General features: G+C 34.3%; 2 protein-coding genes, 1 long non-coding RNA gene and 1 other non-coding gene across 12 annotated transcripts; 1 reads left to right on the top strand and 3 right to left on the bottom strand.

The window, feature by feature from the left end:
* The first annotated feature begins 31,130 nt into the window (after window positions 1–31,130).
* LOC128279376 (uncharacterized) lies at window positions 31,131–32,614 on the top strand. Its single transcript, XR_008269427.1, has 2 exons — window positions 31,131–32,071; window positions 32,153–32,614. It is a non-coding gene; the product is annotated as an uncharacterized LOC128279376 (long non-coding RNA).
* Window positions 32,426–36,547, bottom strand: LOC108467758 (protein HOTHEAD-like). 4 transcript variants are annotated; one of them, XM_017768512.2, is made up of 6 exons: window positions 36,397–36,547; window positions 36,178–36,279; window positions 34,032–34,371; window positions 33,650–33,951; window positions 32,699–33,587; window positions 32,426–32,619 (listed from the first exon to the last, which is right to left on the bottom strand). In XM_017768512.2, the coding sequence occupies exons 2-6, from the start codon at window positions 36,260–36,262 to the stop codon at window positions 32,577–32,579; spliced, it is 1,659 nt and encodes a 552-aa protein (XP_017624001.1). In that variant the 5' UTR covers window positions 36,263–36,279; window positions 36,397–36,547; the 3' UTR covers window positions 32,426–32,576. The 4 variants fall into 4 exon arrangements, with proteins under 4 accessions (XP_017624001.1, XP_052873930.1, XP_052873929.1 ...); XM_053017970.1 differs by having other exon boundaries at window positions 32,716–33,587; window positions 36,397–36,517; XM_053017969.1 differs by having other exon boundaries at window positions 32,699–33,575; window positions 36,397–36,517.
* Window positions 36,548–37,019: 472 nt separating this feature from the next.
* Window positions 37,020–49,044, bottom strand: LOC108470020 (DNA-directed RNA polymerase IV subunit 1-like). Of its 6 annotated transcripts, XM_053031965.1 has the most exons (20): window positions 48,560–48,917; window positions 47,736–47,812; window positions 46,780–46,888; window positions 46,144–46,264; window positions 45,910–46,034; window positions 45,497–45,550; window positions 45,194–45,418; window positions 44,220–44,375; window positions 43,983–44,078; window positions 41,938–43,890; window positions 41,335–41,504; window positions 41,155–41,221; window positions 40,956–41,074; window positions 40,313–40,455; window positions 39,513–39,772; window positions 39,240–39,413; window positions 39,003–39,140; window positions 37,960–38,225; window positions 37,682–37,793; window positions 37,020–37,579 (listed from the first exon to the last, which is right to left on the bottom strand). In XM_053031965.1, the coding sequence occupies exons 3-20, from the start codon at window positions 46,873–46,875 to the stop codon at window positions 37,409–37,411; spliced, it is 4,446 nt and encodes a 1,481-aa protein (XP_052887925.1). In that variant the 5' UTR covers window positions 46,876–46,888; window positions 47,736–47,812; window positions 48,560–48,917; the 3' UTR covers window positions 37,020–37,408. The 6 variants fall into 6 exon arrangements, with proteins under 6 accessions (XP_052887925.1, XP_017626688.1, XP_052887926.1 ...); XM_017771199.2 differs by lacking the exons at window positions 47,736–47,812; window positions 48,560–48,917 and adding an exon at window positions 48,941–49,044; XM_053031966.1 differs by lacking the exons at window positions 47,736–47,812; window positions 48,560–48,917 and adding an exon at window positions 48,941–49,010 and having other exon boundaries at window positions 46,780–46,885.
* A 6,889-nt stretch (window positions 49,045–55,933) lies between these two features.
* Window positions 55,934–56,040, bottom strand: LOC128280289 (small nucleolar RNA R71). The gene has a single exon (XR_008270469.1). It is a non-coding gene; the product is annotated as a small nucleolar RNA R71 (small nucleolar RNA).
* Window positions 56,041–72,089: the final 16,049 nt, after the last annotated feature.

Below are 72,089 nucleotides of genomic sequence, written 5' to 3'. Positions count from 1 at the left end.
GACTGTGACCAAACAGCCATCCATGATGAACTTTACTTTTTGATGGAGAGAGGATGGAACTGCTCCAGCAGAATGGATCCAGGGCCTTCCCAAAAGGTAGTTATAAGAGGGTGTAATGTCCATGACTTGGAACTCGACATCATAAATGTAAGGGCCCACTTCCAAAGGGATTTCGATCTTTCCCATGACTTCGCGCCTCGTCCCGTCGAATGCCCTTACCATGGAATGACAGGCCTTAAGTAGGACAAATCCATCAGATTCGGAAAGCGTGGCCAATGGCATGACATTTAACGCTGACCCATTATCGATGAGTACGTTTGGTATTATGTATCCCTTGCAACGAGTCGTGATATGCAGCGCTTTCACCAAGCCTCTACCATTTGGCGGTATCTCATCGTCACTAAAAGAGATGAAATTGTCCGTATTCAGATTGTTTACCCACCTATCAAGCTTTTCGACAGATATGTTGTTGGCCACATAAGCTTGATTTAACACCTTCAATAAAGCATTCCGATGTGGCTCTGAATTTAACAGTAGAGATAGAACTGAGATTCGCGCTGGCTGCTTGCTCAATTGTTCCACCACACTATACTCGCTGTGCTTAATAAATTTCAAGAATTCTTGAGCTTCTTCCTCATTCACAGGCTTTTTAGTTTCTTGCACGGGTGGAATTTCTTACTCGACTTCGACTTCGTGCATCACTGCTTTCCCTTTTTGCTTCAAGTCACTACTTTTCTTTATCTGTTCAACTTCTTTAGAATAGCACCGTCCACTGCGGGTAAAATGACCTACTTCCCCAATGTCTTTAGTTGTGGCTTCAAGCTTTTCACCTTCAGGTGTAACGATGTTGACATCGTACTTCCACCAGATCGCTTTTATTGTCCTTATAAGGAAATGAGATGGTACTTCAATTATCATTTTGGTTTCACCGGCTCCTTCTTCGCGTCATAATAAATTATTAACGATTCGATTGGCGCTATATGGGAAACCTGATGATTGATTGTGAGAGGCACATATTTCTCCACTATCAGCCTCTTTGGCTTTACAAAAAATCCCAATCTCCTTATTGTCCATCATACTTTGCAGTACACTTCTGAATTCCTCACAGGACTGAATGTTATGCTCCTCAATACCATGAAGCTCGCAAAAATTGTGACCTTTTGCATCTTTTCCTTTGGATACTCCGTTAAAATGACAGAGCAACCCCTTCTCACTTAGTACCTCCCAGATTCTCTGCAGAGGTGTTCTTACTTCAGAAACCCATCTTCTACTTTGTCGTTTATCCTCCTCTCCTACTGCGCTCACATTCCCTTCGGTGTGATTTGGGAATGGATTCCCGGTCGTACTGCCAGTACCATCAAATCGCAAAATGCCCGCATCGATGAGCCCTTGAACTCTCCTTTTGAAAGCAAGACAGTTCTCAGTAGAATGCCCCTGGTTCCCCGCATGGTATGCACAACTAGCGTTTGGATCGTACCATTTCGGGTATGGAGGTTTAAGGGGGGCCATGTAATGGGGAGATATCAATTGTTTCTCCAAAAGTTTTGGGTACAATTCCCCATACGACACAGGGATGGGGGTAAATTGCGGTCTCTCGGGATTATGCCTTGCTGGTCTTGGTTCGTTTCTGGGTTGGCTTTGGGCGGGTACCGTGTTTTGTGGGAAAGTGGTGATGGGTCTTTGGTTGTTCGTGGCGTATACGGGGTAGGACGGATGTGGTGCTTGGTAGTAAGGGGTTTGAGGGGGATAATAGAAATTCGGGGGTGGATAATTTCGAGGTTGAGGTTGGTTAGGATACGAATTGGGAATGTAATGACTCCCAGTTCCCACCATGTGGGCTTCTGGATCTTTCTTCCTTATGGGTACTGCTTTTCTTGAGCCTTCTGATCCTTCCATTCTACCGCTCTTGACGGCATTCTCTATGAGTTCACCAGATATTACGATATCCGAAAAATCCTTCGTAGCACTTCCCACCAGCTTGTCATAGAATGGTGCTTTCAAAGTATTGATGAAAAGGATTTGTTATCTCGGTCTTAGTCGATGGAGGCTCCACTTGAGCCGAGATATCTCTCCATCTTCGATCTTGTCTAAAGGATTCTGCTGGTTTCTTCTCCATCATTTGCAAGGTCATACGGTCTGGCACCATGTCCGATACATGCTTGTACTGTTCGCAAAATGCTGACGCCAAGTCCTTCCAGGATCGAATCTTTTCTCTACTAAGTTGATTGTACCACCGAAGAGCTGACCCTGTTAGACTATCTTGAAAGCAATGTATGAGTAGTTTATCCTCGTTCACATAACCCGTCATTTTTCGGCAAAACATGACCAGATGCGCCTTTGGACATCTCGTGCCATCGTATTTTTCGAAATCAGGCACCTTGAACTTCGGAGGCAGAACTAGATCAGGCACCAAACTGAGCTCTTTGGCACTTAGTGCAGAGAAGGCTTTAGTACCCTCTATTGCTTTGAGTCTTTCCTCTAAGCTCCTATACTTCTCTTGAGCCCCATGATCGTCCATTCTCAACCTGGCTATTTCCGCTGGATCGTCTAAATCTGGAACAATTGATTGGCGTGATTAGCCCCAATTTGATATGAATATTCCTTGCCCTAAATGAGTATGTGGCACCTACCGCTGCTCGGTCTGTGGGTTTTCTTGGGTGTACCTTTTTGTCTTCTTGTGGATGTGTGGTGGAGTGAATCCGGGGATAGAGCGGGTTTTGATTGTGATTAACTCTTGATCGAGATTCCTCAATGTCAGGGCTCCGCATGGGTCCCTTTTCTTTGACTAAAGCTGACATCATCTCCATCATCTTGGCCATTTGATCTCTTTGCTCGAGTGATTCCTCTCGAGATCTCACCATTAGGTCTCTCGTTTCTTGTTGCGATTTGGCCAGTTGCTCTTGTAATTCCTTTTGAGCCCTTTCCAACCTTTCAATTTTCTCATTGAATTTAGCCTCCATCACTCTAGCTTGTCGGCGCGTTTTATACGGATGACGTGGTTCCAGTCTTGTGGTATTACAACTGCGAATTATATATTTTGTCTTCAGCGACCGAGTATGGGATATGCAATGTATGAATGAATGCATGAATGAATGCATGAATGTCAAAATGTTAGTTATGCAAAGAATGCAAAAAATTGGTATTGATTTCAAGATAGCCCCATATTTAGGCATTTCATTTATCAACATAGTCCATTACACAAAGTTTCCATTTCTCCAACGGTTACACAAATTTTCTAGCCGCATTGCCTTGTTTCTTCACTTGCTCTAAAAACTCTGATATGCTCAATCTTTGGCTCGGAGGGAATTGGCAACTGAGAACTTCGGCTTCATCTGATAACTGAACAACTTGCATAGCTGCCTTGCGAATTTCATTGATCAAGAACTCGAGTTGTATTTCTTTTTCTTTGAGAGTTCCTTCATACGCGTGAATGTCTCTATCGTACTGCTCACTCTTTTCTTCTAGAGCCTTCAGGAGGTTATCTAATTGTTGTTGACGAGATTGCAGCATGTTTTCTAGATCTCGTGTTTTCCTTTTTAATTCTTGATGTTTAGATTGACTATTCGCAAATTCTGCAGTCACCATTTCATACTCGGCGTTCTTCCTTCTTAACTCTATCACAGCGCGCGCAGCCTTTTCCTCCTCTTTCTTTGCTTTTCCCTTCCAAAATTCCATTCTTCCCTTGATATTGCTAATTTCTTCCTTCCACTCTGCTGCCGACTTGCCCAACCCACTATTCTTTTCAGTGCTTCTTAATTTCTTGTTTTCCAAATGAAGGTCCCTTAAGTCGTTTCTCACGATCTCGGCTTCTCTTTGTACTTTTTCAGTTCTGGACCTTTCAACCTGAACTTCAATCTTCAGTTGATAGTTTTCTTCTTGAAGGGCACTAAGGTCCCGAGACATCTTGGCCTTTTCTCGTTCGAATTCTTGTCTTACCATCTCTAGCTTAGACGGCGTTTCCTCCGAGAAAGGATTCTGGACAGTGTAGTTTGTTGACGAGATTTGCTGACTATTTACCCTTTGCTTCCTCCATATGTCGTAATCTTGGGTAAGGGTATTAGCATACAAGGCTAATTCCATGAAATGAATTTCCTTCCAAGACTTTGCAATGTCTCGGACTCTCTTCATATATCCTCACCGCGAAAGCTTAACTCGAATCGTGCTAATCCTCCGCTATGGGTAGGAATTGTCGCAAAGAAAATTGCCTTTGGACCAATAGCGGAGCATATCCAACTCCTCCCCATAACCCGAGTAAAGGTACCCAATCTTGGCTTCCACATTTGTATAGCAGAACTGAAGGACGGATCCAGGGTGCTCTCCATGTTATATCATTGGCGCGAAGATTCGAAGATCGATACCCAATGTTGCTTGGTGACTTCCTTCGCCATTCTTTCTTGAGATAAGCTTTAAGCGGGCAAATGTTTTTGAAAACATATAGAACGGAGCGCTCTACTTTCCAAAAATGACTCAAAATCCAAACATTGAGCAACCGAGCACATCCACTAAATCGTCCCTTTCCAACCCTTGGCAAGTACTCGAGGATCTCAAGGACTCGGCTAGGATAGTCGGGACAGGTTGACTCCTTGTTTTAACCTTTCAAGAAATCAACTATCGCAACTTCGAGATGTCCGAGAACTTTTGGGAAAATGACCAAACCATAAATGGCCAAAGCGAATAGATTTACCCTTTTCAAAGATGTCGGGATGGTTCGAACCAAATCTCGTAGGGAGGACCATGGAATGCAAATGGTTTCATTCTTCTTCTTTATCTGCTTTTTCAGCCCATGCATCACCATGTCTGTCGGTCTCACTAACTTTTTCTTGAAGGTCATCGGCTTAGGCTCCTTCACATATATTTTGCTGAATTGTACATTGTCGATGCGGAGTAAAGCAACATACTCTTCTATGGTTGGAGTCATGTCTTCTTGATTGAAGGTGAAACACTGATAAGCTGGGTCCCAGAATCGAACCATGGCTTGAATCAACTGTTCGTCTACACGGATGGTGATCAGGTGAGCTATATCTCCATACCTCTCAGTGAAAATGTCCCTAGTGTCTGAATCCCACTGATTCCAAATTCGAACCAGATCTTCAAGGTTATTCTGGCGAACATTAACAGTTATATGTTCGGGCAAATCGGCAACACACCCTTCCACTAGACTATCCCCCTTTTCTCTCTGAGTTTTTAGAGACCAGTCCCGAACCACGGCATTCTTCTCGGTTATTTGTGTAATTGACTCCTCCAGAAACCCGTTTTTTGGCAACCAACCTTTAATCAACACCTTCCTAATATGATGCCTATGATGCATGATGAAAATAAAAATAAAAACAAACAAACTTGGTTAGTAAACACAACAAATATAATTTGAAAAACAAATTAAACTACACAAACCAATTCTTTTGCATAAAGAGTGTAAATAAAGGGCAAAAGGCATTTTCCCCGTGTACTTATTTTGGTGACTATAAGCGGACAGAGGTTCGACATGGCTCTAATTGGATAGCTCGTATGGTTTATTATATGCGGTTTTGGTTCTAGATAGGTACTCGAATTGTCCGTACTGTCATCTGCTAAGATTAATACGAAGCCTCGGTCATAGCCCATCACAGACTCACGAGTTCAATTCGAGGGATTACATTTACTTATGCCTATGCGGAGGGACAAGTTAACTCACGAAAGCATAAGTCATATGTAACCCGAAAGTATTCACTAGCCTGTGCGGAGGGACGAGTTAACTCACGGCGTGGCGTTTACTTTCACTTAAACAGGGGCGAGCCGGGTATAGAGCTCATGTTATGCAACAAAATGCACGTGCACGGTGTATGGGGAGAAACTTGCAAACCTTTACGTTTTATTTAAAAAACTAAACCAAAACTAAAATCACAAAAATTTAAAGCTGAAAAACAATCGGATAAAACAAGTTAGAATATATACAACACGATGCAAATGCATGATTTTTTTGAAAACAAAAAATTTGAGGATCACGACTAAATGTTAATTTGAACAAGGAACTTTGAAAATTTTGACAACGCGAGTTTAGTTCGACTCGACTCTCAAAAAGCGGTCCCCAGTGGAGTCGCCAGCTGTAGCGACGTAAAAAAAAAATTAGTTTCGCTTGGTCGCTAATTGTGGCGATCTAATGAAAAAGTTTGAAAACTGAAGTTCGATTTTAAAATAAAAAGGGAGTCGCCACCGGTCTTTTTTCTAGGTGTGACCGGACACCTAATAAATCATCCTTTTTAGAAAAGAAAACTTATTCTTGCACAAAATGAAGGCGAATTTAGGTCTACGTCAAAAGCCAAAGTAAAGTTGGGTTCGGAGTCGATTCTGTGAGGAAGGTATTAGCACCCTTGCGACGCCCAAAATTGGTATCTTATTAAACAAGTATTGTCTTAATTTTCAAGATTGCAAGTTTAAAGTAACATTGAATCGTGATCCGATCAAAACTCGAGAAATTTCAAGTTTCGTTTTCTTTTGAGAAGGACGTACCGTTTTAACACGAGTCGATTGATATTCACCCAACATAGCGATGAAATCGATGACTTAATATTAGATCGGCATGTTGCCTTATTTATTGAAATTAAAAATTATGAGTAAAACATTATTTAAAATAAGAATTCGTAAGTAATACAAAACAATGATGCAATTAATAATGAAATGTTAAAACTGGGAATATTAAAACAACAACATTAATATTTACAAAAAAAATAGAAATAATGTACTACCAATATAATAAGAAAAATAATATATTCATAATGACAATAGAAAATAACAATATATACATAAAACATACATATACATATATATATATATATACATGACATACCAAAATGAACATATACAACATATATTAGAAATATTAATAATGAAAAATATATATATTATATATATATATGCTAACGACACTACATGAATATGTACTTATATGTATTAAAAATATCTACATATATAATGGACATATACTAATAATGATAATAAGAGTAATAATAAAAGACGATATATACCAAATAATACATAATAATTTAAAACAAAATAGTAAGTAACAATAGAGAAAAATGATAAGTATAATAATAAATATAACGATATATGAAAATAATACTATATAAAGAAAAGAATATATATACTCCTATAAAATACGTGTACTAATATTAATAATAAATATAATAGGGATAAAATAAATATAATAATATATACATGATATGGTATTAAAATACGTATATATATAATAGTATTTGAATATGTACATGAGACAATATAAAATATATACATGGAAATATACAAGAAGTATACAACTAATAACATTAAGAATATATATATAATATAAATATAATATATACAATATACACATATGATAAAAAACTATTAATATGTACATGTATATCTACATACACATTAAGTAAAAGTACTAATGCTAACAATATTAATAATAAATATAATAATAGATATATATGCATATAATAGTAAGAAACGGAACATAAAGAATATATATATATATATATATAGCTAAATATAATATAATAATAACAATATATAAAAATAATAGTGATAACAATATTACATATATAACATGATTAATATTTAAAGCTAAATTAAATAGCAAAATAATATGAAATCCAAGGTAAATCTGAAAAATAAATGAAAAAAGAAGAGAGAGGCAAAGAGAGGGAGAAGGGAATCCGCCAAGGCGTCAATAATGGTCAAATCGTCCGTCCGTCCGTCACCAGGTGCTTGGCCACCGCACGTGGTGGCCTAAAAATAAAAAAAGAGTAAAATAAAGAAGATAAAATCACCTTTAGGTATTTTTTGAAGATAAATTCTTTGTATTGATCAAAATTCCCCTCCTCCCTTTTACATGATTTTTGAATGGCTTTTTATAGCCATATTTTACATGATTTTCTATTATTTTTTTTTTCTATTTTGTAAGTGGTGGTGGTAGACAATGGGAGGAAAAATGGGGCAAGTGGGAAAGTGGTTAGGTGGCTAGGTTTTTTTATTTTTTTTTGTTAGGTTTTTCTTTTTTCTTCTTTTTTTTTTTTAGGTTTTTCTTTTTCTTTTTCTTTTTTTTTGTTTTTTTTGGGTTAGGTTTTTTTTGGGGGGGCTTAATGGGCTTTTGAATTGGGTTTAATGTTTAGGTTTTGTAATGGGTTTGGGTAGATGTAAATGGGTCATGAGTTAAGGGTTTTAGTGGGTTTAGAGGTTTGGTTGGGTTTTGATGAAATCGGGCCCGGGCAATTTGGGCTTCTACAATTTAATTCATCGAATAAATGTAAATCAACCAATTTCACATTAACTACAAACCTTTCTCATGTTTTAAACATGATTAAATACCATCTCATTGAACTTTCTCGATTTAATACTCGAATAGGTTCTGTACATACCTGTATCGCCTCGTACTAACCTCTTTCTCAACCACATCATTTATTTACCCGATGAACCATTCGGAATAGAAATTGGATACTCAGTAGTCTCATTCGATAAGTACCTATACCATGGCTCGTAGCTAAATCAAGGTAACTTATCCGAAAAACTATTTTCATGGCCCGAAGCCAAACTATCCGATATGCATGGCCTGAAGCCAAATTGGTATAACTCGCATTCGAAGTGCTAATATTATGGCTCGAAGCCAAATCATCTGATATGTATGGCCCGAAGAAAAATCGGTATGTCATTTTATAACATGTCATAAGTATCCAAATCTATTCCTAAGGTTCAACCGGGATTTCTAGCTTGTTGATTCCATCTTCGAATAATTCTGTGGAGTCGTATTTACAATTCATACATTAATGAAAATCTCATAATCACATTTTAAGAAATATCAAAGCATTTAACATACATTTATAATGAAATCATCACATATGAACTTACCTCGAGTATGAAAACGACGAAATGAGTCAATTACTCGATAATCTTGCCTATCCCCCGATCTAATTTCGGATTCCTCTTTTCTTGATCTAAATGTATTCAAAATTAACTTATTTAATCAACCACTCATTCAATTTAGTCCAAAATATACATTTAACCCTATTTTCACTTTACCCCCTAAACTTTTACACCTTTAACAATTTAGTCCTTATTTCACAAATACACAAAATTCACATATTTTCAATAAACCCAAGCTTGGCTGAATTACAAATAAGTCCCTAACAGTCCAAAACTTTCATTTATTTCACATTTTAACCACACAATTTACACATTTCACAAATTAATCCTATTATGCATTTTCATCAAAAAGCACTTAACAAAACATGTAAAACTATCATCAAACTTTCATATTTCAACATTAAGCATCAAAGAACTCATAGATTCAACAATACAAACTCTCAAAATTTTTAACAGTTTCAAAATCTAAGGTATGGGCTAGCTAGAATACAAAGCAACGATCTCAAAAACGTAAAAATCATCAAAAATTGAGCTCAAAACATAGCTAATTACTTGAATTATTCCTAGTCAAATGAAGAACCCTAATTCCTATTGTTCTTCTTTTAATTTCAGTTCAACAAAATGATAATGGATGAAATTTGTGTTTTATTTTACTTATTTTAACATTATTTACAAATTACCATAAATAACCTTAAAATATTCCATAATTACACCAAATGCCATGCCACTATCATCCACTATCATACTAATGGTCTATTTACCACTTAAAGACCTTAAATTTGAGGTTCTATAGCTATTAAATACCTTTAGCTAATAGAACGACACTTTTGCATTTTACGCGATTTAGTCCTTTTTCTCAAATTGAACAATTAAACGATAAAATTAGCTCATGAAATTTTCACACATAAATGCTATCATGCTGTATACACCAAAAATAATATTAACATAATTTTTTGACATTGGATTTGTGGTTCCAAGACTACTGTTCTGATTTAGCTAATACCGGGCTATTACAACTCTTTTCCCCTTAGGGATTTTCGTCCCCGAAAATCTTGCTAGTGAATAGTTCCGGGTATTGTTTTCTCATAGCATTCTCGGGTTCCCATGTAGCTTCTTCAACCCCTTGTTGATGCCATAATACTTTCACTAATGCAATTTTCTTATTTCTTAACTCTTTGATCTCACGAGCTAAAATTCGAATTGGTTTTTCAGCATATGACATATCAGACTGAATTTCAACCTCGATCGGGGAAATGACATGTGAAGGGTCGGATCTGTATCGCTGAAGCATTGACACATGAAACACATTATGTATTTTCTCTAACTCAGATGGTAATGCCAACTGATATGCCATTGACCCAATTCGCTTGATAATCTCATACGGTCCGATGAATCGCGGACTCAATTTCCCTTTCTGACCAAACCGAAATAACTTTTTCCATGTCAACATGTTCAAAAACACTTTATCCCCGATCTGAAACTCAATATCTTTCCATTTCAAGTCTCCTTACGATTTCTGTCGATCCGAAGCCGCTTTCAAACTGTCACAAATTAAATTCACTTTTCTTCAGTCTCTCTGATCAGATCAACCTCGTAAATCTTATTCTTGCTAAGCTCAGTCCAGTACAATGGTGTTCTACATTTACGACTGTATAGAGCTTCGTACGGTGCCATCTTTATACTCGATTAAAAGCTATAATTTTAAGCAAATTCAATCAGCAGTAGATATTTCTCTCAGCTACCTTCAAACTCAAGAATGCAACAACGCAACATATCCTCAAGTATCTGAATAACTCGTTCGGATTGACCATCCAATTGCAGGTGAAATACGGTGCTGAAATGTAGCTTTGTACCTAAAGCCTCTTGCAATTTCTTCCAAAAGCGTAAAGTGAATCTCGGGTCTCTGTCCGAAACAATAGATAAGTGGACACTATGTAATCTTACAATCTCTGAGATATACAACTCATCCAATTTATCAAGCGAGAAATCTGTACGTACTGGAATGAAATAGGCTGATTTCATTAATCTGTCAACAACAACCTAGATCGCATCTTTCTTTCTTAGAGATAAAGGCAAACCTGATACAAAGTCTATTGTTACTCTATCCCACTTCCACTCGGGAATCAATGACGACACTTGATGCTCAAATTCGACTTGCTGACAAATCAAACATTTCGAATCAAATTTTGAGATATCTCGTTTCATGCTATGCCACTGATAATGCTATTTCAAATAGTTATACATTTTGGTGTTCCCCGGATGTACTGATAAACAACTATTGTGTGCTTCGTTTAGAATTTTTCAAATGAGCTTAGAATTTCTTGGTACGCATATTCTATAACGAAACATCAAATAGTCATCAGGCCCTATTCGAAACTCTGAATTAGAAGTTGACTCACACTGAGCTCGTTTTGCTTGTAATTCATTATCAAATTTTTGAGTTGCACAAATCTACTGTAGATATAACGATCTCGCTTTCAACTTGGCTACTATCGAATCGTCATCAGAAAAAGTTAACTGTGTGTTCAAAACACGTAAAGTAAATAAGGACTTTTGACTCAAAACATCAGAAACTAAGTTCGCTTTCCCCAGATGATAGTCAATCACTAATTCATAGCCTTTTAACAATTCTAACCATCTCCATTGTCACAAATTCAAATCCTTCTGAGTTATCAGATATTTCAAGCTTTTGTGGTCGGTATAAATATGTCATTTCTCACCAAACAAGTAATGAGACGCCAAATTTTCAATGCGAACACTATCGCGGCTAACTCTAGATCGTGCGCTGGATGATTCTTTTCGTGTGGATTCAATTGTCTCGAGGCATAAGCTACAACTTTGCCTTCCTGCATCAAGACACAACCCAGGCCATTTAACGATGAAATATTGAAAACTACGAATTATTTACCCAACTCAGGCTAAACTAACACTGGTGCCTCTGTCAATAATGCTTTCAACTACTCGAAACTCTACTAACACTTTTCTGACCACTCAAATTTAATATCTTTTTAAAGCAATCATGTTATCGGAGTCGCAATCATCAATAAACCTTTCACAAATCGTCTATAATAGTCGGCTAGTCCTAGAAAACTACAGACTTTGGATACATTTCTCGGAGGCTTCCAATCTATAATTGCAAAAATTTTGCTCGGGTCAACTCGGATACTCGCGGTTGAAATTATATATCCCAGAAAACCAACCTCTTGTAGCCAAAACTCGCATTTGCTGAACTTTGCAAACAACTGTTTATCTCTCAAAGTTTGCAGCACGATTCTCAAATGCTCAGCATGCTCAAATTCATTACGAGAGTAAATCAAAATATTATCAATAAACACAACTACGAATCGATCTAAGTACGGCCTGAAAATCTAGTTCATGAAGTCCATAAAAACAACAGGTGTATTTGTTAGTCCGAAAGGTATAATAAGAAATTCGTAGTGTCCGTACCTTGTTCTAAATGCAGTCTTTGGCACATGTGAGTCTTTAACTCGTAACTGTTAATAACCTGATCTCAAAATCAATTTTTGAAAACACTGCTACCCCTTTTAACTAATCAAACAAATCATCTATTCATAGCAAAGGGTACTTATTCTTGACCGTTACTTTGTTGAGCTGTTGGTAGTCTATACACATTCTCATCATGCCATCTTTCTTTTTTAGAAATAACATCGGTGCACCCTAATGAGAGAAACTCAGTCTATTAAAACCTTTATTTGCCAACTCTTGCAACTGAGCTTTAATTCTTTTAACTCTGTTGGAGATATTCTGTACGGAGCTACCGATATCGGCATTGTACCTGGTACTAATTCAATACCAAACTCAACCTCTCTGATAGGTGGTAAACCCAGTAATTCTTCGGGAAACACATCTGGATGCTCACGCACAACTGGTATTAATTCAATCTTTGTTTCTGTCACTTTTGTATCAAGTACATATGCAAGATAAGCTCCACACCCCTTTCTTACAAATCTCTAAGCTAACATAGACGAGATCACAACTGGCAAACTACTCAGTACATATGCGATGTACCGGATGCAGTAAACGAATCTCTATGGAATATCGAAACGCCTAATGGTGACAATTAATCGTTTCCCTCTATCGAAAATGATGCAAATATTATCATTGTTAATAACATACCTCCGCAAGCTGGTAAGGAAGAATCCCTACGACTCCATGTTTTCCTTATCTAGGATGGCAAATGCTATCGAGATCACATTCTTGTTTCTATCTTGAGCAACTGTAAGAAGTAGGATCTCTGTATATTTTTCGTATAGCCAAGTCCATTTACTTGCACAAACCGCTTGTAGTGGGGAAATGCACGCACACATGGATCAAACGTCCAGAACATCCGATGGAAATTTATTTTCTCGATTGTAGTTGGTGATTCGGGCTATAATAAGGTCGTGTCTGTAACTCAATGACAGTCCCCAATATGTACTTTCGTATAGCGATTATCCATCCTTGTAGCTTATTGTACGACACATCAAAATCCCTGTACAATTTCTCCATTGCCATCTATTTAGCTATCCACACCTTTCAGTATGATACTCGATATTAGAATCATGTCTGTATTTCTGCAATCCATACCGAAACTTTAATGGTCGGCATGTCCTTCACCATTGGCATGAGACACATACAGATAGTTTTGGAATCAAGTTTTTGATGATCTTCTGTCTTATGTGTTGATGTGCATGTGTAAGGCCCAACAAATTTTCGTATCTCTCACATCTGTGACTTTTGAATAAATATAGCTCGTACCCACCAATTATAGCCTTCCCCCGACTTTCAACACTCTCCTATATATAATATCGGTATATACACTGCGAATTTGTAGTCCACTGATATATTTATGCTATACCATTTAATAGCAAATACGCACTCTTCCTTACTTTCGAATCTCTGGCCTACAAACAACTCCTCAGGATTGAAATCTACAGCTAGCCAGTGAGTAGGTAGTATTTCAGGGTACTCTGGGAACTCGGCTACGTGCGTCGCGTCGAAGTCTATGAGCGACATGTGTGGCCTAAGATTATTATGTATCACAATACGTTGAGTCTGGTTCCCGACTGAAAACACGTTAATGTTTCCATCATCATTCACGTCTTTATCGTCAATATCATTGGGGACCTCGTCCAGATCGGGATCACTATCACTATCGACCTCGTGATACAAAGATCACTACTATCGTATCCATCATCACCATCCACATCAATATCGGGTGCAATATTAAGATCGATATCGATCCCGCGTATAGTTGATTCACTATCAATGTACGATATTGGAGTCATCATACACGGTTCTTGAGCTCCATGTTCTTCACCTAATACAGTGAGATCTTCAGTTGGCTTCACACCAACTACCTCAGCAAATAACTGAATCGGTGCATTTTGGTCACTTCGATTCCTACAATAAATAGCGATCATTGTCTCCACGTCTTCATCGTCTACAAGTTCTATTTCGGTAAATTGGATGGGATCTGCCAAAACTAGAAACTTATAGAAAAGTTTCGAGTTCCTTCTCCCACAACGTCTAACAATTTTTGCGCTAATCATTTCCTTCATAAAATCAAATAAGACATTTCTATTAAATCTTATTGTTATTTGTTGGTGACATTCAAATATACATCCAACGGTTGTTGTTAAGATTATTCCATTGAAATAAACGTATATGAAAAACTGATTATCCATCTTCAATACTCAATCTGTTAAGAAATAAACAAAAATTCTCAAAACAATTTCAAATAGCATAAAAATACTTACATAAAAAATTTAATGAATAAAAAGAAGCCAAAATTATATCAATATGCAATTTTTTTCATTCATAAGCTCAGACTTTTTCAGTTCTCATTTTGTACATGAACAATATTTATCTTTACATTTAGCCACTTAAATTTAGTTCTACATTTTCTTCAATCTCTGATCCTGTATCTTTCTCTGGGAAATTCTCTATATTAATTTTGAATTCTCTTCAAATTCATCTTCTACAATCCAATTTAGAAATTCCTCAAGATTTTCTTCCTCTTCAATCTTTATAATGAGTATTGAATTTAGAAATTCTCTTGGTAATTTCCTAACAACTAATTTATCCATCCATGGTATGTCAAACACATTTTGCTTCCCAATCAACTTTCGTGAACCTACACTTTGTCTCGTTATTTTCCTTTCTCCATAAGAGATTATAAACTTCACGAAGTATATAACTAGATTCCAATAGGTTCGTGGTACCAATGTCTTCCAAAGTTAGTCTAAAATGATTTGATGCTCCCGTTCTATTAATTCCCATAAGAGATTATAAACTTCACGAAGTATATAACTAGATTCCAATAGGTTCGTGGTACCAATGTCTTCCAAAGTTAGTCTAAAATGATTTGATGCTCCCGTTCTATTAATTCCCTCTAAGGGTTAAGTATTGCACTTTATTCTTTCTAATTAGTTCATGACCCTTCCATAACACTTCTTGCATCTTTTAATTTACGGTAATAAGGTGTTGAACGATGTTTTCTTCTGGTTTCATTCTGTAATCTTGCAATTCTCTCATCATTTTATCAACTTTCTAACTTTGTGCTGAAGTTATTATCTCATCAGACAATATCAAATTTATTGTCATTTCTAACAATATTTATGACAAAAATATTTTCAGTATTTATCTATTTTTTTCTGTTGTTATCACTAACTAAAAATTACTTTATAATAGTTACTAACATAAAAACTTTCAAATATATGATAAGCCATAAAAGTAACATATTTTTAATCCCATTCTTGATGCGTTTTTGGATGATTTATTATGTAAATTAGTGAATTTGATGCTTATAATCCTTTAAATTCATGTTTCTATACTTAGGTGAGCATAAGGGAGCGAAAAGAGCAAAAACGAGCCAAAATCAGGCAAAAAGAGCTATTTCTAGAAACTACACGGGCTAGGCACACGTCCATGTACCAATCCGTGTGCCAGTCCGTGTTGATATCGCGCCCTGTTTCCCAAACACGGGGAAAAACCCAATTTTAGGCTTTTTGAGCATTCTAAAGTTTATAAATACATAGTAGAAGAGGACCTAAAAGAGCACACAGAGAAGAATGAAGAAAGTACTCGAAGAACACTGTCAGAATCAACGTAGAAGCGAATCTCCTTCCAGATTGAAGATCTCCATTCAAATTTCCTTCGAAGTTTTATTAGGTTTCTTTATGTCTTGTTGTTATTCTAATTTTGAGATGTTTTCATCCCAAATGATAAACTAAATTCCTTAAATACCTAGGGAAGATGAAACTTATGATTGATCTTGTTATTTAATTTCTGATTTACATGATAAATACTTGAGTTCTTGTTCTCAACTATGTATGTTTATTTCGTGTTTTGATATTTTTAGGATATTGATTCATGTTAAATGTGCTTATTCAGTGGAGCAAAAGTCCTTATTTAAGAGTAGATCTAGCATAATTGAGTGGAGTTGCATGCAATCTTAGAAATAGGATGACATAAATCTACCAGATTAGAGTCAAATCCAATAAGGGAATCCATAGATCGAGTTAATGCGACAATAGGGGTTTTAATTAGAAAGAGATTTCAATTAAGCAACCTAGAGTCTGTTGTTTTTACTATCGAAAGAGATATTAACATAATTTAGGAATTTCTACGGATTAAGGCACAGGTAAATAAATCGTTTAATTCAGATTCAGAATAATAAGTGAAGTTTAGGTGGATTCTTTCCTGGATATTGTTTATCTCATTGGTTTCTTCAAATATTTTTCTAATTCATTATCTGTTGGGTTCTTAGTAATTAGTTCGTTAATTTTAGATTAAAATCAATCCCATTAAATTGTTGGCTAAATAATAGAAAAAAAGTCATTACTAGTACTTGTAGTCCTTGTGGATACGATATTCCCGACTCACTATACCTATACTATTATTCGATAGGTGTGCTTGCCTTTGTTGTAATTTTAGTTAGTTTAGTGACCATCAATATATTTAAAAAATTTAAAACATAACATTCATAACCTAAAAATCACAATAAACCTTAAACAAATAATTAATCTAAACACAAAACTTACTAATAAATCACAATAAACAAAATAACTTTAAAACAAAACATAAAAATAACACTAAACAAACTATATAATACTAACAAAATATTTTTTCTTATAATAATCTATTCTATTTGAAAATAACAATAAAAATAAAAATACATTTTCTATTTTCTTTCTTTCTTCTCTTCTCTCTCTTCTTCCTTATGTTCTATTTTTTTTTTAACAAATACTAATATTGAGCTGGATAGGGCAGGGGGAAATGGTACTGGTGCCACCTATCAGATAGGGATCACCAGTGCCGCCTATCAGATAGGGGTTAGTGGTGTCACCTATTAGATAGACACCGTACCCCTTTCATATAAAATACATTCTCTATACCATTCTGGTCAAAGTGGTGTCGCCTAGGGGTGAGTATTCGATTGAGTCAAGTCGAATCGAGTAAAAATTTTTCAAGTTAGTCGAGTTGACAAATCTTATATTAGCAACCAAACTCAATTTGAATTTTTTTCGAATCGAATTAAATCAAGTAAAAAATTTTGAGTCGAATCGAGTTGAGTTAACGAATCCTATACTTAATGTTGTACTTAGATGGACCGATTATTTAACTAGTAGATGAAGTACAAGATTATTTAACTACATGAAAAATATAATGATTTTTCCTTTTAACTTAATAGATAAATATTTATCAAAACGACGTAGTTTTATCTTTTAACTTATTTATTTTGAATTTTAACTTTTTAAAAAGTAAACATTTATCAAAACGACGTAGTTTTGTCTTTTCTTATTCGGCTTTTTGGATAACTCAAATTGTGTAATTCATATTCGAATTAAATCGAAAAACTTAATTTTTTATTTGAGTTGACCCGAATAACTTGATTAACTCATATAATTCAAACTATTTAATTCAAAATTTGAATTTTTTATCGAGTTTTTTGAATTGAATCGAATTTTGCTCACCCCTAGTGTCGCCTGTCAATTAGGCACCACTATTAAAATATCATTTCTTTTTAGTCAAATGTGTTAGTATTTTAGGGTTGTGCCGCCTATACACTACCCTCCAATTGTTTGGATGTACCATTTTGGTACATAATCTATTTAACATACCATTTAAGTAATTTTTTTTATTTTTATAATATATAGGTTAAAAAAAAACCCAAATGAACATCAGAAGGTGAACTCATAAACCTTGATAGCAATATTGTAGGGAACATTAAATCAGGTTGTGTTGCTATCAAGTAAGCTTCCAACTATACTTCTATAAATAAAAGGATCACAGAGTTTCTCACCATCATTTTTTGACAACTTCAAGTTTAGAGGCAATGGAGAGTCAACTCATTTGCAAAATTCCAGCTTAAATTTTCTTAGAACATCTAAAGTATACTTCTGTCGTGAAATGAAGATACCAGCCTTCTTTTGATTAATTTCTATCCCAAGAAAATAACTCATCAAGCCAAGATCTGACATATCAAATTCTTTTTGCATACTCAATTTAAATTCTGAGAAAGCTTCATCATTGCTTCCTATTACCAACAAATCATCAACATAAAGAGAAACATTAAGCAAGTCAATATTCATACGTTTCTTAAGATACAAAGTAGCTTTATTAATGCTTGTTTGAAAACCCAACTTCTGTAAATAAGAATCAATTTTGCAATACCATGCCCTTGGTGCCTATTTTAGACCATAAATAGCCTTCTTAAGCTTGTACACTTGATGATCCTTTCCAACAACCACAAACCTTCAGGTTGACAAACATAGATATCTTCTTCAAGCTCTTTATTCAAGAAAGTTGATTTTACATCCAAATGAAACACATTTCAACCTAATTGACTTGCAATAGCAATGAGTAATATGGTGGTATTGTGTCTAGCAACTGGTGCAAAAGTGTTATCGTAGTCAACTCCACCTATCTATGCATACCCCTTTATGACCAACCTAGCCTTATGCTTGAAAATAACGCCATTAGGATTGAACTTAGTCTTATAAACCCACTTCACACCTTTAACATGTTTACCATTAGGTAGATCAGTCAAGAACCAGGTATTATTTTTCTCAATTGCAGAAATTTCTACCTTCATTGCATCAATCCATTTAGGTACCTTTGTAGCTTCATCAAAACTTGTTAGTTCAACAAAGACAAAATTCACCTCTTATACACATTTACTATGGATTTAGTTTTGATAACCTCAACATCAATTGTACTAATTGCACCAAATTCATTACTAGTCACACCATGTTTAGCATCATCAGTTGTATCAGCCTTTTCAGGCATTAACCCACGATCGTGCTTTTGCACATCATTCGTTTCTCAACTCCAGTAAGAATCTTTATCAAAGATGACATCTCTATTCACCACAAGTTTCTTGCTTTTCAGATTAAAGACTCTATACCCCTTGGATTGAAAAGAATAACCAACAAGGATTCCTTTCCAAGTTCTTTCATCTAACTTAGTTCTCATATTAACAGGTATATAGCTGAAACAAATAGAACCAAACACTCTAATATGTTTCACAGAAGGCTTAAACCTAGACCAAGCTTCAAGAGGAGTTTTTCCATCCACAGCCTTAGTTGCTAACCTGTTTAACAAGTACACAGATGTTGATACAACTTCTGCCCAAAATGAATTCGGAAGATGTTCTTCAAACAACATACATCTTGACATCTCCAAAAAAATTCTTTTTGTCCTTTAACAAACTCAATTCTATTGAGGGGTGTAAGGAACAGTGAGCTGATGATGAATCCTAGAGTCTGCAAAAATCATTGAACTCCTTCGACACATACTCTCCACCATTATCTGTTCTTAAAACCTTTAACTTACAATCACATTGATTTTCAACGAGTTTCTTGAATTCTTTAAATCTTGAAAATACATTCATCTTGGACTTCAAGAAATACACCCAACATATCGTTGTCAACTCATCTATAAACAACACAAAATATTTGCTACCATTCATAGAAGAAAGTTACATTGGACCGCATAAATTAGAGTGAACTAACTCTAATTTCATAGTTGCTCTCTTTACACCATCATAAGAAAATGAAAACCTATGTGACTTCTTAAGTTGACAACTATCACATTTATCATCACACACATTCAATTTAGGCAAATCTGTTACAAAACTATTTGATTACATATACTTCAAGGTTCTAAGATTAAAATGGCCTATCCTTTTATGCCAAAGAAGATTGACATCATCCTTAGCAAAGCACATACATTCACAATCAACATCAAGATTCAAATAAAAACTATTATTTTGCATTTTCAGACCGGCAAACTTAGAACCAAAAACATCAAATATGTTGCAGACATTACCCTTAAACTGAACACTAAATCTATTTTTAATCATTTGAGGAATACTCAAAAGACTTTGGTCTAAATCAAGAATAAAAAAAAAATTATCCTTTTACCTTGTAGAGTATTCACAGAAATTGAGCCTTTGCCTTGAAATTGAACTGTAGCACCATTTCCCAACTTCACACTTGTTTTAAAGGACTTATCAAGTGAGTTAAAATATGCAGCCACATGTGTCATATGACTGGTACACCTATTATCCATAACCAAATAGAGTTATGAGATGGTTTAACATGTGAAACCATAAACATATACTCACCTTGCTCTTAGTTCTCTTCAGTTGCATTTGCTGTTTTTGGTCTTGCTTTTTTGCTTGCTTCTTCTTAGCCCAACAAAACTTTTCAGTATGTCCAGACTTTTGGCAAAAGGTACATTGAAATTTGGACTTGTCATTTTCCTTGAATCGACAATCCTTTTCAGCATGATTTGTCCTCTTACAAATAGGACATGATGCAAACTTTTCATTCTGACCATTGGTGGAAGAAACAACAGCTTTGCCCTTACTTTGAGCTTTCAAATTTATTCCCGGAGTTGTTGAACTTTACTCCTCTATTAGTAGCAAGAAAAGTACCTTAACTTGCCTTATGGACTTGTATAGAAACCCTTTGCTTTTGCGCTTCTAACTTGCTAACAAGATCAGCAATAGTTAGACTTGTCACGTCACAAGATTCCTCAATAGCTGAAATTTTGGCTTTAAATCTCTGAGGAATACTGATCATGAATAATCTTTAATCAGCTCATCCTCCTTCATTTGTAGCATCAGAAACTCTCTTTTTAGAGTTAAAAGTTTGTTTTATTTACTGTATCACCTCCCTCATAAGTTTCATTGAGTTTATCCTAAATAGCCTTTCGTGTTTCAAGATGTTGAAAGAACATTAGAATAAGCCATTAAAATCACTCAAAAATAGAAGTAGAACCTCACAGCCCTCAAGAAGAAGCTCTGAATACCACTGTTGGTGTCAATTTTGTTACAAAGAAGGGAAGAGAAGAAGAACAAATTTTTTTTGAACAATGGAGAAGACTATCTATTCAGCTTCTCACACACACAACCTTTACATTAAAAATAATTTACAACTACTTAACACTAGATTTAAAAAGAACATAAAACATAAGTAAAAGGATCTTACAGTAGAAAAACTTACAGCTGCCTATTACTAAAGGCCTAAAGCAACTCACACACAAAACATATATATTTGATTTCCAATATCAAACTCAAAATACATCAACAAAGCAAGCTGATTGCATTATTTTCTATACGATCACGTTCTTTTTCTTCTTTTTTTTCTTTTGTCCTTGTCGAAACCATTTTTTTGAAAACGGGGATCGACTTTATATTTTGAAAAGAAAACGAAAATTGGGAGTTGCCACCAATCTTTTTTGTTTAGGTGTGATCGGATCACCAAGAAGTTTGGTCATTTTAATAAAATATTTTGGTTTACTAAATCAACGATTTTGGTCTACAAAATTTGAGAAAAAGGGTTCGGGAGTCGGTTACGTACGAGGAAGGATTAGCATTCTCGTAACGCCCAAAATTGGTACCCAATTGATTAATTAATGTCTTAATATCGAAAATTGAAAAGATTTAAAACAAATTTTGAAATACGATCCCCTTTTTATGAATGTTTGGATAACTTAAAGTGGATATTAAGATTCTCTTGTTTCGAAGAAATAAAATATCACATCCAATACGTAGGACACGACATTTCAAACCTTCGATACCAAAATCATCTCATGATTTCCAAAACTCATGCATTGAAATTGTTTAAAAAGGATATTCAGTTATTTGGTCAAACGGCAAATCGAAACCTAGCACGTAGGGCACGTTTCCTCGGAATTTCCAAACACAAAATATTGCGTTATTTTTTTTGAAGAAAAATGTGGACGGAATTTTAAAGGGATGTTTGATTATTTGGATAAACAGAAAATCGAAACCCAGCACATTAGGGCACAATTTTCTCGAATTCCCAAACGTCAATCGTCGCTTTTGTTTTAAAGTTTAGAAAATGCGGACGAGATTTTAAAGGGAAATTTGATTATTTAAATAAACGAAAGATCGAAACCCAACACGTTAGGGCACGATCCCTCAAGATCCCTCAAATTTCTAAACATCAAACATCGCCTTTGTTTTACAAAGTCAACTCAAAATAAATTAATTTGACTTGAAATAAAGTGGAATAATTGATTTTGGATTAATAAGTTGAAAACTACAATGCGACAATTGCGAATGAAAAATGAATAAACATGGAACAATGTACATGGATAAGATACTATGCAAATGGGTGACAATAATATGAAAATACGAACGAACAATTATAATATACACAATGATAATAATCGCATAATATATGTCACTTAAATACCAACATTAATAATCAAAAGAATGAAATAAACAACATGAAACCCTTTAAAATAGATAATGAGACAATTTTAAATAAATAATACATAAAAACAAGCTAAAAAGATGTCATAAAAAGCAATTTTAAGTGAATAGTATAAAACAATTTAAAATAATCAACATACAAAACAATTTAAAGTAAAATAAAGCGACTTAAAATAAATAACATATAACAATTTAAAATAACATATAAAAGATCTAAAATAAATAATATAAAAATATTAAAGTAAATAATATACATAAAATAAAAATATTTTAATATAAATAATATATATATAAATAAATAATGTATAAAGAGTTTAAGATACACAAATAAATAAATAAGGGAAATAATTTGTAAAAGATTGAAAATAAATAAACAAATGAAAATAGAAATGAAATCATGGATGAAATTTAAAACCAAACACGTAAATAAATAATAATAATAATAATAGAGGTAAAATATAGAAATACATAAAATAATGTAAACAGAGGAACTTAAATTATTAAAGAAGGGTTGAAAAGAAAAAGAAAAATAATAATAATAATAAATAAATAAATAAACAAAGATAGTGTAAAAGTAAAATAAAAGCAAAAGCATAATAAGAAACAATATTAAAAATAAGAAATTGAAGTGAAAACTAAAAAGATTTGATAAAAAAAAAAGAAGTCTAATGCGTAAGTATAGGTAAATCAATAAATATGAAAATAAAATAAAATACAGAGGGTTGAATTTAAAAATAAAATAGTTTTGAAATTGTATCTAGAGATATACATAGATAAATGATAAACGAAAATACATATATATATATATATATATATATATATATATATATTAGATAAATATGTATCTATATATAAAAATAATAGCAATAATATCGCGATAACCATTAATTTAATACCATGATAATAAAACAATTAGTTAAATGCGAAAAATAATAGAAATAGTGATAATAATATCAAGTTAATTCATTTAATAAATAAAGAAAGAAAATAACAAGGAAAGGACTAAGTTGAAATCAAAACAGAATTAAAAGTACAAAATCTAAATGTTAAAACCACATAAGGATCCAAATAGAATGCGCGTGCAAAAGAGAGGGACTGATTGGGCAATAAACCCAAGCCGTCAAAACGCAACGCTTTGATGCAGATCCAAATGAGTCAAGGGCAAAATACATGGGGCAAAATAAAAAAAAATAAAAGAAATAAATAGGATTGAATTAAATGAAGGTGAAATATCGGAGGGACTAAGGGTGTAAATATCCCAAAAACAATGAAAACACGCGAATCCCCACCCTCTGGAGCGAGTCAAATTCGGGTTGCCTTATACGGCGTCGTTTTGGGGCATTTTAAGCCATCCCAAAACGGCGCCATTTTGATGCCTTATATAAGCCCCATTTTTTTTTTAAATATTCATTTCAACCCTCCTTCCAAAAAAAAAAGAAATTTTGCTCTCCCCTCCTTCTCTCAACACCCCCTCCGGCCATGGGCTCCGGTCACTAGCCACCGTGTCGACCGCCGGTCATCGGCGACGGCGCCGCCGTACACGGTGGCCGGAGTTCATCAAAAACCCCCAACTTGAGCGCTCCAATGAGCAAAATCCTGATCCGAGGCCATTTTCCACGAGAACTCAACCAAAAAGAAGAAAAGACAAGGAAACCTTTCGAATTTTCGTCCATTTTACCGAAAATGACCGTTCATCATTGGGAACGGCGACCTCCCCACTCGCGGTGTTGAAACCTCAGGTAAACTTCCACCCATTTTATTTTAAAACTATTTCTTTAAAAAAAATGAAATTACTGAAATAAAAGAAATAAAAAGAACACCTTTCGAAACTTTTTCCTTTCGATTCTCTGATATCTCGTTTGTATTCGTTGTGTTCAATCAATCTTTTTTTTCTTCCCCAAAAATCCCCCTTTACAAACTGATTTCGTTTCGGTTTTATAACCGATTACAATAGAAAAAAATCGCTACTATTTCTCAGTTGTTGCTGCTATCTTTTGCTGTTTTTTGTCCTCTTTTCTTGCTGTTTGCAGGTCCTTGGAGGTGCAGGTGATGGGACGGGGCCAGGGAGTGGTTGAGCCTCGAGCGTTGGACGTGCTGACTAGGCACGTGGGGAGCGGCGCATACTGCTGCTAGGGTTTCTTGGATGCTGAAACTAGTTTAGGTTTGGGCCATTTTGGGCTTGTTTTAGTTTGGGTTTAGCTGATTGGGTATTAAGGTTGGGTTTACAAAATTTGGGCTTTATATTTTTTTGTCTATTATTGTAATGGGCCCGGGCAAAATTTGGTTTTCACAATCCTTATGGCAACTCCTGTTAGTCATTTATTATGTTGATCATAAATGCAAAAAGTCTAGTTATGAGGTAGCAATTGGACGGGTTTGTAGCAAGTTGGCATACTCAATTGACCCCGTCTTCCATGGAATATGCATACTAATGCTGTCTAATTGCAGATTCTTCATATTCTTTAACGAAAATTATAGACCTTTTACATTACTTAAACGGTTTTATATTTTTATGCCCTTTGTTTCATGACACCCAGCCATGCAAAAGAACTAACAAGTTGTGTATGGTTTTAATAATTAAGCTGCAGCCGTTCGTTTTGTGTGATCCTTTTCTTGGTATGCATAAATAAAATGATGAAATCAAATCAAGAAACCATTAAAATAGTTAGCTGAGGACAAATTTATGAAGTGTTTATTTATAAGCCACAATTTCGAATTCAGAATGAGATTTTTGTCGAGAGATGAAGCCGACAAGCACAAACGGGCAAAGGGAAATTTTGAAAATGGCCGGTTTTTTCATGCAGGCCATAAGCTTCGTTTCTATCATACGTTACGCTACTTCCAAGTTGTATCAACAGAGACTCTACGCTCCCAAGTCTTAATTTTTTTTTTTTTTACATTTTAATACATTTTTTTGTATTGAATTTTAAAAAAATTAATACATTTTTTTATAAATATCAAATTAACACTGAAATAGATTGTATTAGCATTACCGTTTCGAACTAACAGCAAAATTTGGACAATTTAGGATTTGGCCAGTTCAAATTGTTAGGCAGAATAGGAGATTAGGGTATGCAAAGACCAGACGTTGCTTACACAAATTAATGACTACATGTGAAGATATTCCGCTTTAGATTAGTTGCGATGGATAATGAAAAGCTACTTTATGATCATCTGCCTAGACATGTCACTATTGCATTTACGTGTTGTTTACAACACCCTTCTTTCCCCTAATAATAATAATAATAATAATAATAATAATAATGCTACAACACCACTACTATTTGAATACTGAAATTTCAAAGATATAATCGGTTATTACTCTCAAGCAAGACTCGCTGAGCACCCATCAACAAAGCCCCAAAGTTCCGCATTAGTCACAATGACACGCTCGATCTTCCTTACAAACCCCACAGTAATCCCTTATGGCACCTCCTGAAATAGTCATTTCAAATTTTTTTTATATAATTATAATTTAAATTTAAACTATTTTTGAAATAAAGTAACACCCGATTAATAGTTAATTTTCAAATTTTTTTAACAGCACCATCAGAGTTAATCTTAAGTCATCCCAACGGTAGGGGATTCCAACTAATCATCATCCATTTTTCCCCATGATTTACCTACGTCCCAACTAGATTGTCTTTATGTGCATGGCATACTTCTCACCACACTCTTGAACTTACCTTTTTTTTTTTAATGAAAATAAAACAAATATCATTAATCAAAATAGTTCGATACATAAAACGATTATAGGCATCAGATTTTAACAGTGCCTCAATACAAACAGGGGGTTCCCTACAAATACACAAAAGATTCCTACTACAAAGGGTGATAGAATAATCATGTTGAAAGCTGCTCCCTAATCAAGCTAACCTATCCGTACACCGATTACCCTCATTAAATATGTGCTTGAGTGAGGTATCGTGATGAACTTAAGCAATAGAGACTTGCAATCATAAACAATAGTGGAAAGAGCAATATTGATAGTATTATCATTATCTATGAGTTTAATAGCAATCTCAGAATCGCTTTCAATTTCAATGCTTCCTATATTAAGCTGCCATGCAAGAGATAATCCATTCTTAATTGCTCATAGCTCCGCTTCAGCACTCATGACCAATTGGATATGTCTATGAAAACCACAAACTCATTCTCCCTTATGATTCTTTAAAATAGTCCCCGCTCCACCTTTGCCCATATTGTCGATGAAGAAACGATCAGTAACTCTCAAACTTCTCTCCCATACATCCTTGGTCTCAAAAAAATCATTGCCAAAAATCTTCTTGTTCCTTCTATTCCAAAAGCACCAACAAATTATCCCAAAGCATATATCCCCATTGTCACCCTCCCTCGCAAAGTAAGAAGGGATAATTAACAAATTTTGTTCACTAAATATTTTAAAGGAAATAAAATACAAATTGTTAGTTTCAATCTTTTCAGCAATATTTATTATTAATATAAGTTAATTTATTATTAGAAAAATGTGTCACCTAATCTATTTATTTTTTAAATAATATTTATTTCAACTAAAAATAAATTAATACAAGTATCTCAAAATTAATATATGATTAAATAGAAAATAAATTTTAAATATTTAATATGTTGAATTAAAAATTAATTTGATAACTCTTGAAATAAATTTACAAACTCTTCGACAGGCCATGGAAAAGACTCGACCTCAGGTGAATGCATGCGACTAAATTCCCTTTTGACATTAAATATAATAATGGGCATTTTACAGAAATCATGATGATACAAACAGTACCCTTCAATTTATCAAAGTGCGCCCCCAAAGCTTACAAGTTTTAAAATTACATATTAATTTGATTTATTGTATTAAGTAATACGTAAATTTTAATTTATGTAGTGATGAGACAAAATTGAACTCCTAATTTGCCTTGTTCCTTCGGCCTGGAAGATTCAAATAATGTGCGCTTACAATTATCAACTCGTTTAGTAGAGATGTGCATGAGCCGAGTCGAGTCGGATTCAAATGTGATAAATCGTATTATCCTCTCATTTAAAGGTTGAGAGAGCTATAGATAATTTTAAGCATTATATCAAAAAGGGTAACTATGGTAAAAACTTATAATAAAATGAATGTTCAGAAAAATATCCAATACTTTTAAAATTAACCAAATTATATTATCTAAATATGTAATTTTATTATATTATTTAAAATTAATTAATATTTAAAATAGAGTCCCCATAATATTAATCTACTTCAAAGTTAACAAATTTAAATATAAAATTTTAATTTATTTATTTAAATGTCAAAATATAATTTTTTCTCTATTTAAGTACGTTAATAATTAAAAATGGTTAAATTAAAAATAGTTAGTTAAGTGTGAACTCCAAATCATATTATGGTAAAGTATTAAAGCTATTTAGAAAAAGTTATCTTTGGTGACATATCCAAAATAACAAGTGGACACGCTCAATGATTAATACGTCGCTATTTTTAATACAAAAATTAGGTGAGATCAAGGCAATTATAAATTTATAAATCAACTTGTAATAAATGATAGGTAATACAATTTGAACTCATATTAAACAGTTATCTGATAAAAGTTTTAACTATTACTTCAATTTAATAAAGGATCTAAAAATATGACTTAGGGAGAAATTTATATTAGAATTATAGACTACATGTTTTTACTATTAGTTTTATGTATAATTATTCAATAATTAATATATATATATGATTTGAAATATGAATAAAATTAAAGTTTAATTTATTGACATTGATAATTGCATTGTGCTTCTAATTTCTAATAAGTAATATATCTAAAAATTAGTATAATCTTAAATTATCTGAAAAAAACCAAAATTAAAATATAATTTTAAACTTTAAAAGGGTTAAGTGTTTTTTTTTTAGATTTGTGGTAGAATTTAAACTTTTAAGAAATTTAATATAATAAAATTAATTTTTAAAAGGTGATATATAAATTTCTAAAAGGTTAGGAAAGAATGCCCCACCTATCCCTTATATCCGCCTGTGCTCTCCATACAAGTGAAAAATATTAACATGCAATTTGTATAATTTTTATATAAATATTATAATCTTCATAATACCTCATTGAAATTATATATTTTTATTAAAATTATAATTTAAAATTAGCATACAATTGTATAAAACAACATTAAATTAATTTAATAATTATATATTTTAAATTTATTATACTCAAATTAATTAATAAAATTTTGTTGCGAAATATTATAATATTCACATTTTAAATAATTTTGAAAATGCATAAAAATAAAATATAGAATAATTGTTATATTATGTTTTATTTTATTATATTTATTCATTTTAAAATAAATTTAATATGATATAATATAATGACGATTATTTTTAATGATATTTTATATTTAAAAATGTTAAATAAAGTATGTTATGATTTAACAACAATGACTTAACTTTAAGGCTAAATCAGCTTAGAAAAATTCTAAATGGAAAAATTAAGATTGTGAATGTTTAAAATTTTATTTTCTATTATTATTTTATTATTTATTATATTCCTACAGTTACATTTGACTCATATTTTTATTTTTTCATTACTAATTTATATTTTTGAATTTTGAATTTAACTTTAAATTTTTCTTTAAATTATTTTTATTAATGTATGCAAATTATTAAATTAATTTGTTATATTAAAATATAAGTCCAGCACATTATATTGAAACGAATTTAAAATAGGTTAAACTGTCTAGTTAGTCATCTAATTTTTAAAGTGCTTTCATTTTGATTACCTAAAATAAAATACTTGCAATTTCTTCATTCGGACGCTTTTATTTTAGTAACTCAATTGTTAAATCTCTAACGGCAATTATACTATACACGTCACATCATGCTTACACTTTCATTTTGTCACCTAATTTTTTTTTTTCAGTATTTTTAAATTTCAAAACATCAAAGTCAATTAAATAATTTATTAACAAAATTTATCCATTGATATATCAACAATTTGTCACTATGATATTGAAATTAATTAATTTAATCTCCTTCTAAATTTTAAAATTTTATTTTATATTTTGAAATTATTCTTAATGAAAGCAACTCGAATAACTCATATTTAATAATTGTCTATGAAAAATAATTTATATTTAATAATTAAATTAATTATTTTTTTCTTCGTTTGGGTAAAAAGTGATGAAAAAAATCTAAGTCTTGTTTGGCATGGAAAATAAAATTAATTAATTGTAAGGAATTTTGTTTTCTCTTGGTTTAGCACGTAAAATTTAAGGTCATATAATCAAAAGAATTTTGGGTTTTATAGACAAATATCAAAGATGAGTTATTTGAATTGATTTTGATTTGGAAAACATAAAATAAAATTTAAAAGGAGATAAATTAATCAATTTAATTAATTTCAATCTTATAGTAACAAATTGGTTGACAGTATGGAGGATAATATTTTGAACAATTTATTTAATTGACTTTGATGTTTTAAAATTAAAATTTCAATATTGGAAAAAGAAAAGAAAAAGAAACTAAGTGATCAAAATGAGAGTGACTTAAAAGTTAAATAACTAAAATGAAAGTGTAAATATGATCTGACATGTACAATCTAACCCGTTACAAATTTAAGAGTTAGGTAATTAAAATGATAATGTTGTAAAAATTAAATGACAAAATTCCAAGTATTTAATTTGGATGACCTTTTAAACTATAAAACCATCCTCTTCACCTATAGCTTCTTTTTTTTCCTTCAATTTCGATTCTCGTCCACATTGTTTTATAAGCATTTTACTAATTTTTTCTTTGAAAATTAAAAATATTACCATAAACTGGTACGTTAAAAAGTATCCTTAAGACACTCGTCAAGAAAATCCTAAAACTTCACAGTAATGGTGTCTCCCAAGCCATACAGAATTAAGGGGCATAGTGTTGTCTTTTTCTTTTTTTGTTTCAAGCGTAGTCTTGTTTAATGACTCATCAGTTTCTATTAACAACAGTAAAAAAAAAAAAACAAAGTTGTATATATAGAGAAAGGATTGCCATGTGATTCTGAAATTAAAAATAAAAATATTAAAATGATATTAAATTATTGAAAAAAGATAAAAATGATATAATATCTTAATTTTATATAATCTTTTCTCGTCGCATATAATTATGTTAATGTATGTTGGTAGTCATAAATATTATTAACCCCTTCATATGTTTCAGAGGATTCATTCATTTATAGGCATAGCATTACAGAAAAGATTTTCCCCATCTCATATGCAACTATATCAGATAATTAAGCCCTTTTCACTTGTAACTATTATTCGTCCGAGCTACCTTCACCGTATATAGCATCAATGGGGACCAAAGCAGATCACTACTTCCATGGAGCCAAGCCTGTCATATCCTTTATTTGCAACTAATTATGAATGTGCTGGACCGTAAGCATTTAACCTATTATTTATGGTTGCTTGGTACTAGTACATCATGTGTCACATGCAACAATTTGGGAACTATATATAAATCTGTGTTATGGTTTTTCATACGCCTTACAATTAAGATGCACAAATTGAGTCAGCTATTTTTCGTACGCCTTATACTGCAAATTTTTACTCCGACAGACATTAATGGACAGTAGATAGTCATTGAAAACGAAAATATGTCATCATACCTCTTAGAAATGAGCTCCAAACATAGGGCTTTGGGAGATAATTAATTAAGTAGAATCAGTTAAAGGGCAACTCTCCTTTGGCGGGTTCTCGTTGAACTAGATCCAGATTTATCATCCACGACCATGAACCTGCCAAAGGAGAGAAGCCCTACAACTAGTTCACTTAGCTGATAATTTTCATTTTCTTGTGGCACAAAAGAAAAAGGGTGTAAACTGCAGTTGTGATTTAAGCAAAAGGGTACAGCCGGAGATTTATAGGGTCTTGTACCAGTGGGAGAAGTTGTTTAAGGCATAGCATATGCGGAGGATATCCTTTGGTGCCTGCTTTCTACGCATTTCCATGCAAAGCAAAGGCTCCTTTTATCTTAAAAAGCCTCTTCCAAATATTTGACAGATTCTATAATTAGTTTGATTGATTTAGACCTATGATTGTTTCTAATAGTTCTCGTTTCATTGTGTCCATATCCATCTCTAGAAGGTGAAGGGAGGAAGAAAAAAAAAATAAAAGGAAGAAAGAGTCAAGGCGAGATGCTTCGCTTTTCAGAATAGTATGTGGCAGCCAAATATGGACCTAGGGGTATATCCTTTATAATATTCTTTTTTGTTTTAAACCTGCTTAAAGATATTTTTTTTCCCTGGCTTTTGAGTGTAATCTTCTTCATCCAATGAGAAAATTTCCCAGCAGATTGTCAAATTATTTGCGATTTCCCTTTGTTTTCCACTTCCACATGCTTGATGTTGTGAAAAACTCCCTTCCTCTCCTCTATTTTACAAGTTAAAAGATAGCAGAAACGTTTATATTTGTATGCATCTATAACAGGTTGGTAGTGACTAAATATTCTTTGCCATCTGGGATTCCTAATTTATTTATTCATTTAATGTTTTGACATTAAAATCGCAGGTAAAACCACAGAAGTAGTCAAAGCATGACAAAGGGATCAACAAAACAGTTCAGATATTTAGAATAGTAGTCATAAGCAATGTGGCAGCTGCTTTGGATCTGGGAATTTTTCATAATCACTGAGCTTAATTTTCTAACTAATTAAGCTGAACTTTCAAACGAGTACAAGGTTTGAATCTCAACTATTACAATCCTTTCCCTTATTATCTTTTGCGCTAAAAACTAAAATGATGTAAAGCTATAGTATTAGCAGCAGTAGTAGTGTAAACAGAATTGCAGAACAAGTATATATATATATAATATATGATTTCTAATGTCAAGCATTCATAACTGCAGCTTTTCACATATGATTTAAACTTCAAATTTGCTAGTCATTTCTTAACCAAAACAAGGAAAATTAAATCAACTTCAATGACTTGGATTCTTAATTGGCTATTCTCTCACTCAATATCTTCACACCCATGTACCTGCATGCATCACATCAAAATAGAAAATGTCAATTAAACAAATAGTTATCAACTTCAATGAATATGCTAAATTAGTTACCGTCCAAGCATCATTACAGTGGCCTGAGGATTAGTCCCAGGTGAGTCGTTGAACGTGGATCCATCGATAACCCTTAAAGCATCCACACCTAGAACCTTATAGTCAAGATCAACAACTTTACCAACTTGGCAACCTCCATGATAGTGCCATATAGTCATCACAGTGTCCTTGCAAAACACTTCCAATGGCATTGAAGGATTGTAATGTTTAGGCAACAAATTCAATGGGGCATTTGCAGTCATATTGAGAAGAATAGGCCAAGACAAAAACTCATATCTGAATCTAAAGAAAGCCTTTGATTCTATGATTTTCTCAATGGTTTGAATTCCTTGGACACATCTTTGGAGGTCTTGTGGATCCTTGAAATAATTGAAGGTAACTGATGGGTTATCGTTTGGATTTCGGGTCCGAAGCTCCAAATGGCCTGTTGAAATCGGACCCATAACTTTTTCTAGGATAAACCCACCTCTAAAAGTTGTCTCGTCAAGATTGTTCATGTATTCGACAGCTGGAGAGGAAGAAGCACCACCTGCGAAGTTTTCACCACTGGCGGCTTCAATGTAGCTTCCAAAATGGGTGATACCAACAACTTGGATAAGCGAAACCTCAACTGGAAGAGGAGATGGGATGAAGACGGCGTTCATGGGGTTATCGGACATGCCTTGGCCAACCAGGGGCTGGTCAAGCACCACCGTGATGTCGTGGGACTTGAGATGTTGTGCAGGCCCCACTCCACTCAACATCAACAGCTGCGGGCTTCCCAATGCTCCCGCTGATACAATGATCTCATTTTTTGATCCTTGTTTAAGATATGCTTTGTGCTTGGCCCCTGTTGTATCTCTGAAAACCACTCCATGAGCCTTCGGCCTTCGTTTCCCTGCCATTGAAACTAAACACTCGGTCATTTTTAAGTTCAGACATATTTGATCTAGTTATAAGTACATGACGTACCTTTAATTGCAAACAAGATTTTGTGCACAGAAGCATGCAAAAAGACGGTGAGCCCGCTGGGGTTAGCATACTCCAATAAATCAGCTGCCGTGTGTCTATTCCCTTGTTGATCGAAGATTGTTCCACCCACTTTGGTCCCATAAATATGGTCATAAGTAAACCCATTGGATGGCATCACCCCAGCCTCCAGCAGACCATCCCTTACAGCTGACTGCCATTGCCCCAGTGATGGCTCAAATGCCACTGATTTTTCCATCCATTGATACGACTCCTTCACTAATCGTCCATCCCAACCCGCTTGCCTGATAATTAAACAATAAATATATAACCTTCAATTGTCAATGATGATGTAGGAAAAAACTTTATGGTGCAAGTGGAGTACTTGATATATTCATCGCTGGCGCGTGTGTAAAATCCTGCATTGATACAACTTCCGCCACCCAACACCCGTGCACGTGCATTAATTACGCCATCTTCGGAGATGAACCGCTGTGATGGGGATGACTGGGAAAGGTCAGAGAGGGCAGCACCAAAGCTTGCCATTTTAGTTATGTTGGGGTTACCATAAGGGGAGCCACCACGTTCAAGGAGCAAGACGGTGGCGTTTTGAGATAATGTGGCAGCTAATGGACATCCGGCGGTGCCACCACCGACAATGATGTAGTCGTAATATGATAATGTTGAAGCTGATGTTGCATCGTACATGAACGAGTAGTTCGGAGCTATACGGATAGAGACGACAATCATTACAGTTTATTGTGCATGAAAATGATGGTATGGTAGTAAAATAATATATTTTACTTGTAATTCAAATAAAAATATAAACATTAAAAACAAAAATATTTTATCATCTAATTTCTTGAATTTATTTAAAATATATGTTCTATGGATTGCTACAAAGCAGATACTTTAGTCGCGCAACCATATGGGCGGCATTAATTTCCCAAAAAGTTTTATTTTAGATTACAATAAATGAAAGGGGTCCATGACAAATACCTCTGGGCATAATCGCTTTTTGGCACTCACATTTTATAAATAAATAAAATTATTTTTCTTTTTAAAAAAAATTTAAAATTTTTATTTTTATCAAATCACTTCATAATAAATGGAAAAATTAATATTTGTTAACTTTGTTAACGTAGCATACCTACATATATACAATTTAAACAATTAATTATTTTTTAAAGTTTTTGAAAAAATATAAAATATTTTAAAATTTTAAAATTTTAAAAATTATTTTTATAATTTATAATTTTAAAAATAATTAATTGCTAATGTGACATACCATGTCAATAAAGTTAACATTTTGTATTCAATTTGGAGTGATTTGACAAAAAATAAGTTTAATGACTAAAAGAGACGAATAATTAAATGGAAGGCTAAAATGACTTTTTTTGTAAAATTGAAGGGCCAAAAAAATCATTATACCCAATAAGTACTTTGGGAAAAAAGGACTAATTGTTGAAGTTTACAATCTAAAAGTCCAATTTTGTTACTAGTCTTTGTACTTTAATTTAGTCAAATTTAATTTTCTTACTTTTTCATATTTTTAAAATTTTGATCAAACAGTAACAATTAATTAATTAGATCAAATAGATAAGTATCTTAGGGTTTTATTTTCTATATTTTTCTTATTTTGAAATTTTAACCTTAACTCAAGTTATAGTTGTTGAATCCATAAATTAAAATGACTGATTTTTGTGAACATTATACAAAAACAATAAAATGTATTGTTTTAAGGTATATTAAGATTCAATCTCTGGTTGATATTGCACATATAAAAATATGTTTAACACATAAGATTTTAAAAATAATAGAATTTAACTGTTATCGTTTGAGGTTACAATTAAAATTTTAAAATTTAAAAAGTATAAGAATAAAATATTCAAATTAATATCGTGAACTATATTCACAACTTACGCATAGTACAACAACGAATGAAATTATAAATGTCTATGTTAATCAAACTGATATATGAAAATACAAAATTGTGATTAATACATAGAAAATTGATGAAAATAAGTACTGCATACAGATATATATATATATATATATATATATATATGATATATTTAAAAACAAAGTTATCTGACGAATTTTCTAAATAAAAAATAATAATAATAAAAATTTAACTGCTTCCTTTGTATTAACTGTACTGGTCGATACTTAAGTTGGCGTATGTTTATGCATTAAAAATGCATTACATAGTATTATATTAGTCTTAAAAGTAAAGAATTCATCCTATATCATGTTGATTATAATTATGGATATAATGAATGTTTAATGAATTGCGATAGACATCCATGAAATGAAAATCTAAATCAGAACTGTATCTTTATTCTTTAGAGCATTCATTAACAACAGATTTTAATTTTTTCTTCAAAGAGTATTTTGATTCCTCTTAATCTGTGTTTATGGATCGACCAAACTAAAAAAAAAAAAAAAAAACCTTCTAATATGGTTATTACAATATATATGTCTATTATCTATATAAGGCAAAAGAAATATATGAAAATTTGAAGCAACACCTGTTTCGGTGGCAGCAAAGCCATGAAAGAAGAGAAATCCAGCTAAGGCACCTGCAAAAAGCCTCCACCACCACCCAAGATTCATTGTCCCTATACCACAAACTGCAATAGGCAAGGCAACACTTTATATCATATATGTATATATGAACTGATGAGGGTAGCGCTCAATGTATACCAACAAAACCCAAACCTGGTTTTGTCATCTGTTTATATATATACCTGAGAAAAAGAGAAGGCTAGGAAATGAAACTCAAGTGTAGGTAGGGATACTCCTCCAAATGTAAATAAATACTGTGGCCTCGCCTACCTGCATTTTTTGCTAATATATAGTGCTGATTGACATTGCAAACAAACCGACAAGTGGGGGCAGAGGGGGCAGTTGAGCCTGGTTTAATGCACCTAATATTAGCTTACACCTTCATATCTCCATGTTCCAGAGGTTTTAGCCCCACAAAAAGTAGTTAAGTTTAGAAAACTAATTCCACACTTTTTCCTTTTTTACTTGTATTAGCGCTATTACTTGCTTTCTTCTTCTGCTCTTTTTAAATAATTATTTTTTACGTTTTTAAATTAAAAGCTGCTGGGAGAGATGAGGTGTAATATGGTAAAATAATATCTTAAGTTGTATATTTAATTAATGTGATGCCACATAATGGGTCAAATTTCATTTATGTTAATAACACACTTCAGTATATTAAGTAACAGATAACTAGGCTTTTGCATGTACACAGGCAAATATTAGATAAGCATCCTGTCCCATAAACATAATGGGACTATGATTATGTAAATCTTTAAGAAAATAATGTAAGATTCAAGCGTCTAAACTAAAGAAAATAATGAGATTAGCTGAAACAGGTTACTTAATAACACTATCACATGTAGTTATGGAAAATACAAAACGAAATGGGGTCGAACTTTACAAGCTTTTCGTTGCTGCTTCCACTGGATCTTTTCTGTCTCATGTTAAAAAGAAAGGCAAACAAGTTCCAGTAGAAGGAGCAAAAAGAAGCTGAGGAAAGCGGCGACCCTATTCTATTAGGCTGGGAAATACACTTTTAAAAATTAAAAAAAAAAAAAGAAAAGAAAAGAAAAAAAAAGTCAACAAAAGGATATGAAATACTGTTCAAACTACTCCTCTTGTGCTCAGTAGTCTCTGTAGAAATGTACAGTTTTAGGAAGGTATGGATCTTGCTATATTTACATGCACAAGTGAGCGCTTGTGGAGTTTGGTTTACAAACTACCATGTTGTAACCATTTTGACTTGTAGGATTGTGCCCTACGAGGTGCAATGATCTCGAGTGCACCGACAACACATTTCCGATATGAGAAATCTACAGTTGTCTCATCTGTTCTAACCAAAAAGAAACAACGACTGTCTGCATGATCGGGATGATGCCCTACCTGCAAAAGATATGGAAATGAAGCATTAGAACAACTTTTGTTTCCTTTTTTTCATTGTCTCATTTTTTGCTTTCTTTTTCCTATTTTTCCAGTATCACGTACCTTTATTTCCTTAGCTCCAGATCCGATCTTCTCAACCCTATGAGGGTGAAAGTACAAGGCCATCATCAAGGTATCCCAGTCAGCTTCACTTACCCGGTGATCAATAGGATATCTGCAGTCGGCACAACCGTGAGTTCAGAGAATATTAGGAATTTGGGACAGATATCAAAAGCTATTAGAATATAAGGGCACCAAAGCCCATGTACAATACCAACAATGGAGGAAAAACTTGAGCACTATAAACATAGAACATAACCAACAATTGGAGGAAAGCTTACTTGCGCAAAATATTCTTTAAATTACGCTCAAGCCTCTGAACGTCATTCAAGGTTAGACGTCCTCTCAAGAGTGACCTTGTTTTCGTTTCAATCTTCTTCCACTCATCAAAGACAGAGTCACGAAGAGCTCCCTTGAATGAAGAACTATGTTTCTCAGATGTAGAGTTAAAAACTTTAGGTATTTCAAACTCTATATCCTGCTTCTTGGAATTAATAGAATCTCCTAGCAGCTTATACACATCAACCGGTTCTGCAAGCTCTTCATCCTGAAAAATAGTAATGGGATGGATGGATATAATGACCGTTACTAGCCAAAAATCTCTTCTTTTTTTTTAAGAAGGAAACTAAAGGAAGAACCAGTAGACTACTAAGGAATTCGGATCTAAACCTCAAGAGTATAAAATAACAATGATTAAAAAAAAATGTAAATCTTGATTAATTTGAAGCACTATTAAACTTATATACAGCTCCATCTCAAATACAGCTAAGAAAGTAGCGTAGATCATTTTTATACCTTGACCAGATGGAGAACAAGTGGATCTGTACTATAAGCATCAAAATGTACCTCATGCACAGGATAGTCCTAACCTTGAGATACGAAATTGAACTCTTTGACTCAGAAATTTCCAAGTCAGTGATACGACAATAGGATCTTTCACAAGTGTTACTCTCTTAGTTGAGAAACATTTACCATCAAGATGCATTCTCTTCTATAAGTATTTCGCTTGAGTTTCTTTATTGCAGCTCAAAAACCAACTACATTCTGCAGAGAACCTATTTCCACTATCCTATTCAGCATCAGTTGATAACAAGCCCAAATCCGTAACTCCATATCACTTCCGGAATGCATTATTCATAAAATAACTTTGATGGTATCTTATGTCTCACCCATTCTTTGCCTCTCTCTTCTTTTGAACCAAAAAAAGGGGGAGACGCTTAAATATTCAATACCCAACAATTTCCAATCAGTTAATGCAACTATAGTGAAAATCTAATCCACAATGCTACATATTTAAAACAACAGCAAGATCTGCATAAAATACCTTCATAGAATAGACTATATCGAACTGTCCACCAGTCCCAATATGAGGAACCCTTCCCCAAGCCAATAGGTCAATGGTCCCTTGAAGATTATCCGCAACTCCAGTCTTTGCAGCTTTGACAAAGCAAGCACTAGGGTTCTGCCACAAATTGTATAAAGCTAAGTTGACTATAAAAATGACAGCTACTTGACATTTTATATTAAGAGCATCAAAGTAGAAACAATGACAAGAACTAACTGAAAAGCATGCTTGCATGAAAGGAGAAGAGACAAATGCATGTTCTCTTTGTTGTTTCAAGCCTTTTGAATTTAAACCAACAAACTCCCCGGTAGCTGACAGACAATTGGCAGCAAGATGCAGATGTTCATTTAGTATAGACTTGCCAGTATCTGATATTGCACTCTTCATATTCTGCATAGAGGAAGGCATGAGCAAGTTAATATATGCAGTTACCCTTAAGCTTTTGTGCAAGTAGAAAACAGGGAATAAATTATAACAAGGATAACAAACATTGAGAAAAAATCTCCATCCAGCATCTATTCCGAATGCCAAGCAAAACTGATTAATGTTATCTGGATGGCTCCGTGTCCAATCGATTATATCCATTAGTTGGAGGCAATCATTCATAAGCACACTCCAGAGTTTAGTTATACCAAAATCGCCAGATACAGAAACCCTCAAGTAAAGTTCACCAGGAGCAGATTTATGAGAATTTGGGACTCTGATTTCCTCATTCCATAAAATTTCCACCTTCTTGATCTCCGGGAATCCTAAAGAAAATTTCAAAAATTTGAAGGCAGAAACAGATGAATATCACCAACTTGTAACCAACTTGTAACCAACTACTAATGCATATCTACAAAGAAGCATGTCACATCTTTTAGGCCATTTGATATTTCTGGTGGTTTAAATATTGCCTTTTACATTTGACCAGACCCTACTAAAGATTCTGCTTTTCCTACCAGGAATTTGGTCATACAATGATACAAGTTCAAATATCAGAACTTCCACCAATAAACAGACGTAAACAAAATACGGAATTACAGTTATAGGTAAAAGAGAAATCCACACTAAGGGAAGGCGTAACCTTCAATATTTTCAAAAACAGAGTGATAGAAATAGTCTACCAGCAATTCACATGGCAAATTTAGATTCCAACAATATATTCTCAATCTTGACGGTAGTTGTTCAAAGACCCATAATAAAGGTCTAAGCCATTTCACCAAATCAGCCCTCAAATGGGATTCCTCACACTAGTCAATTTGCTCCTTCAAAAAAAAATACTAGTCAAATTGGATGCAAGTACATACCTTTTACCACTGCTTCCAGAAGGGAAGGTATCACCATGTCTTCAATCACATCCAGTTCTATACGAGAAGTTTTACATTCAACAATTGTAACAGTGATACAAAACGTATCATCTTCATTTTCCATGTCAATAATAGAACAAGCCCTGTCATTCAATCAAACAAATAAGAAGCAAAATAAAGCTCTAGGAAGTAGACTATAATGCTAGCAGATTCAATTACAGCGACCATTTTCCACCCTTCAGAATTCAAATGCATTGGAACAACTACCATCTGGAAGCATATTATTGAAAATTTGAAGCCCTCAAATGAAATAATTAAATTGAATTTATGCTAATTATAGTTTTTCATGCATCTAACCATACAACTTTGAGACAGGCTGAGATTAGATTGACAAGGGCCACAAAAATCAAGGCATAAACTTGGGTGCAAGCCATGAAAACAAAAGATTGAAGCTCTATTTCTGCATCAGAAATTGATAATACATGTACAAAGATATAGGTCATGATCTTAATATTGACAGAAAAAGCACAAATTTGGGGTCTTCAAGATTTCTTTCAACAGGGACTAGAGGGAAAAGAGCAACACATATTACCAGTGCCTCCTTTTTGCAACATCTACTCATGCTAAAAAGGGGCAAACTTACTTGCTTGTAACTTGCATGTCAGGCAAATTGATTTTCCATAGTCTTTTGGCATTGGTGCAGTGCATGTGAAGAGCATCAATAATAGAATGCACTGTAAGCCGCCTCCTTTTCACAATATCCTGGAAAGTAAATAATTTAAGGTGAAACTTTGAAGTGGAAATCTTATCAACATAGATACACCACTTGCGTATCACAGTACCTTAAACACATGAAAATGGCAAACCCAAGGACTGAAACGGTTTTCACTAGACATCTGTGGAGAGAAGCTAGTGCCATATAACACATTAATAAATCTCAAATAAAAAAGCATCAGAGTAATGGGAAAAATAAATCACAAAACAAGAAAGGACAAGAAAATAAGAAAGGAACTTAAACTCACATTATTGAGACAGTAGACACAATATCTTTAAAGATCAGCCTCTCCAAATGATTCTTGACTTCTAAGGCTCCATACTCCTGACCGTGCCTTCTCCTTACAAGTTTACCAGATAAAAATAGTGACATAGTCTGGTCAGCATTGCTTCTTTTAGAACCACACTCAAGGACCCTCTGAGCAATTTAATCAGAATAATATGTTAGCATCCCACCATCTGCAATTATATGTAAAGTAATTTTGGTGGACTGAATCATAGTGGCGCATGAACATAAAAAGAAATCATATGCCACTTAATCTATTAGAAGGAACATTACGAAGCAGCATGTATTGTAGTTGACCATGAACACGTAAAGATCATTTGTTTTTGTTCTCAACAGTGTCAAGGTCCTTATCAACTCTATTAGGTAGTTTTCAGCACAGTAATTTTGTATCCTTCAAATTTTCTTTAGATGAAAAGGTCACCCATTTCCTCATCAGGTTGGAGGGAAAGAAATTCTTTGACAAGTTTTTTAATTCTTCAAAACACCATCAGGGATGGGAGGGGGAGGGGGAGGGGGAGAGGGAGGAGGAGGTGGAGGTGAGGAGATAGAGAGAGAGAGAGAGCACCTTCAAGTTCAGCAATGGAGAAGATTCAAGTAGACTAATTGGCTGATCCAATGCACTATATGCAGCCTCAGAAATGGCACAGGCAGATAATGAACCAACAGGTTGTCCACCTATTCCATCAGGAAGACTATTGCCCTGACTTACTAATTTGTCAGGGCAACTAGTTGGACTAAATCTACCCTTATTGGTATTATAACAGAACTGAACAACCTGATCCCCATATGCATTCCTCACAGTTCCATCATATGCTGTGCATAGATCACGCATGAAGAACATCAACCTTCGTGACAGCGTCCCAGGAAGGTCAGCATTGTCACTGAAAGATGTGTCTCGAGTAGTCACTGAATGAACAAAACATTCTAATGGATTCAGACCCTTCACAAACGAACTTTCGACCACAGCATAGGGGATATATTTCTTAGCAGACTCATCAGTATCATCAACCTTTTGGGTTAAGATGTGAGACTTTTGATTATTCCATGCAGCACATGAGAGCTGATGAGGAAATCTGAATGATAAAGGGACAAGTGAATGTTGCAATCCAAGACACATACTATGCTGTACTAACTTCAGCAAGTTACCCTTGCTCCCTGCTTTGAACATGGTGAATAATGAATTCTCTTTATTTGCATACTTGTAGAGTAAATTCTGAATATCACGGAAAACTTGCTTAAATGAATCAACAGAAGCTTGGCTAAGTGCAGCAGATCTTTGTTTCTCATAGCACATCTGCTCAACATCCAAAACCATGAACCTATTAGTTTCTTCATCGTTTCCAGCCAGGAAATCTTGACAAGAATCAACCATTAACTGCTTGAAGTTACATGTCTGCTCTGCTTCTTGCAGACCATAGAAGATTTCATCCATCATGTTCTTTTGTGAATCTGAGTCAGGAGATAGATATAGGTCCAAGAGTGAAACACTCAAACCCCTCATTGACAACCACTCACAAAGAACTTCCTGAGCAGCATGCAAAAAGTCAAGGACCTTTCCTTGGTAATGCTTAATAAGACTTTGGAAAAGGTTGCCGTCAGCATCTCGTAGCCAAGTAGACCCTTCAGAAGAACATATGAGATCCCCATTGTGGATTACAACATCACTTGGTGCAAAAACATAATCAAATTCGGGAGGAAAGAGCATGCTAAATAACTGCTTTCCAGTCCAAACAGGATTACTTAGCAAAGGAGCTTTGACAATCGCTGGCAACGGTGAATGATTAGGACAGAACATTTCCAGCTGTTGCATCTGGAACAGGTTCAATAGTACCCCATCCTCCTTGACCAAATAAGCAGCCGTTAAACTATCATGACTGAGTGAAAGCAGATTTCGACCACTTTGGCCATTAATTAGCTGCCTATCCAAAGAAACAAGCTCACTGAGCTCAACCCTTGTGTTAATGGACTGAGGAACATAACCATGAAGGCAATCACCATCAAAATCTCCACGAAAAGGGGAACATATTAGTGGGTTTATCGAAACAACTGAATTGACAGGTAGAACTTTAACAGATAGTGCAATGAGAGAGTGTTGATGTATAGAAGGAGGTCTATTTATAAGTACTGTATCCCCATCATTTAGGGGCCTATAGATAGTGTCCCCTACTTGGACCTTTTCATTATGACGAATTCTAACTAATTTACTTTCTCTCCTAATGCGAATCTCACCCTTCTCAAGAATACGCAGATTACAACAAGTTTTCAATCTCTCCTCATTCCACCTGTTCAGTTGCTCAGCGATTTGCAATTTCTCGGCAACATGACATGGGATACCAATTTCAGACAGTTTAAGATTTGGGTTTCCAGTAAGAACCATGCGGAAGCAATGATCATTTCTCTTCCCAAGAATAACATCTTTCATATATCTTAAACCTGACATGTTGGAAGCAGAATCTTTATTCTTTTTCAGAGCAGCAATGAGTGCAGAATCTTCAGTTGATGGCTTCTCCACATGCAGCTGCACGTTGAATGTAATCAAAGAAAGAGAGCATAAGGTTCCATGAAAGTTGGACCAAATTTTAATTAAAAAGGAAGAAAGGTATAACTTGCCTTAGAAATTTTTAGGCATTCCAATACATGAGAGCTCAATTCATTTGCTAGCCCTCTGAAATCAACCAGTTTCTTGTAAACCCTGGTTCTTTCATCCTACAACAAAACCATATTAACCAGAAAATTCAGTAAAACTGAAAAGAAAACAAATGTAATGCATATAATAAGATAAACCATCCATATCAACCACAACCTTGGAAGCATGTAAATGAGGATGTTCAAAGTAAAGACTCTTACAAAGATCAATCGCTGCGCATTAGAAGATGTATGCATGATTTCTGTCACTCGGTGACTATTGGGTGTCACAGGAAAACAATTGAGGAAAATAGAGTCTGCTTCTGAAATAAACTTTTTAATGAACTCTGGATCAACGTCCTTCAACAAATGTCGAACCTGAAAACCAATAAGCATTATGCACTCATCAAAGTAGTGAAGGAAGGTCTGATATATATATATAAGGGGAAGAGGTAGGCCACTCCAATGCTTGCTTCCGCTCTACACTTTAAAAGAATATTTGAGACTTGAATAATAGTTTCCAAAACCAAAATACTCTTCAAGTAATATAGCAACTAGGATATATTATATATTAACACATGAAACAATTTAGGAGATATTTTCCTTCATGTTGCCTTCTTCACATGCAAGTAACAACAATTTTCCTTGCCGAGTAAGCTGAATTAGAGCCATATCTATTATAATATCATAATGGTTCTATAGAAAGCGAAATCCCATTCAAACCCATGATAGTTTTCAAATCACTAACAGTTTTAATTATAGTTTTCAAATCACTAACAGTTTTAATTTTTGGTTAAAACGATATTATTGTATGACAAGATTCCAAACCCAATTCGCATTTGCCAACAGGAATGTTTGCATTTTATGGAAACAACCAACTCACTCTCTTCCACCTTCCAAAAACTACCACCAGACATTGTTAAGAATCAAATAATTGAGTTTTTTTTTTTTTTTTTCCTTCATAGTTAAAAGTTCAATGTTGGTAAATATCAATGCAGACAAAATAAAGTAGGAAATGAAAAAAATATTAGGAAATGAAAAAAATATTCACTGCAAAACATATATCAACAAAAAGTTTTTAATTAGTATGTACCAGATTTAGTGGATTGCACCCCCATAAATAAATCATATGAGATGACATTATAGACAACAAAGAAATATAATTTTTTTATGTGAATTGGAAAAGAACATGATACCTGGGCATGTGATAGGACTCTTCTACCTGGTTTCACAAAACCTTCTTCTTGTTGTTGATCTTTTGGAATAAAGTCCCAGTAATCTGCAGGTAATGCTTGCCTTCCTCTCTTCCGGACCTTCATTAAAGAATTTTCACTTACCTCTACCATGATTGCACTTTTTCTGAAAAGCTCTTTCGAGGTTATCTTGAATCTCATGGGTGGATACCACTCTATTGAATTCCCCTGTTTCCAGAAATCATTAGTACAAAAAAGGGGAAAAAAAAAAGAGGATTAAGAAAACAAGAAGCCAGACAAACTTACAACACAATATTTACACCCCTTGGTTTCAAGTAATCTGGCTATAGAATTAGCACCCTGATAAATGCAAGAAAAAAAAAACATCAAAATTGCCTACGCCAGGACATAATTTGCTCAAAAAAGAAAGTAAACATACTACCAAAAAATCGGATCCCAGAGGGTAATCTCACTTCTAAAATCAGCATAGTTAAAAACAGGTAAAAGTCATAACTTGCAGAAAATTAAGTTGTGCCAAAAGGGATAAGGCTTTGTTTTGAACTTTAAATTCTTCAAATATTATTTTAATTTCTATTTTATCCTCTTTCCTTTCTTTAGAATGACAAGAAGGAATAACAATAATATGTTATAATGGAAGAAAAAGAAAAAATTATAACAGTATGATGATCCTCAGTTGATGAAGGTGAGAGGTACCCGACCTTCATCCATAGATCTTTCCGGATCGATTTACATCCTGGGCAAATCTTATTTAATATATGTACAACTTCTGAAAGAAAAAATGGATGGAGTATTGTGTATGGAAATTTAATAACCCCAAAATGGCCTACAAAGATGAATGGAAAGAAATCAGTATGTTACTGATAGCTACATAAAGAAACAAAAAAGTTAACAGATGCAAAATATCATTTAAGTTTTTCTAATTCGATATCCACCTTCACATTGTTTCATATCTCTGGCATCACAAGTGGTGCAATGATTAGAAAAATTCGGAAACCCCAACCTAGGATCAGACACCTCACTGGGTGCAGTAATTTCCAAGATAGACATGTTCTCCTGTCACAGTATCAGAAAAGAATCATAAGTGCTCAAATTGCTACAAGGAATTGAAATATGGGCATAATTAAAAGACTCCATGATTGTTCGCTTCCATGTCCAAAACAATCTGAAGCATAAAGTTAAGAAGAAAAGCATACAATAACCGTGAAGCAATAATTGTCCTTGAAAACAGAAAAAGCATGAATCAGTGACTAAACTATAAAGAAAGAAGGTCGGTGGCAGGAAAAAATAGATAACATGAGTGGCTTCATAGAAAGGAACTTCATAAACTAAAACAGAACCAAGCCAAATATAAGGATCTATATGGAGATAAGGGGAGATGCCCCAATGATAATATAAACATATATCACACAGATTGACTATGTTTTAGATTACCAGAAGGTGGGTGTGGATTGAGTGATCCAAATCACTCAACTCATTCCAGTATTATCAATCCCAGCATGCAAATAAACAAAGAGATAAAACAGTACTGAAATATACTTAGAGATAAAACAGTACTGAAATATACTTACATTATCAGCATCGTTCGAGACATGAAATTTTATGCCAGTGAGAAAGGCAGTTGAATTTTCTTGCTCTTCAGATGAGTCACTTTCCATGGAGGCCATTGACTTTTGACTTCTGATGACCAACAAACAATTAATATAGCATGCCGGCAAGAATTCAAATAAAGTTTAATATAAAATTACAAAGACAGAGATAAGATGATTAAACATTGGATCACAAGAATTACAATTAAAACTATATTTAGTTCAAAAAGTGAACTTCCAAGGAATAATAACATACACCAAAGATGTCTCAACACGTGAAAGCCTACGAGCACAACATCCATAGTAATATAAATAACTAATAAATCATTTATGGAAGTCCAAGAGGTATTCCAAAGAGAGAAACTGCTCGTCAAATTTTGTTACATGCATCTTAATCTAAAGCCTGTTCAATATCTCAGGCCACCTGCCCATGAGAACCGGATGGATGAAAAAAGTTGCTCCATAATAAAGAATCGGACGTAGGTCCAACAGCAGTATTCTGAAATAAACCTTAAACATGTTTTTGTACATAGCTTCCTAGTGTAAAGAATGAAAGCAATAAAGACGACAAACATTTAGTTTTCATTACCACCTTTTCAGTCAAAGAATTCAATTGACTCAAACGTTTAAAGATTAGTTCTCTTATTTTGCTAGTCCAAAGCAACATAATCAGAATCAACAATGGTGCAAGAAAACTTAAGTACATAGAACTTTAAATTCAGTCCCAAAATATAGAAATCATGTTTAGAAGCAAAAAAACAATAGCTATAAATAGTCTGGTGGCCAGCAACAACAAACAAGCTATCACCACATTCAAATAAACCAAGTTGACATGTCCAGCCAGAAGGTATGCATTTGGCCATAAACCCTCCATATACCTCTAGGAATATAAGAGCTATGTTTCATTCATCTTTACTTAACCCATAAGGAGAACAAACCTGCGGAGTTAATGAACTGCTATTTTCGAAATAAGCCTCGATTTAGAATTCAAGCTGCCATTTATAGCAGTTATAACCTGCCCGCAATTAATAAGTCTACATCATCATTGACAAAAATTCCAAGACATGTACCCACAATATCAATTGATCATAGGAAAAATGCACGAGTCATGGCCATCATCACTTGAAGAAAAAAAAGGAGCACAGTGGATAATAGCAAACCATTAAAACTAAAACATATGGATAATCCCAAGTTCATAATTAGGTCAATCAACATTAACTGCCGACAGAATAGAACAGTATCATTGACAGGAAGTAAAACATAAACTTTAAGAAACGAATACACAAGAGGCAATATATAAACCACCACTGTTCTCATTGCGGAATCAGTCACAAAACAAAAGCAGAATCCCCTGCTTTAGCTCAAACGTGTATGCAACTACTACTGATATAAAACGATAAAGTTCATCAGTATACATGATAGTTCCAAGCACATTGTTTAATGCATCATGTTTTAAAACTAAATCAATAGTACTATACCGCAAACAACAAAAGAAAATAGCATTAACCGAGACCACCATGCAGAACAAGAAAACCTCCTTAGTAACTACAAAAAGACCCAAAAACCATAATCAAGTGTCAAAACAAACAAGATCATCACAATCAGCCAAAAACCCAAAAATCCATATTGTAAAAAGACGCAGAAAAGAAATGGAAGAAAACATTGATCGCCAATAAAAACTAATAAACATGCAGCATTGATCAACACCCATAACCCCAAAAAAATATACATGAAAACACTTAAAGATAAAAACTTTACTCACTGTTGATAAAAAGGCAATGTACTTTTTTCCACTGAAACGACACACTCCCGGCCTCTCGATGAGTAAATGAAAACAGAGAGAGAGAGAGTGAAAGAGAGGATGGATTATGAGAGACGGACCATCATTATGACTCTTTACAGTGAAACCATGTTGAAGAGTGTAGAGGGCAAAATTATAAATAAAAGAAAGAACTAGGGTCAAATCAACAACCTCGAAATTGATTTTTTGTAAAATCTCGAAAATTGAAAATTAAGAAAGAAAAAAAAAAACCGAGCGAGAAATAGAGAGATAAAGACGCCGCCGGTTTGTACCGAAGACAAATATAATTCCACCCAGTTCAAGAAATTAGAAGACCAATGCCGATGACATAAAATATATTACCTTTTTTTTCCTCTTGCTGTCGGATCAAATTATCCCTATTCTCCACCTTATTTACGATTCTGGCATCACCTTTTTTTTTTTTTTTAATTACCTTTATTGTGAACTTGTTAGGTTACCGTGTTTTTCTAGGTTTTCACTTCCCAGTTAAATTACTGATAAGGGCAGATAGAAATTTTCATCTACATGTATAAAAAGTGGGTTATTCTTGTAATTTCGTGAAATTATTTGGGTTTCTTTATCTAGCGTCACTTTTTTATTAATTACACTATATTATGATTCACCAACTCCATTCTGAAATATGTGATCAGTGATAATTCAAATATTTTTTACTTTTAAAAAAATGGGATTAGTACGTCGATGTTAGGTAGGAAATACATAATTCTTTCTAAAATTATATCAGTATTAAAAGTTTCCTATTATTTAAGTTTATGTTGGAAGGGAAATTGTAAATATGGTTGAAGAAATTAGAAAAGGAACTGAAAGAAAAACAAAGGTAATGATGGTAAATAAAGATGACATAAATTAAAGATTCTTTTTTTTGTTACTGGACAACAATGCCCACTATTGTGTAACTTTAACGTATGTAATAAAGTTGCTTTCCCTGTCATCTCATATCTGTCAGTAACTTGACTCAGAGGCTTTGCCTTTTCAATTCAATGTCCACAATCTCTCTACATTCAATTCTAATTGCCACTTACTTCAATTTAAGCTGAATTAAAATATTATACTTATCAACTTGAGTTGCTTTAGAGTATGATTTTTTTTTCTTTGCTTTTTATTAGTATTAAATTTTTCGTTATATGCATCTTAGGCTTCCGTTTAGACATCACTTGTAAGAATTTCATCCCTCTTTTCCAGGTGAACATTTGGCTGCTTCAAACGTTTCTGCTACTGTTTTTTCTAATGCCTCAAATAAAGATTGGTTAGAGAAGCAACTTAGCTGCTTATAGATGGACATTAAAATCGGCTACAATACTTTATTTAGTTAGATAGTTGCCATTGTCTAGGTTAACCATTTGATTGAATTTTATAACTAAAAAAAAATTAAGGTTTTGGAATGTCGTTAACTTCTAGCAATAAGGAGGACGACGGTGCTTGTTCGTCTAATGGTCGTAATACCAAAAAAGTATGATTTAAGCAAAAAGTAGTGGATAGTGTTGACATGCTCATAGATTCGATGTCGGATCCAACGTTGTCTTGGAAGGACTTGCTTCTAGGGAAAACCAACAATTCATCAGTGGGTACAAGTGGAGGTTGTGGGAAAGATTTTGAATTCATGGAAGGAGACTTCACAAGGACCACTGTGAATGAAATGCCTACTATTGATTTTTCCAATCGGATTTAGCATTACCTATTAAAGGACATGGAGACTACAGTAGTGGTTAAACTATTGGGGCAGAGCATAGGATATGTTGCCTTCCAAAATAGGGTGCCGAGTCTATGGCAACCCCTTATGTTTTTTCAACTTATAGATGTGGAAAATGGTTATTTTTTTGTGAAATTTCAAACTAAGGATAACTATGAAAAAGTGCTTACCCTAGGGCCTTGGACTATTTTTGGTCAGCATCTTACTGTGCAACTGAGATCACTGGACTTCAATCCCCTCCAACCTTTTCCGACGGTGGCCATGACTTGGATTTGGTTGTCAGGCCTTCTCAGATACTTGTACAAAACAAAAACTTGAGGAGATAGGCGGAATAATAGGGAAGGTGGTGAAACTAGATTTTAACACTGATAATTTGTTGAAGGGACGATTGCTTGGATGGCAATATTCATCAACCTAGACATGCCATTAATTTATCAAATCTTGGTTAATGGCAAACCATAAAAAGTTGAATACAAAACCTTACTAACCATTTGTTTCTCTTGCGGGCAGTACCACCATGTTAAGGACTTATGTCCTTATTCTGTCTGCGTTAAGGGGATGTGTAACAACCTAAAATAGGGCCTAGGAGTTTTATGGATATTTTAGGAATTTTAGCCTTACAGTGTTTGGAATTTTGTGACATGACTTATCGATAATGTTTTTGGCTATGGTTTTTAGAAAATTAAATCAATTCTTGAAAATAAGTTTTAAAATTTTGAAAAATAGAACTGATTTGTAAAAGGGTCAAATTTGTGAGTTTTTAAGAGGCAATTAAACCAAATTTTAAATATCAACCTAAAATCATCCCCTACCTATAAATTTCATGTTAGTCTCTCCCCCAATATTGTGTGTTGTCGTCCCTTATTTGAAGAAGCCTCTCCCAATCAATTTTGAATTCCAATTTCTAATTCCTTTCGATTTCTATCATCTCTTAAGTTATAAATCTCCATAAAAGTTAAGAAAAACACCCAAAAATATCATAGTTTTCACCATTGTCAAGCTTTCGAGTTTTTCGGGTTTTCGATCAAACGCTTGGTTTTTCTTCAACTAACGTAATGATTCATCTTCCCATTAGTTTTAAATGTTTTAGTCTTTAAAACCAAGTTTTTGCCATTAAATCGTATGTTTTGAATAAAAGCCAAGAATTGGGTCGTTAATGGTGGATTTCAGGATATTGCATAGAAACGCGGTTTCAAAGTGTTTTTCAACTCGTTTTAACATGATTAAAAGGTTTCTAAACTTTTTTGGACATTTCGTTAAAGAATTCTTTAGTTTTAATGAATTTTTGAAAAATAGCCATAAAACATGTTGAAAAAAGTCGATACTATGAACTAAGTATTTTTGTGTAGTTTAAAGATTGGGAATTAGTCGTAGGTGAATTATATGATGAACGGAATTGGTTTTATGCAAAAAAAATTAAGTTTGGATCGAGATATTAAGATTTCAAGTTGGTTATGTTAAAGGTCTAGGCTACATGAGAACATAGCTAAGGCTTATGTTTTTTATTGCTTGTGGTGAGTCCTTAGCTAATTTTTGAATGTATTGTTGTGTGAATTATTTTGCTACAGCTTTGAATTAGTTAGGACTTTCTACGAGTAGAGATAAAGGAAAGGAACAGCTAGTTTGAATTTTTGGCTTTTTAGCGAAAGCGTATTGGTGAATGTTTAGAATAATTACTTGTGGATATGACTCAATGAATAATTAAGGAATTTAGTAGTAGCCTAAACCCATACTCTAAATTCTGAGTGTAAGCTTTCTCATACCTATGTTATATTATGAACTATGTGCTTATGTGTTTGTGAATATGTGAATTGAAATGAGAAGCTATAACACATGATATGTGGTTATGATAACAACTGTGAAAGTGAAAAGCGTGTACATGATATGTTTATGTTAATTGTTGGTGATAGTGTTTTTCTAAAGATGCAAATATGCAGTAATAGTGCACGGATGATCGGTAAGTGATATGTGTTTAATTTCGAATATTTTGGCCTTGTGATCTTGAAACCGTTGGATATAGTTGGCATGCCATAGGATTGTGAGTACTATAGTGATTTTGGGCATTGAGGCATTGAAACATGTTGGAAGGATAAGGGAATGTGAGCTAAGCTTCATTCAACGAGACATGTGAGAGGAAATAAGGAGAGTGTTAGCTTTATGCTTCACTTTTGGGAAATATTTGACTCTATGAGTCTATGCAGTGTGTTAGAGATCTGTGTATCTGATGAGTGATGATAGAGCTCACTTTTATGTTTCATAGCTCAAGTGTTAAATTATCTTAAAGTGTCTATATGTGTAATGTGATGTATGCCTAAATAGGTATGTGGTTGCTAGCCAAATTGTCTTAAATTATGAATATGTGTGTATTGTGATATGCGTTTATATAACATGTGACCACTATGCAATTTATCTATAAAAATCTTTTTAAGTGTTGTGATATATTCTTAAATTTTATGTGATTATATGTGTGATGTGATATATGCTTAAAAGTGAATATAATTTCCATGTAAATGAACTAGTAATAATGCACAAGTAAGTATAATATGACACTAGAGTTGGAACTGTTGAGGTTGTGCTATATGGTTGTTTTGTTAATGCTTGATGAATTATTTGCATAGTAGTTTTTCTAAGCATTCACTAAGCTTGCTAAACTCACTCACTCCTTTTTAAACTATTACAAATTAGTTATGTGCAGGTGTGAGTGGTGTGGTTTTTGAGAAGTAATCCAAGTAAATTTATTTGTTATTTCATAGGTGTTCTATATTTATTTATATTTTAAGGAATAAAGGAATGTGGTAGACTTGTTTATAGCCATGTTAACTTCTAAACATTTTGCTGGTTTTTGGTTCAGTTTATAAGGATTATTTGTTATTGTTATGCTTGGGTTCGTGAACATGACGATGGTTTAACGTTACTTGCTTGAACACGATTTTGCAATATTGAACTATTAATTAGGTCGTTAAATGATTATTTGTTGAAGTAATTAATGTATGATGTTTAGGAACTAAATTTTAATGAATTAATTGCATATGTATGCTGCATTTTTGAGGTCTAGAGTAGAGGTCTCGATAATCGGGTTTTAAAATCGATACCTCTGTGTTTTGAAACATGCAAGAAGTCAGAATATAGATTTGGTATCAATACTTTTGCTCAAATATCGATACTCAAGGTAAATATATCAATACTTCACAACATGTACCAATAATTTTCAAGACTTTGGTTTTTAAACGAGAAATAGAATGCAAGTTTGGTATCGTTTTTCTAGGTGTTATAAATACCATTTAAAGAAAATATCAATAACTTAGTGTCAGTATCGATACCTATGGACTTAGTTTGAGAATTTTTCTAAATGAGCCTTATTCATGTTTTAATATGTTTATAAGACTAATTAATGTAAGTTTAGCACGTGATAATGATGACTAACTATTATGATTGACTTAAGACCTATGCGAATAGTAAATTGATAGATGTTTTGTTAGAATGATCTTTTACTTGTTGGTTATGACATGAGACCATGGTGGGGCATCTTAAGCTTTTCTTAAAATTAGGGTGTTACAGTATGTTAGAGAGGAGGAGGTTATGGTGGGTGATAAACGCCAAATTATACATATCTATACCCCAAATACTTAGCATATTTATGGATGTTTACTACTAGATTTATGGATTTTGGTGCTCTTAATCCAGTCATTTCATGTTTTGTACTCAGGAGAGCACCAAGAGTCAAAGGAGCCAAAAACGAGCTAAAAAGGGACAAAACGGACCAAATCGAGAAAACCACACGGCCATGTACAATTTAATGGATCGAACACAGCCTAGCAATCACGTCACACGGCCATGGCACACAGGCGTGTCCCTTTTTCAAAGAGTTGTATTTTACACGGAAAAGGATATTTAGGGAGGAAGAAAGCTAATCCAAAGCCTATATAAACACCCTAAGTGTGACCTAATAAGGGGGGCCTCTTCCAGAAATTTTCTGGAATACAGAACCACACACCAAGAATTACTTGAAGAAAGCCAGACGATCCATCCCAAAAGCCGGAGCTACTCCAAGGCTGAAGATCTCTCTCAGAATTCCTTCAGGGGTTTTAGAGTTTTCTTCATGTTTTGTTATTTTTATACTTTTGAGATGTACTCTTATTTTATTATGAACTAAACCCGTTAGATACCTAAGAGGGATAAAACCTATAATGGATCTTGTTATTATTATCTGAACTGTATGATAAATACTTGATTTGTTTTTAATACTTGAGTTAATATTCCGAGTATTAATTCATGATTTGATGTGCTTATGCAGAGGAGGAATAGACCCTGCCTAAGAGTAGATTCGACATAATTAAGCGTAGTTGATCGAACGCCTAGAAATAGGGTTATGAGATTTTACCAGATTAGGGTGAAACCTAATATGGGAGTCCATAGAGTGATTTACTGCTTCCCTAGGGGTTTTAATTAAGAAAGATATTTCGATTAATTCAACTGAGGGTTAGACGTTATTAGTTTCGAAAGGGATAATAACATAGGTTAGGGAGTCTCACGGATCAAGTCAAGTGAATAAATCATCCGGTTCAGAGTCAGATAACAAATGAAATCTAGGTGGATTCCTCCTTGGGTGTCGTATTTATCAATTATTTTTCTTCAAATCTTTTCCCAAATTTTCTCTTTGCTTTAATTAAATTAGTTAATTAGTTTAGATAATTAGTTTAATAAACAAACCCTTTTATTCTTAGGCTAGATAATAAAAAGATAGTTATTACTAGTACTTTTGGTTCCTTTGGGTACGATATCCCCGTCTTGCCATTATTATACTATTGTTCGATAGGTGCACTTGCCTTTTTTTCGTGATAATAGTTAGTTTAGGTTTAATCTTCATTATAAATATTCATTACTTGTTACGAATCACGCGACCAAGTTTTTGGCGCCGTTGCCGGGGAATTGAAATATTAGGAACGCTAAATTTTTATTACTTTAGCCATTTATTTTTTTGCAATTTAATTTAATTTTATTTTTATTATTTATTAATTTACTAAATTCTTTCTCTTGGCAGGTTTTTATAGTTTATGACTAGAAGAAACCCGTCAGGACCATTACTTTTTGATGAAGAAATCGATTGCACAGTTTGTAGAAATCAAAGAGAAATAAGGCGTAGTTTACGATACACGAAGAACGAGCGAGAAGGCGATACTCAACCCCCAACCGAGGAGATGGCCGAAAACCCAGGCAATCAGCTACCTCCTACAATTGCAGCTAATCAAAATCCTGCTCCACGTACTATGTATAACTATGCTAAACCTTCTTTAACATGAACTGAGTCTAGTATAGTTAGACCTGCTATTGCTGCGAATAATTTTGAACTAAAACCTAACACAATTCAGATGATACAGCAGTTTGTTCAGTTTGATGGTTTGCAGGATGAGGATCCCAACATGCACTTGGCGAATTTTCTTGAATTTTGCGACACTTTCAAAATTAATGGTGTTTCTGATAATGCCATTTGCCTTCACTTATTCCCTTTTTCATTGAAAAATAAAGCTAAACAGTGGTTGAACTCGTTACCACGAGTGTCTATCACTACTTGGGAACAGATGACCAAAAAATTCCTATTAAAATATTTTCTGCCGGTTAAAACAACTAAGTTACGTAATGATATCTCTTCGTTTGTGCAGATGGATTTAGAAACACTTTACGATGCATGGGAGAGATACAAAGACTTACTGAGAAGATGCCCTCACCATGGGTTACCTCTATGGCTGTAAGTTCAAACGTTCTACAATGGTGTGAATCTATCGACATGACAAATGATTGACGCAGCTGCTGATGGAACCATTAACAATATAACACCGGAAGATGCCTATGAATTTATAGAGGAGATGTCACTGAATAACTATCAGTGGCAAGTTATGAGGACAAAGCCAACGAAAACAGCCGGCGTTTATAACATCGATTCAGTCACCATGCTCTCTAATCAGGTAGAACTTCTCAATAAAAAGATTGACGGTTTACTTGGTTTTACGCAGGTACATCTAGTAATGAGGTATGACTCAAGTGGCGGAGGTGTACATACAAAATACTAATTCTTCAATCCTACAACCGAAGAAGAACAAGTCAACTATATGGGTTACAATAACTTTAGATCTCAAAATAACCCATATAATAATACTTATACTGCAGGTTAGAGGAACCACCCAAATTTCTTCTGAGGTGGTCAAGGGAATCAAAAGCCACAAAATCCTTAGGGTTTTCAACAGCCACCTTATCAACAAGAGAAGAAACCAAACCTTGAAGAGATGCTTTCTAAATTCATCTCAGTGTCAGAAACCCGTTTCCAAAATACTAAGACAGCGCTTAAGAATCAACAAGCATCGATCCAAGGACTCAAAACTCAAACAGGGCAGCTATCCAAACTAATCTCTGAACGACCACAAGGTAGCTTACCAAGTAATACTGAACCTAATCCGAGGGAACACCTCAATGCAATTAGTACTCCAAATAAGGAAGGATTCATTGCACTAGAGCCAGAATTCCAGCAAGACAACGCGATGAACAAAGGTCAAGTAAAGGTAAACAATGATGATCCTAAACAGGTAAGTATGAATTATGAACCTCGTGTGCCTTATCCTAAAGTGATAACGAAAGACAGAACAGAAGAATAATTCGGTAAGTTTGTCAAACTCTTAAAGAAATTACATATTAACTTACCTTTTATTGAAGTTCTTTCGCAGATGCCCAACTCAGCAAAATTCTTAATGGAACTTCTGACTAATAAAAGAAAATTAGACGCTAAATCACATGTGGAACTCAATGCAGTCTGCTCAGCTATTCTAAAGAATGAGCTGCCTAACAAATTAAAAAATCTAGGGAGTTTTACAATTCCTTACTTAATTGATAGTCTATCTGTGAATAATGTTTTAGCTGATCTAGGGGCAAGTATAAATGTTATGTCGTATAAAATGTTTGAACGACTAGGTCTCGGTAAACCCAAACAGACTAGGATGAGCATACAATTGGCTGACAAAACAATTAGATTTTCTAAGGGTATTATTGAAGATGTTCTCGTAAATTTATTTACCCAGTAGACTTCGTTGTCTTAGATATGGATGAGGATAACGAGGTACCTTTAATTTTAGGACGACCCTTTTTAGCAACTGCTAGAACCATTATTAATGTAGGCACAGGAGAGCTGACACTTCGTACAGGTGATGACGCAGTAACACTCCAAGCACGCGACTCAGTCAAAACCTCTAAAACTCAAGATAATGCTATAAAACCTGTCGATGATAAAACTAATATTTAATCGTCCTTGCAGGAACTTCCTTGAACCAAGACAACAGAGACTGTACGCTACTATCATGAAGAGAACAAAGATGTCCATGAAAAACGAAGACTACGGATAGAGGAGCCAGATGAATGGCGAGAACACAAACCGAGAATACATGATAAACTGAAACTACGCCAAAACAAGCCCGATACCTTTCCTAATCAACTTAAGGTTGGCGATAAAGTCTTACTAGATGCCGTTGATCCTCACATTGTCACTACCATACCGAATGAGGAAATCCCTCTTACGGTACTCAGTATTTTTCCATTCGATACGGTGGAGGTGAGTTATCCCAAGTTCAGCACTTTTAAGGTAAACAACACCCGTTTAAAACCTTATTTTAAGATTGACAATAGGAATGAGGAGTATGCACTCCTCGAACCACCACGATCATTCAACGGAGAGGTAAGTCGAGCTTAGACTATAAATAAGTGCTTCTCGGGAGGCAACCTGAGCGCTAACATATTTTGATTTCTTTATTTTTATTTTTTATTTCTAACACTTTGAATCATTAACTTAATCTTTGAATTGCAAAGTTTTTCAGTACACACGGCCAGGCACACGGGCGTGCCTAAAGCCGTGGCCAAATAGGGGAAGAGACACGGTCGTGCTATACGGCCGTGTAGAAGCAGGTAATGCTTTTCCCAAAACACGGGGTGCGATAAATCCCCCACGGTCGTGCGACATGGCTGTGGGTGAACTTGATAGGAGACCACAGGCGTGGGAATGAAAAACCACGGGCGTGCCAAGGACAAGGCTCGATTCTGTTTCTTCGACACGGGAGTTAGACATGCCCGTGCCATTCAACCGTGTACAATAATACACGGGCATGCTACCGTAACACATAGGCGTGAGAGAAGTGAATAAAGCTCGACACGGCCGTGTGACATGGCTGTGTTCGACATACGCCCACGAAACTCGGGCGTGGGATAGTAGCCAGACACGACTTAAATCATAAAATTGGAAAAACACGGGCGTGTACCTAAGCCGTGTGACCCTCCCCTATATAAGCAAACCACTGTTCATCTTCTTCCTCCTTCTAAAACCCTAGCCGAAACCTAGCCTACCCCACTCCTTAATTCCTATTCCGGCCACTATTCCCTAGATTCTCACTTCCCCAACCCCTAAACCACCTTCAAATCCATTCCCTTGCATTAATCCCCACTTTCCCCTCTCTATACCCTCCATTTTTCCTCCACACGGCTATATCCCCGAGTCACACGCCCGTGTTTACCATCAACAATCCCGTGCGTCGCCATACAGCAGTCTTTGGTTCATTTTCTCAACCTTATTTTTTTTTTCAATTTGTGTTACTACATTGGTATTCTACATACTTTACATAGATATTGTTACTATTACAAATATGTTTTAAACAAGTTAGGAATCTGCTTTGGAATTTTCTATATTGTTTAAGCCACTAAATAGCATATACTAGTTTTAGACGTCTTGCTTAACTACTGATGTATCTTGGATTCTATCAATGCTAATGTATTTTCAGGAACATTATGTCGTCATCGAGAGGCAAGAAGGCTGCGGTCCCATCCTCAAAGAGACATAGGGGACTAGGTTCTTCCTTGGTACGTGCTACAGCCGAAGTCCGGCACCCGTTCCTTGAATTTCTGCAAGCTTCGTAGGGGGAGCTATTTCAAATACTACGCACCCATCACTACAGGTCGCTGCATTGACTGGGCTACCGTAGAGCAAGTCCAGCTAGCTGATGCCATCCGTGCCCTCCTGTCTACAGACCCATGGGAACGATTCTTTGCTATTACCGAGCCCACTTATTTAGAGCTAACTTTAGAATTATGCTCTACTTTTCATTTACAGGTGGTGATGACGAACAATGATGACCCAGGCACCATTCACTTCCGATTAGGTGGTCTAGTTCATGCGATGAGTGTCCCAGAGTTTGTAGAAACTCTAGGACTTTACACCGATAAGTTTATAGAGGAGGAGGACATGAATGCACTACCACGCAACATCCATATTTCTCCCTCCTTGTGCTGGAAGGCTTTGGCACCACTCTCTTCCACCTACGACCCCAGCCGCTCGAAGGCTTCAGCTCTCCCCCCTTCCCTATGATATCTCCATGCCATATTGGCACACACATTGACCGGGAGAAAAGAGAGCACTGATGTTGTCAACACCCATGACGCCTATTATTTATGGTGCATGGAGAACACACACGTGACTGACTTGGCATACTTCATTGCTTTCGCCATTCGCCATTAGACCGAGCAGCATAGGAAGGGAGTGATCTCTACCGGCCCCTACGTGACGCGTCTTGCCAGACACTTCGATCTCCTCAACACTGTGGCCCAGTCATCAGCGCTTACACTGATAGGTCAGATGTCCCCACAAGGCATCACGATTATGTCACACATGAGGATGATCGAACGCCGATATGGGACCGATCCTCCTCAGTATCGTCTCTCTCATGCCATTGACGAGGAGGATCTTGAGGACATTCCTGATGATGTTCCCCTACAGCATGAGGAGCCTTCCACCGCGCCACCTAGGGAACAACCAGTTCATGCGGTTGCTTCATTGACACCCCTTTCCGACCGACTCGCCCACTTCGAGTAGTATTGCATTATACAGTTCGAGATGATTCACGAGCGAGATCGACGACGGGACCGACAGATGGATGATATTCAGGCCATGATGCAGCAGCTGTGCACTTTCACATCGCCACTCCAGCGCCACCACCTGAGCGCCCCACCGATGAGGATCATTGAATCCTCCTATCTTTTTTTATTCTTATTTTATTATTTTATTTTATTTTTATTTTTATTTTCATTTCAATTTTATTATTTTATTTTGAAAGACATATCTATATTAGTAAATTTTACTTTTTCCATTTTCTAGTATTTCTAACAAGTAATCCCACTACGCTCTCCTCCACACCAACTCTTAATAGGCTCTTCATGATTCTACAGACTTCCAAGCAAAGTTGCTAGGAATATTTTACGGAATGAGGAAACAAATGGGAAATAATACCTCACGAGTACCATGTTCAACGACCCAATTTCTTCATCTAGCCAAGAACAATGGTAGCTACCACTTTCCTCGAACACTCCATCTTCAAAATCAAGCTCCACATCCATATAACAGGGAGTTTCACCTCCTTTCCTCTTCTGATTTTCTTTATTTTGAATAATCTATCTTTGTACATTGAGTGAAATGTACATCTTAAGTGTGGGGGGGTGAACATGAAACCTAACTTTTTGTATTATTCTCAAATCCTTGAATTTGGTCTTGTGCTTAATTGATTTTCTCATAATCTTGATCGAATGAATTCTGATTAATCTATAATTATTATTGATATGTCATGAATTAGATCATGGGAATTATGCATGATCATTTGATTATAGGACATTAGAGAATCGAACATGATAAATTGATATTTTGAGAACTAAAATTTTAGACTATTTTCCTAAATTGAGGTATTATCTTGAAATCTTAAGTATCTGAGAATGACATCAAAACCCAAATTTTAGTGAGATTTTAAGCCTTTTGAGCATATAGCTTTCTTTCTTGCTCACTTCTTTTGTGGTTTAAGTGTGTCAACATTGAACTGTTATTCTAGAACTTGCTTCGATTATACATGTCGAGACCACACGTATGATTTGATATACTGAGATGATAAAGGCACTTAGGATTTAACCCACTTACTCGATAAAAAGCCTTCCCACATAAGTAAACCCTTAGCGAACCCCCTTTGAGCCTACTAACTATTTTTTATTGATTAACCCTTATCATTAACCCATTAACCCATTATTGTTGAAATCCTCTTTCTTAATTTACCTTTTTATCGAGATTAAATTTAATATTGTTACCTCACTATGTTCACCATTTTTGTTACTGAATCATGAAGTATTGTATTGACTTAATTTGTTCTTAAAAAAAAACTTAGTATTATTATTGTAATTCTCAGCAAGCTAAAGTTGTCATGAACTCATGTAAAATAGTTCTAGATATTTGTTTGAGGCTCAGTAATTAAGTTTTTGACAGTGGGGTAACATATTGAAATTATCTCGGTTCTAACCCTTGTCTCTTCAGCTTGTATCCATACCTGTAACCTAAACCCCATTACAACCATGCAAAGACCTTTTGATTAGTATATCATATCAAGTGGTGGAGATTTGATTTTAATACAAGCCTATGGTAATAACTTTTCACGTTAGACAATCGAATGCTTAATCTTGAACCTTAAACACTTTGAGTGATTTGAGTGAATCTTTAGTGACTATGTCAACTCTTGCATCTTTGGACTAAAGTTAATTACTTAAAGGAAGGAGATTACCTATGATTTTATTATCAAAATATTCGATTTAGATTGTTTGAGGCTTTTAATGCCCCTATAGTTGAATTCTCACTGTATGATTTTCTGTGGAATAATTTGTAACATTATCAATAATGCTTTTGCGATTGAATGGAATGAATTCTAGCAGTAAATGAGAATTTTGCTTGAAGACAAGCAAATGCTTAAGTGTGGGGGTATTTGATAAATGCCAAATTATACATATCTATACCCCAAATACTTAGCATATTAATGGATGTTTACTACTAGATTTGTGATTTTGGTGCTCTTAATCGGGTTATTTCATGTTTTGTACTCGGGAGAGCACCAAGAGTAAAAAGGAGCCAAAAACGAGCTAAAAAGGGACAAAACGGACCAAATCGAGAAGACCACACGGCCGTGTGCAATTTAACAGATTGAACACGGACTGACAATCGTGTCACATGGCCGTGGCACACGGGCGTGTCCCTTTTTCAAAGAGTTGTATTTTACACGAAAAATGATACTTAGGGAGGAAGAAAGCTAATCTAAAGCCTATATAAACACCCTAAGTGTGACCTAATAAGGGAGGCCTCTTCCAAAACTTTTCTGGAATACAGAACCATACGCTAGGAATTACTTGAAGAAAGCCAGACAATTCATCCCAAAAGCCGGAGCTACTCCAAGACTGAAGATCTCTTTTAGAATTCCTTCAGGGGGTTTGGAGTTTTCTTCATGTTTTGTTATTTTTATACTTTTGAGATGTACTTTTATTTTATTATGAACTAAACCCCTTAGATACCTAAGGAGGATAAAACCTATGATGGATCTTGTTATTATTATCTGAACTGTATGATAAATACTTGATTTGTTCTTAATTATGTGTTCTTAATGCTTGAGTTAATATTCCGGGTATTAATTCATGATTTGATGTGCTTATGCAGAGGAGGAATAGACCCTGCCTAAGAGTAGATTCGACATAATTAAGCGGAGATGATCGAACGCCTAGAAATAAGGTTACGAGATTTTGCCGGATTAGGGTGAAACCTAATATGGGAGTCCATAGAGTGATTTACTGCTTCCTTAGGGGTTTTAATTAAGAAAGAAATTTCTATTAATTCAACTGAGGGTTAGACGTTATTAGTTTAGAAAGGGATAATAACATAGGTTAGGGTGTCTCACGAATCAAGTCAAGTGAATAAATCATCGATTCAGAGTCAGATAACAAGTGAAATCTAGGTGGATTCCTCCTTGGGTGTCGTCTTTATCAATTGTTTTTCTTTAAATCTTTTCCCAAATTTTCTCTTTGCTTTAATTAAATTAGTTAATTAGTTTAGATAATTAGTTTAATAAACAAACCCTTTTATTCTTAGGCTAGATAATAAAAAGATAGTTATTACTAGTACTTTTGGTTCCTTTGGGTACGATATCCCGGTATTGCCATTACTGTACTATTGTTCGATAGGTGCGCTTGCCTTTTTGTCGTGATAATAGTTCGTTTAGGTTTGATATTCATTATAAATATTTATTACTTGTTACAAATCACGCGACCAGTGGGGGAAAATATTGCATACGAAAAATTGATAAAGAAGGCAGCTGAGTTCGAACCTTGTGTAACACCCCTAACCCGCATCCGAAATTAGAATAGAGTTACGATGCATTACTGAATAACACATCTCATTCACACACATTTATGCAATCATAGTTAAAATCCATTCAAATCATTCACATCGTCCCTTGTAAGGTTCTACGAGACCTTAAAACATGCTTAGAAGTGGTTTAGGACTAAACCGATAACATATACAAACTTTAAGAAACTTATAAAATTTTCTTTGATTTCAAGGTCACATGTTCGTGTGAACAGGCCGTGTGCCTCACACGGCTACCAGACACTCCCGTATCACAGGCCGTGTAAAAACAGGGCATACATACAGACTTGCACCACACGGCCAAGGACACGCCCGAGTGCCAGGCTGTATGAAATCTAAGGGGGTTACTGACTTGGGTTACACGGCCAACCACACGCCCATGTGCCAGCCCGTGTGCCACACACGGCCAGTAGGCACGCTTGTGTGTCTAGGCTGTGTCAAAACTGTAGGGTATACTGACTTTAATTCGAAGGGTACCCTAGAGGATACACGGCCGTATAACATGACTGTGTGTCGCACACGGCTAAGACACATGCCCGTGTCTTTGCCCGTGTGGACAAAAATAAGCCATTTGCAAAGCCAATTTGCTACCCTTTTCTCATACATACTTAACCATCAAAATAGAATCATTTTCATACACTTATAGGCAGCCAAAACATACTAATTCAAACACTTATCATACCATCTATCATCAACCATTTTAACTACTCAATTTCACATTCAAACATACCAAATCATTATACCAAAAACATAACAACTTATCCAATTTTCAAATGCATTTACTCATCAATTTATCCTCTATTTCATTACACAAATTACACCATATCACCAGCTCAAAATCAAACTACAAGATGCAAATCTTCCAAGCATTAATACATCATCAACTATTCAACCAAATAAGCAACCACTTAGCCATTAATAACCATGGCAAACATGCTAAAACACATAATAACTTATAAACATCACATTTATCACTTGTTAACATATAAATCAAGCCAACTCAAATGGCCATACACTTAATCATTTACAAGCCAAATCCCATGGCTAATATCATAACTCAAAACTTACCCAAAATGACACTAGCCTATACATGCTATATACCATATATATAAAGCTTCAAAAGTACCAACGAGATGATCGATAGTGCAATGATGTTTTCCCAAAGATTTTCGAGTCCGAGCTAGCTTTGATAATCTACAAAACATGGAAAGAACACACAAAATAAGCTTTAAAAGCTTAGTAAGCCATATACAAATAAAGTCATCACATGAACATTTACATATCAATTAACATATGCTTAACATGCCTAATCTCATTCAAATTCACAAACCTTTCTCATTGAACATATATTCAAAGTCTTAATCGAGTTCACCAAATATTTCCTCTTTTCAATACTCGTATGAATTTCGTACGTACCTGAGTCACTTAGCTCATTCATATATTCTTTCTCAACTTGACTTTGCCCATTGAACCGTTAGGAATCATTAAAGATACTCGAAAATCACATATAGCTTGTACAATGCCATATCCCAGATATGGTCTTACATATTATCATATATTGATGCCACTGTCAATCGATTAACGATGCCAATGTCCCAGACATGGTCTTACACGTAATCATAATACAATGCCAATGTCCTAGACATGGTCTTACATGTAATCACATCTCAGTAACCTAATGTCTCAGTAACCTAATGTCATGACATTTGTATCATATATTATTCCTAAGGTTTGTATGGGACTTTCGGATATCGTAACTTCGTCAATTCTTACTTGTATTTACTCGTTCAACATTCATAGCAGTTTAAGGACAAATAAACATATATAATTCAATTTAAAGACATTTATTTGCATATGAACTTACCTCGTGGTCGGAATAAACGTACGGAATCGACTATTCGTCAACTTTCGATTTTTCCTGATCAAATTCTTTTTCTTTTTTTCTTGATCTATATACATTCAAAATTAACATCAACACATTGAATTTAGTCCAAAAACACATATTTAGGCATTTTTCCCTTTAGCCCCTAAAGTTACAAATTTATTCAATTTAGTCTCTATTTTATAAAATTACAAATTCATGAAATTTAAGGACAAACCATGCTAGCCGAGTTCCTTATAGCTGCACAACAACCCATATTTTCATTTATTTCACACTTTTAACCACGACATTTCACATTTTCTCAATTTAGTCCCTTTTTTTTGCAATTTCACTAAAAATCACTTCTCAAAACAAGATAATCTAACAACAAATACTTATTTTCCATCATCAAACATTCAAGAGATCAAGCACTCATCAATGGAATTTCACAAAATCATTAAAAAACTCAAAAATTAAGGTATAGGCTAGCTAGTACTCAAAGCAACGATCACAAAAACATAAAAATCATCAAAAACCGAGCTCAAAACATATCTCAATCAAGCTTAACCATGGCCGAACCCTAAATGAGCTTCCATATTTTATTTTCTTTTGATTTTCAGTGGAAGATGATGATACTTTAGGCTTTAAAATTGTTTTTTTCTTTTATTTATTATAGCCTATTACATATTTTACCATTTTACCCTTAGTTATCAAACCATTTAATCATCAAATATAAGGCCATTTATGTCCATCTCCACTATCAATGGTCTAATTACAACATAAGGACATTTCATTTAATAATCCATAGCAATTAGGCACTTTTAACTTATAGCATTAAACAATAAAATTAGCTCACGAAATTTTCACACATATATATTCACATGCTTTAAATACCAAAAATAATATTAAAATAATTTTATAATCTCGAATTTGTGGTTCCAAAATTATTGTTTTGATTTAGCTAATACCGGGCTGTTACACCTTGGATGATCGTTGAAAGGCGATCTCATCACAATCCCAGGAAATTTTGAAAGTAGGCAGCTAAAAATCTAGGTAAATGAGTGCCTAGATCGATATTTAAGGCTTTGATTTCAATAGATGAGGAGAATGGGGAAGGTGATGCTAATAAGGCTGATTTTTCAAGGGTTAAATTCCAAAGAGGGGATTTTTTTTAAGGCTATTAAAATGAGATGCTAGAAAAGTGAATGGAAAATTGGATGTTGGGCCGGTTATTGGAGAGGGACATATGGACAATGTAGGCTAAGGTAATGGAGTTGGGCTTGGGGGTGTTTAGAAAATATGGATATAGCATTGGGTGGATTTGGGTCGAATATAGTAGATGTTGATTTGGGAATTCTTGGTAGTCAAATCATTGCTTCTCCTTGGCCAATTATAATTAGTTTTGAACCAGTTTTCAGCAGCCATAAAGTGACCTATTTTACCCTATGTTCGAATAATAAATTTCAATCAACTCTTGAAGGAAATTTAGAAACAAAAGAGAACGATTTTTCACAAGATTTAGGAGCTACTATCAAAAATATTAATATTAGGTCTAATTTTTCCATTGGTTTTCAATCAAATACTACTTCAAACTTTAACCCAACTTTCGAAGGTCCAATTAAGATGGTGGTACCTTTGAATTTGAATATAATAGATCATGGTAAGCATGTGGTTGTTATTTTTAAAGATAATATTGTTCTGGATGGTGGCTGTCCTTTGGAGGACAACGATCTAGTTAATTTCGTAATTGGTTAATCAATTTCTAAATGGTGTGGTTTAGTTGGAAAAGGTGTCTCGGTTCGGAAAGGTATATTCGAATTATGAAACACCAAAGAATTCATTATATCTAACAAATGCGATTATTGCTAAACTGGGGTTCCATCATTCTCATCGAGTAAAAGATATTAGTTTTTCTAGGGTATATAGGTTAGGTGGAAGGAATCTATTCGAGTTTATGTAGTTTGCAATTATCCTCAATTTATTTTGATTCAAATATTAGATAACTTTTTCCGAATACCTATATTGGTTTCATTTGTCTATAAGAATCTGGATAAGCGAAAGCGAAGGTACTTTTGGAGGGTCTAAATTTAGTTCTACCTTTTGCAGTTGCTCCTTGGTTGGTGATTGAGGATTTTAACGTCATTCTTTTTTCTAGTGAAAAAAGGGCAGGACAGAGGACTGTGAAAAGGTGTCCATCTTTCAATAGGTTTCTTAAGTTAGCTCAACTACAAGACTTAGGGTTTAGGAGACTTACATTTACTTGGCAGAGAGGTGGGATTTATGAGAGGCTTGATAGAGCTATCGATAACGATGCATGGATTTCTGGTTTCTTGAAATGTTTAGTGACTCGTTTTTTTTTATGGCTCAAACCAGACCACCGACCACTTTTTCTTTCTTTAAGTCCTACTATCAGTTGAAACAAAGAAAGGCCGTTTAGGTTCCTTACTAGTTAAGTTGAGCATTCAAGTTTCTCTAAATTTGCATATAATTATTGGAGTTTTAATGGTAATATGAGTGATTCTATCCAGCAGTTCTCAAAAAACATTAAGTCTTAGAACAAGAATATTTATGGGCATATTGTCACTTGTAAAAAGCAATTAATGCAGAAATTAGTTGGTGTCTAAAAGGTGTTGGACCGTTCGAAATCTAATTATTTGCTTCATGCTGAAATAGAGATGAGGGAGGAATTAGATAACATCATTCATCATGAAGAACTTTTATGGAAACAAAAGGCTAGGTGCAATTGGCTCTATATAGGAGATTGGAAGACTAAGTTTTTCCATAAGTGCACTCTTCAGCGAAGGAAGCACAATACTACACTGAAGAATGGTAAAGGTATATGAATATTTGATGATGATGCTCTTTAAATTAAGGCGATTAAATCCTTTCAAAGGTTATATGTTGAGCAATCGCAACCTTTGAAGGGTTACCACTTAATTTATTTCCACAACTTGCTTATAGGGAGGTTCAGTTTTTGGAGAAGGCAATCATAGATGATGAAATCAAGACTACTTTTTTTTCATATAGCACCTTTGAAGGCGTCAAATAGTGATGGATTTCATGCACTTTTCTTCCAAAACCAATGGAATTAAGTTGGCAGTTTTGTTTGTGGTTGGGTCAAAAAGATTTTCGATGGGAGGTTATTGATCTAACTTTAAGTAACACTCTGATAGTCCTTCTATCCAAAGTCCATGTCCCTTATAACTTTTCTCAGTTTAAGCCTATCAGTTTGTACTATATCTCTTATAAGCTGGTCATGAAGGTCATTGTCAACCGTTTTCAAGTTATTTTTCCAAATATCATCACAGAGGAGCATGTTGGGTTTATTACGAGATAAAACATTACAGATAATATTCTAATTGTGCAAAAAGTTATCCATTTTATGAAAAGCATGCATAAGTCAAGATTAATTTAGAGAAAGCCTATGATCGTGTACGATGGGAGTTTATTGATACTTCGCTCTAAGCTATAGGTATTTTTAATATTCTTAGAAATGTTATTATGTCGGTTATCACCAATTCTACTATGTAAATATTGTGGAATGGTGTCCCAACTTAGAAGTTCCGATTATGTAAGGAGATTCGTTAGGGGTAGTCATTATCTCTGTATCTCTTTCTTCTATGTATGGAGTGGCTTGGTTACAGTATTCTCTCAACAATGCAATCTGGATGATGGCACCCTATTCGCTTGAATTGTTAGGTCCAATTCTCTTTTATCTTTTCTTTGCGGATGATCTCATTATTTTTGGGCAAGTAAATAAGCATCAAGCCAGGTTGCTTAAAGGGATTTTGGATGGTTTTTGTGATTTTTCTGAACATCGGGTGAATGCGCAAAAATCTAACATTTTCTTTTCTAAAGGAGTTAGTGAAGATTTGGCGAAACACCGTAGTGAGATTTTGGGATTTTTTAGAATGTAAAACCTTGGTTCATATTTAGGAGTTCCCCTTCTTCATGATAAGGTGACTAATACCACTTTGAGGTTTGTAGTTGACCGAGTTCATAGTAAATTGCAAAGTCAGAAGGCAAGGCAACTACCTTTAGCTGGTAGGGCCACCTTAGCTCAGTCTGTACTACTAACAATTCCTAGTTATTTCATGCAATCGATGATGATCCTTAAAGGCCTTTGTGAGAAAATCAAGCATTTGGTACGATAATTCATATGGGATTGTCGAGTGTGGAAAGGAAGATGAAGTTGGTTAGTTGGGAGTATGTTTGTCAATGACGATCTTGTGAAGGTAACGGCATCAGGCATTTGAGAGATCAAAATATATCTTTTTTTATGAAGCTTGGATTTAATATTGTGTCTAATTCTAGTGCATTATAGGTTTGAGTCCTTCGATTAAAGTATAGGGTTCCAAATGGGTTGTCAAAAACCATATCACGGGGTCAGTGCTCTTTTCTTTGGAGGAGTCTCTCTAAAGTCTGCCACTTGTTAGAGAAAATAATTTATGGTCAGTTAGGAATGGTAATATGATCAATTGTTGGCAAGATCCTTGGATCCCGAATTTTGGTCCATTGGTTAATCATATCTCATTTCATTCTAATATGTATTGGGAGTGTGTGATTAGTGAAATGGTTACAGAGAAATGTTCTTGGAATATCAATCTATTTCGATTATAGGTTTCGGAGGATGTGATTAGGCGCATAATGGAGATTCCTCCCCCCATCCGGCAATTGGATCAGATAGGATCATTTGGGTTAAGTAACCAACCGGGTCCTTTTCTATCAAAAGTACCAATTGAAAATTTTGAGAGGGGTTATGGAATCCAAAGGACAAGATTTGGAAGTTACCATGGAAGTTTCAAGGTCCTCAGAGGGTTAGGTACTTTATTTGGCTTATGTTCAACAACACTTACTTATTAACATAGAGCGTGTAAAGCAAGGGATTGGGCAAGATGGTTCGTGTGACCTCTGTGGACATGCCTTTAAAAATGTTTTACATGTCATTCGTGATTGTCCTGCAGCAAAGGATATATGGACTCGAGTAATCCAACAGGCAAGTTGAATGCATTTTTCTTTATAGGACTTCATGAGTGGTTAGCATCTAACTTACAAAATAAACTTAGGATGCAATTAGAAGAGGTTGATTGACAATGCTTATTTGAAATTGTTGCTTGGCATATTTGGAAGAATCTTAATCTATTCGTTTTTTTATGGTATAACATGGGCTGTTGAGGAATTGGTTAAAGTTTTTTCCAGTTGGGTTAAACAATATACCTTATCACATAAGGTAAATGTTTCTGAGCTGTAAGTTTCAAATTCAGTTTCGCCTTTGTTCGAGAATTGGATTCAATTGAATACTGATGGCGCAGTAAAATAGGATTCTAGATTAGCCACGATTAAGGGTGTCATACAAGATAGGAATGAGAGATGGATTCTTGGCTATAATCGAGTTTTGGAGAGCTATTCTGCTTTGGACGCTGAATTATGGGATATTATGGATAGTTTAACGATTGCACTTGATCGAGGTTTTGTCAGTATGCTTATTTTCTCAGATAGGTTGGAAGCGTACAAACTATATCAGGTAGTTTTTCAAAGGTATCGAATTTTGCTTTGGTTAGAAGAATCCAATATTTATTGACTAAAGCTGCGCAATGCTCAATTCATCACGTATCTAGAGAAGACAACAAAGAGGCAGATAATTTTGTTAAAATGACTGTTGATTAAAAAGGTGGCTTGCAACTATTTAGAATGCCTTCAATGAGGTTTAGGTATAATTTAAGTAAATTAATGTATTAATTTTTATTAAAAATTTCAATTCCAACTTAAAATCAAGTTTAATTATTTTTTTATTTTATCTCATTTGAAGGAGTGATTAAAGCATCACTTTAAAATTTTAAATTCTAATATTAATATATCTCTCGTCTCATGTTATAATTGCAAAAAGGAAATGGAAAGAAAATCTTTTAGCTTTGAGTTTAACTATAGTCTAATGGTATGCACTTTTCTTTACACTTAACTCGTGCATTGAAATTGATTATTCATCCCAGTTATATGTGAAGTGCATTGGGACTAGGATATAATAATTAAATCTTTTTTAAAGTGTAATTAAACTTTTAATTACGGTGATTACTATCATATTGTTATTAATCGGTTCTTTCGTATTATTTACGCCATAATTATTATTTTAATGTATTTTGATTCTTTTAATGTGCTTTATCTTTTTCGATCAATCTCATTTATATCAATTGGTATAGGATGTTAATATTTTAAATTATCTTTTTATTTTTATTTTAATACTTTTTTATAATTACATTTATTATTAAAAACAGTTATTAAATAAAGTTATCAAACTTTATTAAAATTTTAAATTTTAATATATTTATATGTATGTAATTAAGAGAAAATTGCATATGTAATATATTATATTAAAAATAAAAAAATAAACTATAAATATATATAAATGAAAATTATTTTAAAACATTAATAAATTCTAAATTGTACCTAAAAAATACATTGGTATTAGTATGTATCAACCAATACCATGAAAAAAGCTGATATGCCCACCATTACAATTATGACAACATTTTTTTTTGGTGAAAAGAATAAACAAAGTTTACATTAACTCAAGACAGTAGAAATTCTTCTAGGTAGACTCTCAAGGATTACCAAGCCTTCTTCCCTATCAAAGGCCATCTTAGCTATACAATGAACATCCTTATTATTCTATTTGGGAATA

This window comes from Gossypium arboreum, chromosome 8, assembly GCF_025698485.1.
Source record: "Gossypium arboreum isolate Shixiya-1 chromosome 8, ASM2569848v2, whole genome shotgun sequence".
Lineage (NCBI taxonomy): Eukaryota > Viridiplantae > Streptophyta > Magnoliopsida > Malvales > Malvaceae > Gossypium > Gossypium arboreum.
This window is presented reverse-complemented; position numbering and strand designations above follow the sequence as displayed.

Bases quoted from the DNA above. Each gene is read 5' to 3' on its own strand.
- LOC108470020 (XM_017771199.2), bottom strand. From the start codon at position 46,875: ATGGCCTCCATGGAAAGTGACTCATCTGAAGAGCAAGAAAATTCAACT. The intron at 46,035-46,143 runs GTGGATATCGAA...TCATCTTTGTAG, and splicing joins AGATATGAAACAATGTGAAG to GCCATTTTGGGGTTATTAAA. The intron at 37,794-37,959 runs GTAAGCTTTCCT...TGCCGACTGCAG, and splicing joins TTAAAGAATATTTTGCGCAA to ATATCCTATTGATCACCGGG.
- LOC108467758 (XM_017768512.2), bottom strand. From the start codon at position 36,262: ATGAATCTTGGGTGGTGGTGGAGGCTTTTTGCAGGTGCCTTAGCTGGA. The intron at 34,372-36,177 runs GTGTTGCTTCAA...CTATCCGTATAG, and splicing joins CTTTGCTGCCACCGAAACAG to CTCCGAACTACTCGTTCATG. The intron at 32,620-32,698 runs GTAACTAATTTA...TGATGCATGCAG, and splicing joins ACTGTAATGATGCTTGGACG to GTACATGGGTGTGAAGATAT.